Genomic DNA, 63718 nt, shown 5'->3' with positions numbered 1-63718 from the left:
TGAAATCATATGGGTCTTTACATCTATGTTCACCACATTTTTATGAATTATATATTTTTTTTTTTCAATTTTTCTCTCAATATGGTTTCATGTTGATAAAAGTTATTTATTCTAAAATATGGTAGGTGAGGTTTGCCTCTTGCCATTCAAAGTTTGGACAGTTTTGAGCAAATTTCTTTCACTGCAAAGAGCACTCACATTTCAAATTTGATGTTTAAATCAGCTAATTTGAATACATGGAGTTCTTCCAAGGAGGCTTGCAATTTATCATAGGCCATAGTCCACCATTTTCTAAGGTTAATCGTACCTTAGTCTCAGAAACATGAATTGCTCAGCTAAGCTAATCAGTTATAGTGTTCACAGGGTGCAATGTGGGAAATTTTGGCAGGACAGCGACATTAGCCTGCTCTTTTTCAATTTCCAACTGTCGAGGGATCTTTAACATGCACAGCCTGTAGCCTCGGTTTATTGAACCCATCCGTACGACTACATGCTTTTTCCAAGCCAGCCCCTCTTACCTGCATCACTGACTGGGGGAAACCGGGTTGAAAAATCAGAAGGTATTGTCTTAACCTATGCAGGGATTGAACCCTGGATCTTCAGTTTAGCAAGCAAACTATTCTTGGATACCTCAATTTTCAGTCAAAAATGAAAGAAAACAAAATAATAGGATGGCAGGCACAGATAATTAAGAATGTACTGTTTTCCCAATTAAGATTGGGCACCTACCATTTGATGACATCAGACATTTCTTCAGAGCCTGCATATTTTAAAGATTAAGGCAACCATTTTAACAAATGATATCACTGACACAAGCACTAAAAGACATGGACTGTGAATGAAGGTTAAAAGATAAGGTCTATATTGTAGATATACTGGTATCATTGAAGTATTTGTTATTTCAGTTATTATGTTCTTAGTAAAAATTGGCTTTTCATGTTTTTTCTTAATTTTTTATTGATTTTGTGATTATGAAATTGTCAGTAGGGGCTACAAGATGCATAGTGCTGTATTTTTACTGTGTGTCCCTTCTTGCTCTGATGGCTCAGTAAGTTAAACCCTTGCACGTTAACCTGAAGACCCAGGGTTCAATCCGGGCAAAGGTTGAGATACTACCTTTGCATTTTTCAACCAGGTTTCCCCTGTCAGTGATTTAGGTCTGAGGGGCTGACATGGAGATAGCGTTTCATCACTGGAATGGGAAAATTGAGGCCTTGTGTGCTACAGATCTGTCAACAGTTGAAAAATTGAAATCGAATTGAAAAGGATAAGGCTTATACCGCTTTACTGATTTCCCTTATTGCACACTGCATGGCCGATCTTTATGTAGGATGTAAAATTCATTTCATTTCCTAAAAAAAAATTGGTAACTAAGAGATTTTTGTTGTGAAATTTCCAGCTGTTGAAATTTTATTATTTTGCCAAAATTTGAGAGGGAAATAGGGCATTCCAATTCTCGCTTTAAAATTGAACATGTGTCAAGGTTATAGACCCAGTGTAAATATTCATTTTATTTATTTAGATTTTTATGTGTATCCTTCAACACTATCATAAATGTTGTGAGAAGAATTTAAAACACTCTCTAGGTTAAGAGAACAGAAAAGGTTTGACAAAAGGCGAAAGTTTAACAAATAGACCTAAGGTGATTCAACTTTGACTTTTGCACACTATTTAGAAATAAAAAAAAAGTAGGTAACAAATGTTTGAAAGAAAGAGAAATATTTTAATACCTAAAGTACTGAACAGACTAATAACATTTTCGTTAACAAGATACGCAACATGTTGTGAAGATGCCATGTTTGCAAAAAAGTTGTTATATGCAGTTCTAAATCATGTTGCTGAAATAAATGCAAGATTATTTCTGTTGCCGATATGTAAATTGTGTCACCAAGTTTAATCCAATCAGAAATGGACTATAAATCACAGGATCTAGGTGAATCCATGTGATGTAAACAAAATGGAATCTCTCAGGTTGGTGTATTGCCTTGCTAAGAGAGGCCCGACTTTCTAGGAGTTTCTCAAATGCTTATGTTTATCCATTCTGACAATAGTCTGGTATGAGGGGTTGTTCCCCAATCACAACTCCTTCAGTAGTAGACCTGGGTCTCTCAAGTACTATCCATCCTTGTCCACAATCTCTTCTCTGGTTTACGCATTCTTTGCTGTTTTTCAATCAAGATTCTTAAAATTCTCTTTGAATCTTGCATTACATAATGAATTTTCTTCCCAAATCCACAATTTCTCAGAAACTTGCAGCAACATGTTATCGAACTGTTGCTGTATATAAATATATTGCCCATGTGAGTTGCTGAGCAGTGGCAGCGCCAGTCTCCTGAAATTGGCGGTACAAATAGAGGGCAGACTGACTCAATAGGGGACAACTGTTGAGACTGAATTCAAATTACAGCAACTCTGAGGAAGTGTCTAATGGAGCGTCTGAAAGAGAAAAATTGGATAGAATTGGTGCATTCTGACACATATCTTATGGCAAAAACAAAAATCGTATTTTTTAATTTGTCGAAAATAAAGTGGGGGTGCAATTGAGAGTTTTTCAAATGCCCCCCCCCTGTGCGCCCCATTGGCGCAACCACTGTTACTGAGCACAAAATGTTACCAAAAATGTTGTGTGTGTATACGGGTCTTCAATACAAAAGATCTTTTATCGGTGCTTAGCAACAGATTGATAGATTATCTATTTTAGTAAAAGATGTAGGCTGCGAGACAGCTTTGGTAGGAGGATAAATGAATTTTTTTTTTTAATTTATTAAAACAAATTCAAACACAAAGGTCTTTAAACATTTTATTTTGCATTTTATCCTAAACATCAATTGAGCAGGACTATGTTTGTATTATCAAAGAACATTACATTTCTTTTATGATATCCATTGATTCTGTAAGTATAAAAAAGACAATTCTGTTAATCAAAATCTTGTCCAAAGTAAGGCAAAATCGAGAGCATAAGTACTGTAGTAGTGGACTCCTCCAAAGAGAAATACCATGAGGTGTTTCAAAAAGATAAAGCATGGCCTGCTTCGCGCGACACCACTATCACAATGGTAAAAATCATGAGATACAACCAATTGAACGATTCTACCTAGTGTGAATTCTACCTGGTTAGTGAATTTTATGAACCGGGTAATCGTCGGCAATAACCGTTTGTTGCCCGGTTAATCCCGGTCAATTACTAAAGATTTTAAAAGGAGTCAAAAACTGCATTTACGGGGGTAACTCATCGTTAACTAAACTAGAGTAAGTGTAAATGAGTACCCAGGAAGATTTTGGCTAGTTCCCTGCGAATTGTTGGTACAAAATTAATAACAAAACTTATTAAAACACTAGAACATGCTGAAAAAACACTGTGTTAAATTCCGCAATACAATAAAAATAATAACAAGATTCAACGAACCGTGGCGCGTGCCGAACGTCTGATAATGATTACAGTGCTTATTTGTTTAACTTAATAACATAACAGTGCACACAGCGACTAAGACCATCGTGAACCGATTATCCAGAACGAGTAATTAGTTGAACTTATATTAAAAAGAGGCTTGATAATCTTGACCACAATTCTTGCAACTCGTTAGTGTCTTGATTTATTGATCTCAATTATTCAATCAATAAAGATGTTTATTTACTAAAGAAAACAGCTTAAAGACTCATACAGTAACGAATTTTCTGTCAAAATTGCTCTCTTTTTACTTCTTATAAAATTAATGGTTAACCGATTATCTCAAATCAGCCGTGGTTACCCGTGAAATACTACCAGAAATAGGTTAACCGATTAACCGTTTCAACACTAATTCTACCTTTTATTTTTACTTAGCCACACCAGTTAGGGTCTAAAAATCTGCACTCTTGTTTCTTTGTATCACCTAACCTTGACCTAACCCAATGACATCTGCATTATCCAATCAAATTTTACTGGGCTAATTCAAAATAACCATTAAAAAAGCGTTTTTCAACAATGTTCAGTACCAGTGGACTTGATAAACTAGTCTAATAATCTGAGCACTGGAGAGAGAGAAATTTGATTGGCTGGAGGTATGCTACTAGGTGTGTTAAATCGGGGTGGTTCATTTCTAAAAATTGGCAAAACTGTAACCTTTGAAATACAAGAAATCAGTGAAAAACTTCATGGCGTCTGTTTCCAAAATTTGTAAAAGCTTGGCAGTGAAACATACAAAATACCTTAAAATTACAAAAATAATTGTAACAGCCGAGCATGATGTCTTTGGCTTTCATAGGCTTGGTTTTGGAAACATTTTAAATACTAGGGCTTTGTCTAATCCAAGTTGATATCTGCAGATCAATTTAAACCTATTCTTATGCGAGGATAATAATGTAACGCTTGTACTCTCTAAAAAAAGAAATCAGTAATGAAACATATTGTCTATTGATATTTTAGAATTCTAATGATTATTGGTACCATTGTGGCGCTAGTATTAATGTCTCTAGATATCTTTACTATGGTTATTTTAAGAAAGTAATTTGGCGGGCGTGTTTGTGTCTATTTAAGTTTTATGATCTCTTTTTAAGAAGATTTTAAAAACAGATGTCATGCATTAATGCATAATGTAAGTTTGTGCATGAATGAAATTATTTGAAATTTAGGTCAAATTGTGAATAAAAAGTTCACTGTGCAGCAGATGAAAAGTTATGAATAACTCAGTTGTGAAAGACGTATTATTATGAATATGTCGTCTGTCTTTGTTCTGTTTTTGACAACTCAAATTTTACCAATTATTTTAGAAAATAAACTTCAAAATATTGTCTTATTTCTGAGATTGATTTGCTTTGATAAATCTAAATTTTTAGGCACTTATCATCACTTTTAAATTTGTTATTACAGAATTTTCAGCCAAAATTTTAGGGTATTTGTAATTGAACTTTCTTGGAGTGAATGGTGTAACACTTAAATTTTTTTTGATGCATGGCGGCAACAGTGGGGGTAAAGGTATGGGAGTGGGGGCCTTGGTTTGTACCCCAATTGTACCCAAATTTTATATCTAACAAATTTGAAAATATCATCTTTAGTACAATTTTTGCCCCAAAAATGTGTCCAACATCAATTATATTTTTTAAAAAACATAGTTAGTATGTCTGCTATTTGTAATCCCAGTCTCAAGAGGCTGTCACTGATTTTGATCAAGGCAAAGTAATTCTAAGACTGTCAATATTGTTTTGAAATTGATATTCTATTTCACTCAAATATAATTGGTAAAATTTGATTATCGAGAGGAAAGACAGTAAGATGATGATTTAGATAAACATTCCACCTATCAGCCTAATTAAAATCAGACCAAACTTTCGTTCTGTAGCTGTAACTTTTATATAGCCACTCCAGTTAGAGTCTAAAGACACTGCTCTCGTTTCTTTGACCTAACCTAGTGACCTCTACTTTAACCAATCAAATTTAACTTGGTCAATTATGAACACTCAATAAAACGTAAATAGTGAACTTGATAAACTAGTGTAATGCTAATTGGAATTCACCTTTTGTGCACGTCACTTAATTCCAGCATTGGAGAGGGAAGAAATTTTATTGGCTGGCTGTGTCGTCAAACAGATGAATGTTGAGCGGTGTCTTTAGACCCTAACTAGAGTGGTAACATAGAAAAAGCTATGTAAAAAATGGAATGCTAGTTTGGTCTAATTTTAATCAGACTGTCTTCTTTTTCTTTTTACATACAAACTAAACTGCTTGAAAATAACTGTTCATATATTTTCTTTGGATCGTAACTGAATGTGCTCAAATCAAAGAGGCAGTATCAAAAAACGTCGTAAATAATATCAGAAAATATATTTAAAGTATGCTACTTATATCTATATATATCTTCTTGATCAAATTGAATTTGTATTTAAAGGGTTAGATAAAGTGTGTTAGGGAATGTATTAAATGTTAAACTAGTTTCGGTGTTAAGTAAAGAGACACATTTTTCTAGATTTGGGTGTAAATTTGAGCAAAAGAATTGTCAACCTACAAACAAATCATAATGCCCCTTTAAAGGGATACGTGTGCAATTTTGGGGTAAATAGTCTTCGGAAGTACTAGAAATGTATGAAAATCTCATAATCCCTTTAAAAATACTTCAAACTAGGAATTTTACTCTCTATTTCTATAATGTCTTTTCTTAATATCACACAGTATCTTAAGTCATCAATTTAACATTCAATCACGGATAATTTTCAACACACATGGATTTGAAGGCTCATATTTCCATGCTGATTTGTGCACACTATTACAGATTAGCTTAGCTATGAAATTCCGGTTTCTGAGACTAAAGTATGATTGGTAAAAATAACAGTGACTAAAAACTCAATATTTCATTCTTTTATGTAAACATTTCAAATCATAGGGGTTCTATATAATAGTATGCATAATAAGTTCAGTTCTTCACATTGAAATTAATACAAAATCTCCCTGCAGTGGCTCAGTGAGATAGACGCTTGCTCGATTACTAACCTGAAGGACCATGGTTCAATCTTGGCATAGGTAGAGATAATAACTCCAGATTTTTCAACTCGCTTTTCCCCAGAGCCTGAGAGTGATGTAGGTAAGCGGGGTTGACATGGAAAAAGAGTCTAGTCATTCAGATGGGACAATAAACCGAGGCTCTGTGTGCGACACGCTGTGCACATTAAAATAAAATGAGAACAACTGCGTGGTTGCAGATTTAACGGATCAAGATTCAATCTTTATTAGAATGGGGAAGTGACATCAAACAATAAGATCATACTAGTGTTTTATATTATATAGCATGGAATTAATAGCCATTTTGATTTTGTAATACTCAAAGTATAGATAGTTAAAGAACAGGTTGGCCATTTTTTTACCAATCACACTTTAGTCCTAGAAACAGGAATTTTTTAGCTAGGCTAATCAGTTCACCGTTAAAATTTGAGCCTTCAAATCCATGTGTGTCCAGAATTATCCGTGTTTGAATGTTTAAATGATGAATCAATTTAAGATACTCTGTGATATATCGATTTTCTTACATTTCTAGTACTTCTGAAGACTATTTACAATATATTCATGACTCAAATCAACCCCCAAAATGGCGCATCTGTCCCTTTAAGAACTTCAGTGAATTTAGATATTTTTTCTTTATATATTTCAGTGTTAAGTGTACCATCAAATCTACCTCAGTTAAATGATTTAGATCCAGGAATTATAGTGTGGGAAAACGAAGAAGACCCAATTATAGCAATTAAAAAATCTAGTGTTTTAGTGAACTGTTCAGTGACCTCAAATAAACAGCATGATCCAGTGTTGTATTATTGGAAAAAAGACGGAGTTCGTTTGACGAACAAAGAACATCGTTCGCGAGTGGAGATATTACGAAATGGATCATTACATATTAGACGGGTTATTCATCAAGAGAAAGGCAATTTCCGATCTGATGATGGATTCTATGAATGTTTCGCTAAAAATACAGTTGGTACTGTTTTGGGCAGAAGGGTTCATATAAAGGTAGCAAGTAAGTAAATTTTTGTTTCTTAAATTTACACTTCCGATTCTTAGAAAAAGTGGTATGGCTTCCACTGTCCTTGACATTACCGCAGGCACAATTATATTTCCTACTACAATGAAGGGATTTGGTCATCTAATTAAAGGGATTGTAGGTTTTCTAAATTTTTTATGTGTATCGGAGACACATATAGCATCAATTTGCACCATTCCAATTTTTAATCAGACATCTGTGGTTCCTGTAATTCCACTAAAACTAATTGTTTGGTGATCTCACTAAGCGCAAAGGATGTTTGGTGATAAAGCATAATATATTGCAATAAGTGATATAAGTGAGTTTTGGTTTTTTGTTTTTTTGGAAGCACATATCAAATATTGCCATCTCTACAGATGGTGGTTTGGAACTGGAGGTAACAAATTGATCCTGCTAACTGTTGGTTTCTGTTTAATTAATCAGGTTTTCAGGAATCTTTAATCAGCATAACCTGTTGCACACAAGGGCCTGGGTTTATTCAGAATATAAACTGAAAGTTGACAAGCATTTCTTGTCCTTTCTTTTGTCTTGATTTCCTGAGCATTCAATGGCGCTTTACAAACACAGATTTCAATATCTATAAACAGTAGATCTTACTAGCTAAAGAAGTGTTTTTAACTTTCTCTGAAAAGAGTCAACAGATTTACAGACTTTTAACTTGTTCCATAACCTTGGTCCTGCTACACTAAATGACCGCCAAGGATAGAACACACATATATACAAAATATGAAGCTCAGTAATTTTCCTCTTCTGCTTGCTAGTTAGATATGATAGTTTATAAACTTTAATATTTACTACGCCAAAGGCAAATTAAATTTTTAATTTTATCTGACATTTAAAAAACAGCAAATCTTGTCAGATCTGTTCTTTTTTGTATCAGATTTTGAATTAATTCTTACGTTTCTTTCTTTCAATCTGATCTTTATTGATTTTTCTTTACATACCACACATACTGCCACCACCCACGTTCATAAACATTCATAAATAACACTTTCAAACATTGCTAGTTCAGATACATGTATTATAATACAACACTATCTTGGTAAATACATTATCTGTTTAAAAACTAGCAGGCCCAAGTAATGCATAGAATTTGATTTTCTTCACTTAAAGGGACAAATGCACCATTTTAGGAGGTCGATTCGAATCTTGAATACATGTATATGTAAAAAGTCTTCAGAAGTACTAGAAATGTACAAAAATCACATAATTCCTTCAAAAATATACCATTCTAGAAATTTCTTTTCCTATTTCTATAATGTATTTTCTATATATCAAAGTTTATCTTAAAATTACAACTCGTCATTTGAACATTCAAACACGGATAATTCTGGACACACATGGATTTGAAGGCTCAGATTTTGACATTGAGCTGTGAAAACTATTAGTGATTGGCTTAGCTAAAATTTTTCTGTTTCTGAGACTAAAGAATAATAGGTAAAAAAAAAAATGGCGCAACTATCCCTTTAAATTAGGTTGCATTTTTTTTCTTACTCAAGACTCAGTTTCAAACCTCTTCTTCCTTTTTTGATGACCTGAACACATTAGTAAAAAGCTTTGATCTCTTGCAGTTATCAGGAGTGAAATGATATTAGTGAAAGATTGACTGATTACTAGCAGCTGCTCGTCTCCCAAAATATTTCAAATTTTTCCAGATCAAATTTTTGTAGCCTTTGATTCTACATGGCACACTAAACCAGGATGCTGTTTATCTGGTTCCAAAATTACATGCCCCAAAACTTTGCATATTTGCTCAGTTTTTCAACTGTAGGGAAACAACTTTGAATCAAATTTCCGATTTCCAAAGAAGGAAAGAAAAAAATTGCTGATTTTGACCATTTCTGCCTCAAACGGACACTAAACTGTTACTGTAGCCAAACTTGAAGTCAGAGAGAGTTGCTTACGTTAGCCAGCCTCCTGTTCTACTTGGTGCAACAAATCAGGATACTGTGTCTGATTTTGGCAGTGGAATTAATTTTTAATTTTTTTCTGTCCTGAGGCCCCAACCCAGTGACTCACTAGCCAGTGAATTCAGGTTGACTAAAGTCAACCATTGATCAGATTCTACCAGACACAGTCATTAGTTAGAAGTCATTGAAACTTGAAGATCTCTATCAACTTTGGTTCATATGTTTTCAGACAGTTCTATTTTAAGCAAACCACGAAACTCTTTAGGTTTTATTGGATATATCACTAATTTCTCCCAAAATGGCCATTAGGTGCTGTAGTGCCAGACTTTTATTTCAGTACTTGGTGTTGACTATCAACTTTGGTCAGAAAAAGCATTACTACATTATCAAATATTTTGATTAAATTTGGCTTTGATTGGATTCCTTTTTTTTTTATCAAAATCACAGTGTATCTTATCATTACAAATCGAAATCTGGGCCTGGGATATTGGCACATCTAGGGCCAGATACAAAAGGTCACAGAAAAATTTGACCAAACTTTTTGTACGTACAGAAAGGTGAACCACAATGAGTCCATCAAGACATTACTGGATATTTTGAAATGTCCCTCTGCCCGACACAGTACTACAATACAGTCAAGACACTCATGGAGATGTACAAAGAGAGACTACCCCTTGACTATTTTGTGGATATGCATTGAGCTCAGCGACATTACAGAAGATCCAAATATGCCAAAGTTTGCTATTGTTATGGAGAAACTTCTCAAAATGAGTTCCCATAAAATGTGACTTTTTGTGTCTGTCTTTAAATGTGCCTATATCCCATTTGTAAATCATGTCCGAGGAAGAAGTACACCAGGCGCCAGATTTGTCGGGCTATGAGCATCCATTTTCATATGTTTTCAGTTTTGACAGGAGTAATCATCACATGTCATACAAAATGAATTTTCTGTCCTTTGAGATTTTTGACCATAGTATGAGAATATTAAGGAACAATTATCTTTATAGCTGAGTTAAGAATATTAGGATAATTGCAGTCTCAGATACAGGAATTATTAGGTTAAGCTAATTAGTAATAGTGTTCACAGGCTACTGGCGAAATTTGAGCTTTCAAATCTATGTGTTCAAGATGATACTGCCTCATATAGAAGACATATAGAAATAGAAAGTGAAATTTCAAGAATGAGAATTCATTTTACATATTATGTACATATATGACCACTCTGTGCTCTGAGTAACTACATGTTTCAGGCTCTGTTTTAATATTTTTGAATGCAAAATTAGTTTAAGCTCACTCTGAAGAAAGGAAATTTTGTTTTGATGACTAAGAATATTTTGCTTTCGCAACAAAGGAGTGTAATTTGAATTTTATTTGTTTGGTTGTGGGTCGACAAATCTGTAATATGTTTGAAAATTCCATTAAATTAATTTTTTTTCTGTGAGGTTCTATAGCACAGCCAATTAAAGTGTTGATTAATTCTTAACATGACGTCATTTTCCTGGTTACATCGACCACATGGTGGCTGTGGGTTTGAAAGTCTGATGACCTTGAATAAATCATCTTCACTCATTATTTCTGTCGACCCAGCTGTACTTGATTGTGAATCTTGGTTGTTTTATTGCCTTCATTCATTCATTCTGTCTTTTTTCATTCATTCATTCATTCATTTGCTTATTCATCTATCTATTTCTCTTGTTCATTCATTCATTCATTCATTCATTCATTCATTCATTCATTCATTCATTCATTCATTCATTCATTCATTCATTCATTCAATCAATCTTGTTGAACAATAGAACACACCTAATAAACACCAAGCATCATTGTTTTTATGTAAACTCAAGTTCAATGATGTTAATTGATTAACTCTTAAATTACTCTGTTATTTTTATAACTGCGTCTGCATGGATTTCAGAAAGAAAAACATGGTGACAACTAAAATGCCAAGTAATTATCCATAATTTAGAGTTAAATACCATTCCAGTATAATAATGATTGAGTTAGAATCCTGCGGTGCCATTTTTCAATTTCCCATGATAGAATGATCTTGAGAAGATAGTTCCAAGACTTGATCATAATGTTTTTTTGGTTCATACATTTCTATAACAAAAAAAACAAGACGATATTATGGAATATAACACACTTCTTTAATAAGGTTAGGCACGTAATGTTAAATTACAATAATTTACATCTGATGACGACACATGTATATTGTGTTGAAACGTTATGTGCCCAACCTTATTAAAGAAGTGTGTTATATTCCATAACATCGTCTTGTGTTTTTGTTATATGTGCTCCTCGCTTCTATGTGTCGTTCAAATCTTACATACATTTCTAGTAATTCTGAAGACTATTTACATATATTCAAGACTCAAATCAACCATGAAAAATGGCCCACCTATTCCTTTGATGTAATGAAGTAACAAAATTAACACTAACACAATTTAAGGCAAAAGCTAATATGTGTTATCAGAAAGTGTTATCAATTTTTATGCAATATAATACATTGTCTAAGATATTATCATGAATCTGTATATTTATTTATTAAACACATATATAGTAGGTGTTCAGTGAATCAATAACACTATACAGTAGATTTTGTTATTATAATATGTTACATGTAAATACATGCAACTTTGAACATTGATTCCTTTTAAGACATTAACCTTCATATTCAGATATTAAATACAATAGTATAGTCAATAATAAAATATTTTCACTGTTAAAATAGTGCTCAATACATCAATTGTAGAGTGATATAGAAATACCATTGTTAAAATAGTGCTCAATATATCAGTTGTAGAGCTATATAGAAATACCATTGTTAAAATAATGCCAAATACATCAATTGTAGAGTGATATAGAAATATCATTGTTAAAATAGTGCTCAATACATCAATTGTAGAGTGATATAGAAATACCATTGTTAAAATAGTGCTCAATACATCAATTGTAGAGTGATATAGAAATACCATTGTTAAAATAGTGCTCAATACATCAATTGTAGAGTGATATAGAAATATCATTTTTAAAATAATGCCCAATACATCAATTGTAGAGTGATATAGAAATATCATTGTTAAAATAGTGCTCAATACATCAATTGTAGAGTGATATAGAAATATCATTGTTAAAATAATGCCCAATACATCAATTGTAGAGTGATATAGAAATATCATTGTTAAAATAGTGCTCAATACATCAATTGTAGAGTGATATAGAAATATCATTGTTAAAATAGTGCTCAATACATCAATTGTAGAGTGATATAGAAATATCATTGTTAAAATAATGCCCAATACATCAATTGTAGAGTGATATAGAAATATCATTGTTAAAATAGTGCCAATACATCAATTGTAGAGTGATATAGAAATATCATTGTTAAAATAGTGCTCAATACATCAATTGTAGAGTGATATAGAAATATCATTGTTAGAATAATGCCCAATACATCAATTGTAGAGTGATATAGAAATATCATTGTTAAAATAGTGCTCAATACATCAATTGTAGAGTGATATAGAAATACCATTGTTAAAATAATGTTCAATACATCAATAAAATTGTAGAGTGATATAGAAATATCATTGTTAAAATAGTGCTCAATATATCAGTTGTAGAGCTATATAGAAATACCATTGTTAAAATAATGCCCAATACATCAATTGTAGAGGGATATAGAAATACCATTGTTAAAATAGTACTCAATACATAAATTGTAGAGCGATATGGAAATACCATTGTTAAGAAAGTGCTCAATCCATCAATTATAGAGTGATATAGAAATACCATTGTAAAGATAGTGCTCAATACTTCAATTGTAGAGCGTTATCGAAATACCATTGTTAAAATAGTGCTCAATACATCAATTGTAGAGTGATATAGAAATACCATTGTTAAAATAGTGCTCAATACATCTATTGTAGAGCTACATAGAAATACCATTGTTAAAATAGTATTCAATACATCAATTGTAGAGCTATATAGAAATACCACTGTTAAAATAGTGCTCAATACATCAAATTGTAGAGTGATATAGAAATACCATTGTTAAAATAGTGCTCAATACATCAATTGAAGAGCTATATAAAAATACCATTGTTAAAATAGTGCTCAATACATCAATTGTAGAGCAATATAGAAATACCACTGTTAAAATAGTACTCAATACATCAATTATAGAGCTATATAGAAATACCATTGTTAACATAGTCCTCAATAAATCAATTTTTTAGCCTTAAAATCCATGTGTGTCCAGATGTTAAAAAGACTAGTCATCATTTTGAGATACTTTGTGATATATAGAAAAGATTTTTTAAAGGAATTATGTGATTTTCGTACATTTTTGGTACTTTTGAAGATTATTTACATATATTCAAGACTCAAATCAACCCCCCAAAAATTGCCCATCTGTCCCTTTAAGAAAATAATGTCAATGTTACGATCGATGTGAAATCTACAACTTGAACACTTTGAATTGCGTCTGAATTTTGAATTTGAACCCTACCCAGGTACCATAACATAAACACTGAAAGGTAATGGATTTATCTTGACTAATCACTCAGTTGAATATGAAATTGGACATATTACCATATGAATATTACTAATGAATAAATTGTCTCATTGTATCACGAATACGGGTTTTGACACGGTCTTATTAACTTGTATTAAACTAAGCCCACTACACTTCGTTTTGGGGCGTGGAAATGAGATTGGTGGCATCTGACCAATCATATCGGTTGAACAGAAATGAGGTCATGTAAACAAAACACAACACTGTTTTGCCGCCGCCCGTTTTAAAAGATAAGTAAGGTTTGATTTTCTCTCGGCTTCAATTCTTTAAGGAAAATCTTACTCAATTCTGTACCATACATAATTCATCAAAATATGTAATGGCACCCTGCTTTTGTTTTTGTCTATGTTTACGTATAACAAGTTATTTGTTTTGATTGGCTGAAATTTGCTACCAATACAGTAGGGCCACTTTGGACAATATTTAGCTATGAATACATAATTTATCTCAGTTGTGTTACCACGGTCTGGAGGAATAATCACGAATGGGGGTGTGGTTTAGACATAATGAAACTGTCTAACTTTCCACAACATTTTTCAATCGCAGGAAAACTAGACATATGATTTCGATTCTGAAAAGGGATACAGATAACAATAATTGTGCTCTTTCAGTTGGGAAAGATTTTGACAACTTTATATCTTGAAAATAACCCAATTATTCCAATTTTGTTTGTATTTTCAGAAATAGCAAAAGAATTTACAGAGCGTCCACAATCACAAACTGCCAGTGTAGGTGGGCTGGCATATTTAGCCTGTAAAATAGAAGCAGTGCCAGAAACACTGTATGTATGGCAGAAAAACAGTAAACCTCTAGACACCAATCATAAACGGTAAGTAAGGGGGAATTGGTTTACAAACACACAGACTGTTAAACATTACTGTCTGTGTTGTAGTGAGATAGATATAAGTGCTGGCACAATATATCGGTGAATCAATGTATCGCAATACAACATGCCAAGATACACGTATCGTATCACAAGGTCGATTACCGATACTTTAAGACACCTCTCATTCCTTAAAAAAGTGGTGATTTTTAAAAGTTGGTGAATAACAAATTGTTCTCACTGACTTGACTGAAATTGATAACATTAACCACTCAAATACATTACCAAATATCACTGTTAAAAAGTTATATATATATATATTGAAACTTTGAGGATAAAGTGTTAAATTTTGTCCTATATCCTTATATCGCAAATAGATTATATCATGACCCTTGTATCGCAATAGAGATTGTATCATGACCCTTGTATCGCAATAGAAATTGTATCATGACCCTTGTATCGCAAATAGATTGTATCATGACCCTTGTATCACAATAGCGATTGTATCATGACCCTTGTATCGCAATGAAATTGTATTATGACCCTTGTATCGCGATGGAGATTGTATCATGACCCGTGTATCGCAATAGAGATTGTATCATGACCCTTGTATCGCAATAGAGATTGTATCATGACCCTTGTATCGCAATAGAGATTGTATCATGACCCTTGTATCGCAATAGAGATTGTATCATGACCCTTGTATTGCAGTAGAGATTGTATCATGACCCTTGTTTCGCAATACAGATCGTATCATGACCATTGTATTGCAATACAGATTGTATCATGACCCTTGTGTCGCAATGCAGATCATATTGTGACCCTTGTATTGCAATACAGATTGTATCATTACCCTTTTATCGCAATACAGATTGTATCATTACCTTTGTATCACAATACAGATCATATTGTGACCCTTGTATCGCAATACAGATCGTATAATATTCCTTGTATTGCAATATAGATTGTATCATGACCCTTGTATCGCAATATAGATTGTATCATGACGCTTGTATCACAAATCAGATCGTATCATGACCCTTGTATCGCAATAGAGATTGTATCATGACCCTTGTATCGCAATATAGATTGTATCATGACGCTTGTATCACAATTCAGATCGTATCATGACCCTTGTATTGTGATACATATTGTATTGTGGTATGGTATGAGTGGCGATACTCAGCACTAATAGATATAGTATTCCGTGTGATCTTTTTATATTTTTTATATATTTTATTGATTGGCAACACAATTGTCTAAGTGTGACTAACAAGTATTGGTATTTTACTTGACTTCATAATATGTGTGTTGAATAAGACATGAGGAAAATTACATGAAAAGGTCATTCATGTTTAATCTCCAAAACCATATTTGAAAAAAAGGAAATATAACAGCATAACTAGAAACATATTCAAATTTAACTTTAATGATATAAATCTGGGCTTTGGTTGACTGTAGATTCAAAGCACTTCATCGAACAGGTCATAATAGGATCCAGTTTTGCAGAACATAAGTAGAAACATAAGTAGAACATAAGCAGCTGTTATTCACATCAGTTCACTTAGGTCTGATTCTCTCAGAAGCTGCCAGTTGCAAACAAATGATATGTGTCACTGTCAGAATGTACCAAATCAATTCAATTTTTTGTGGGAGAACCCTCTCAAACGCTCCTTGATTATATGACTCCACAGAGTTACTGCATTTTTAATTCAGCCTGGACAGTTGTCCCTCACCTCCATTAACTCAGTCTGCCCCCCTTATTTATACTCCCAGTCTCTGGAGGCTGATTGCAAGCTGTCATTGATAACACAGTTACTTGCCTATTTTCTTAAGGTCAACTATAGTATTCTAAATGGTTAAGAATTGAAAAATCCTTAAAGACTTCATATTCAGTCTAAAACCTTTTTTACATTACAAATTTATTTGTTCTCAGAATGAAACGGATGAATTATAATACGCCCACATGAAATGAGAGGAGTTTATTGTTGCTACCCATGTTGGTTCGTCTGTCTGTCAACAATGGCTCTCTAGAAGACACAATACTTGACTGATTTTGACGAAACTTGGTATGATTGTTTTTAATCACCCAAGGAAGAACCCTACTAAAAATCAGAAAAATCAAAAAATATTTAGTTCAAGTTTTAGCCTGTAAACACTCTAGAAGGTCAAATTTTTGACAGATTTTGATGAAACTTGGTAATGTTATTCAGTATCGCCTCAAAAAGTTCAAAAAAAGAGTAAGACTGAAGGTTGAATATTTCATACTAGTAATGGTTACTTTACTGCCAAGTATTTTTATTTAAAATCAAAGCTGCCAGTTGGCGTATATTACCTTGCCTGGCAAGCTATCTTGTGTAATGTAAACGGTTGAGTATTCTGAGAATCCTTCCAATTCTTTCAATCACTTGACTGTATGTAAATAGGCACATTTTATATCGCGGCCTGGTCCAGACTGAGAACAGTGGAAAAGGGAGTAAAAGTCACATATCCTATTTGTGAGACACAATCAAATGTAATGTTACAAAAATGCAATTTACAATAAAGTTGATTGGTAGATGTATATATGTTATTTGGAGTTTTGTAAACGGTAACCATTCGTGAAATAAATATATATATATATATATTGATTTTGTCTATCTTGCCATGTTTAACCATATCTCTTAAATCATTATGTTGGCTCTATTTCTTCATTTCTTTCATGAATAATATTAAATGTTTCAATCTTTACAAAACTCAATTATGGATTTATTTACTTTAAAGGGGCAGTTTGCAAAATTTTCCTTTTTCGTCGTAAATTATTCCCTATAACTAGATTTTACAAGGATAACAACTCAGGTTCACAGTTAAATATCCTTTCTACCAGCTAGTACTTGACCAAACATATTTGCATCGATCTCACCCGGATTATCCGTACCCATTTACAGCTGGGTCAACTGGAATTATGAGTGAAGATGGCTAGGGCTGCAACGATTCACCGTTGAATCGATGAACCGCGATTCGTTCCTTCTTATCGATGCATTGCAGAAGAAAAAAATAATCGCGATACATCTCATAAATATAATTTACTCCCTTTAATGACTAATAGCACGGAATCCTCACGTAATTTAGAAATTGTGTCATGTTCAAATGTTAAGAATTTCTTTTCACGTATTAATTTGTCTTCAGCATTTGTAATTTTTGTTATAAACGATGAAAAGAGAACATATTAATATGCCAAGTGAAAGATAAACGCATGGGATCTGATATAAACTTTTTCTTTTTCCAACGTAATATGTGTTTGCATAGTCATAAAATAATTCCACGAAGTTGTATTCGATGGTTTGGTATTTTATTTATTTTTTTGAAGAAATTTGTTAGTCCTTGTGTGTAACAAATGATGAAAAGTGAATTTTGTACTTCTAAGCGTGCCGAAATAATTTAAACGGTGTTAAAATATTATCAGTTTTCTTTTCCTTTCCCTTTTAATCAAAGAATAGCGCTTCATTATCGCAATAAATCGTATCGTTGAACGAGTATCGTTCAGTGTATCGGATCGCCACTTTAGGAATCGTTGCAGCCCTACTAAAGTCAGAACTCATAGCCATCATTTGTTCTAACCTACTGTGCTATAGCAAAAGTAATCAAAAGTGTAACCTTAAATTGTCAGGAAATGGGGATTCAAAAATTTATTGTAAATTTATGGTGAAATATAAATACTGTAAAAGCATGGCTTTAGAGGGAATTTGTTTAAAAAAAATTATTTTACTTCCATGGCACGTGTTTTCGATTTAGACGAGTGAATCTCAACCTCTTTTTCTTTATGCCAAAGTGGTGATAATCACATCATTTCAGAAGTGACTTGAACATTAGGTTAATGATTATGAGTAATCTATTTGTAATTAACATGAAGGACATGTCTTGTCATTATTTTGAAATATAAAGCATCAGGGACTATAATTACTTTAAAATAAGCTTTTGACATTCACTCTAAATCAATAATGTTAACCACCTCATCTCAAATTTTCAAACATTAAAGGGGCATTCTGCTTTTTTTGTAGCTGAAAAAAATTTTGCAAAAATTTGTGAAAATTCTACACCAAAATCTAGAGAAATGTGCCCTTTAACGTATCTGAAAGTTTTAACTGAAAAGATCCAGCTGTTAATTTTTAAACGCCAAAAATATTTAAAAACTTTACGTAAGGTTTTAAAGTTTGTTATGCTTTTTGGAAATGTAGAAAACTAATGTAGGGATTTAAGTACAATAAATGCCTAATTGTAGAGAAATATGTCTTTTAAATATTCTAAAGGTATCAACTAATAATATCACGCCTTTATAAAAACAAGCACCAAAACGTAATTATCAGTTAGTACTCTCTTTATGTTAGTACTCTCTTTATTTAACCCTTTTAAAACAAATTCAGTTTGATCAAGTAGATACATAGATAAAAATAACATACTTTAGAAATATTTTCAGGTATAATTTATGATGTTTTTGATTATGAAAATTTTGCATACTGCCTCTTTAATAGGATTTGAAGTTTTTTTAAAGTCATTTATGGAGACACTTGCACATTATATTGCCCCATGCCTATTTAAAGGTGAGTTCCCTTATTTTCAATTATGAAAATGAAAATGCTAATATTTATATGAATATAAAGTAGAGGTGTTGTAATGACTTGGAAAAATACCAGTTTGTCTCACATGTCCATAATTTATTCATAATTAGCTAAATTAGAAGAGAATTACCAGCAGAATTCCAATGAGTGACCGATTAAGGAAGGCCAAAAAGTATTTTTTTTTTATCCAGACTATACATACATGGACATTTATGATTGGTTAAAACTCTTAATTATATGCAATAAGGACATAATGATATAAATAAGAATACATGATAATTCATTAGAGTAGTTTGCTTAATTTGACACTTAAAATTAAGGAAACCCATCTTTAACTGTTGAAAAAAAAGGCTATAACTAATGTGAAAGAACATTCCATTTTCAGCATTTTTTTTATCTAAATGTCCATCAGGATAAACTTCCTCTTCATGAAACTTGGCTTAGGTCGGCTTTACTTTGTTTTTGTGAAAAATAATTTTCTTGGCATTGGTATTCAACTGTCTGACTTCAATACTAGCTAAATGTGATTCAGGGCTGGTGATTTGACTCTATTTGCCAATCATGACCGATGGACCAGCTCAAATGACTGACAGTCAATATCCTCTACCAGTCATCAAGTATAGATTCAATGTCTGTCAAAAGCAAATTTAATTACAACTCTCACACTGTGAATGAAGATTCAAAAATGGAAGTCATATTTTGAAATATCTTGAATAATTTAAAAGAACAGTTAAAATTGAACGTTTTAAGGAAATTCACAAAATTTTATGGATTTATCATATTACACTAAAGGCTGTGCATCATCGAAACACTTAGTTTTAGTGGAAATGCGGAATCCACAGACTTCTGATTGAAAATTACAATGGTGCAAATTGATGCTATCATTGTCCATACACATAATTGTATTTTTAGAAAACCCTGTACCCTGTGGGCTAATGAAGATGGGCAACACCATGCATGGTGCAATGAGGGAAATTTTGTCAGGACAACAGCATTAGTTTATTAGCCCCTGTTACCTGCATCACTGACGGGGGAACTGGGTTGAAAAATCTGAAGGTATCTTCTCGACCTATGCCAGGATTGAACCGCTCCCAGTGATTAAGAGCTCATATCTTATAAAATAGGTTAAAAATAAAATGACAGCTTTGGTACAGTGCACATTAAATACAGATGTAGCCACATTTAAAATAAGAAAAAATTGTCACTGTTAAAATAGTGCTCAATACATCAATGAATTGAAGATACTCTAGTATCTAGTTTTTGTATGCAATTGTATGTCAACGGCTTAACTCTTGTAAAATCTTATTGAAGGTCATTCAAGAGTAATATAGAAATATTACAACAGAACCTGAAACTTGTTGAAAATAGATATTATTTATAATAATTGATTCTAATAAGATAAGTTTTTAGTAGAAGGCGATATAGAGTTGACATTTTAGAAACAGTTGGTGTTCATGACTGCAATTTGGGTGTATCTGTTGACTGATATTAAAAGTAAATGTTAATTGATTATAGGAGACAATATGGCTCTAGTCCTATCTTAGTCAACATACTTATAACTGTAAATCAAATTTTAAGGTTCCTTACACCATAGTGATTACTAGTTGTATGAAATGGGTAATGAATGTTGCATATGAGTTGTGTTTGAAACTTGAGACGCCTATTCTTATTCGCAGCCATACACAACTGGTGTTTGCTATGGTGTTAGGCCACTTTACTGATTTTTTTTTTTTGGTAAATGATTTGTGAAAAGACATAACTTTGCATAAGAGTTCAAGATATTAAGTTTTGAAGGTTAGATTTAATAAGAAATTTCTACCAGAAATGTCTCAAATTTTGACTGAAATTTGTCGCCATTAAAAAGATAGGCCTGAACTATTTGCTAATATTTTATTTTCAAACGCGAAGTCATCCTACGACTATCAGTATACTATTTCATGCTGATTTTTTCAATTTACGTTCAAACAATTAGTAAAATTGGATTTACCAATGAATATACTAAAGTGCTAGTCTAGATCAATATTGTTTGTGAAATATATTTAGCCAGACGGCCTGATTCTATATAAGATATCCTATATACACAATGAACTCAAATTGGACATTGGGGGCGCTAGCGTTCTTAGACTGGGGGTACAAGTAAGGGGTAGACTGACTCGATGGGGGAACAACTGTCAAGGCTGAATTCAAAATGTGAAAACCAAATTTATTTTTTGGTTGATCTATGGTTAATTTTAAATTATTACTATTCACTGGCAGCTGAAATGATAATTATTAGACCCAAAGGCATCAATATAATATCAACAGTGCATAGTCACCAGTTCTAGATTTATCAGAATAAAGTAATATTCTCACCTTGATTTCACAGAATATTGGGATTTTTTTATGTTGACTTTTTACAGAAAGAGAATGGATCTCAGCAGTGGTATACAGTTGCGTTTGTATGGGGGGTGGGGAGTTCAAGTGGGGTCATGGAAAATTTTGTGGCCCCGGCAGTATCGCAAGGATTTCATTGACGTGGAGGCATCTTGAAATCCCTTTGCGGATTTTAGATGTCACTAGTCATGGTCAAGGAAGGGTAATGGGTGGCCTCCCCTGAAAATTTTCTGATGTGTGAAGCTGGAGAATTTATCTGACATGATTTTGGAAGTGAAAAAAGAATACATTTTTCATTTTTTATGGCCCAGAGATCTCAGTAGGGACCATTTTGACTTTTAAATGATCCTGTGATATCGATATAATCGAACTCTGATATGGTAAAAATATGTTAATTACTAGAAAATTAGTTCTGATGCACCTATTTAAATAAAATAAAAATATTAAGACCCCATCCCTACAAGACACCATCAACTTATATTCTGTGTGCTGCCAAAAAAAAAACATAGTTCATCTTTAAAAGTTTAATTAACTAGTAAGGCAAAGGCTGTAGAGAGACACAAGATTTTATTTGAATTTTATTTGATGTACTTGTTAAGAACAAATATCTATTACGATGATATAATATAAAAAGGCTTCAAATTACAGTAGCTTTAATACAAGTCTTATGTCAATATTTAATCTTAAATACAATATACTCAAGGTTGTGCACTGTTATCAAGTTCTGATGTACTGAGAAGTATTCAATATCGCGGATTAATAAATATAGTAACAGTAATAGTAGTAGTAAATCTAAAATACTTTTGTAGTTCTTAAAGGGAAAGGTGCGCCTTTTTTTTTTCACTAATCGTACCTTAGCCTTAGAAACTGGAATTTTTTTTTAGCTATTACTCAAAGTAATTATCACTGTTGAAATTTGAGCCTTCAAATCCATGTGTACCGAATTATCCACGTTTGAAAGTCAAGTCGTCTTTTCTTAGACTCTACCATATATAGAAAAGACATCTATAGAAATACTGAGTAAAATTCCTAGATTGAGATATTTTTGAAGGAATTATGCAGTTCGTACTGTACTTTTGGAGACTATTTACATTTATTGAAGACTAAAATCAACCCCCCAAAATGGCGCACCTCTCCCTTTAACATAATGCAAACCATTTTAATTAAATTTCGAATTTTGTTAAATACAGTTTTATTTTTGTTAATATATAGAATTATTTGTCAAACAATTAGCTTTTTGACTTCATAGATCTTACACATTGATAATCAAGTATTCTTACAAAATCATTATAGAAGTACAAAAATTCAGCATTAATAATTCATCTAGTTTGATACCTTGCTAATACAAGTTGTTTTTTAAGAAGTTTAATTTCAATGTAATTAGTTGACAGAAGGGAGTGTAAACAGATTTGTAAATTCTGTTCAAAGGAAATTTTGTTTGGAAAACAGAAATACAAAAAAAATTTAAAGATGGGTTCCCTTATTTTCCTTTATGAAAATGAAAATGCTAATTCTTATATGAATAGAAAGTAGGGGCGTTCTAATGACTTGGAAAAAAACCAGTTTGTCTCACATGTCCATAATTAATTCATAATTAGCTAAATTAGTAGAGAATTACCAGCAGAATTCTAATCAGTGACCTATCAAGAAAGGTCAAAAAGTCTTTATTTGTTTATCCAGACTATACATACAAGGACATTTATGATTGTTTAAAACTCTTAATTATATGCAATAAGAACATAATGATATAAATAAAAATACATGATATTTCATTAGAAAACACCAATTAATCATATAGTTTGCTTAATTTGACACTAAAAAATAAGGAAACCCATCTTTAATGTTAATTGTTTGTTAGGAGGAGCTTCATCTTTGATAATTTATTTTTTGCATGCATTACATCTATTCAGCCCATATGATAGGAAAAGCTTCTGACTGACAGAATTCGACAGCAGTTGCAAGCAGTCATTTCTGAACATGTGTGCCTTGTTGGTGCTGCCTGCAACAGACTCATACTGTGGTGCTTTGAATCATTATCGATCTTAATGAACCTTGATGAAAATATTTGTTGAAGATGACATCCTAGATGAATGTGTCACTCTGTGAAATTATTCGTCTGAGACTGTCAATCTGTTTGAAATGCATATCTTGGATGTTTCGTTTCATAATTTTCTGCAGGTCACTTCATTTGCCAGTCATGATCTACTGATATTCTCCTTCAAATTGTGTTCTGCAGATGTTAAGATTGGTAACATCAAAAGTTATCATAACAATCAAAACACTGTTAAAAGTTGGTAGGGTGCTCACAGGCAGTTGTTCACCAGACAGTTGATCACCAGACAAATGATCACTGGACAATAGCATCGGACAACTTATCACCAGACAAATGATCACCAGACATATGGTTACCAGACAAATGATCACCAGACAAATGATCATCGGACAATTGCATCGGACAACTGATCACCAGACAAATGGTTACCAGACAAATGGTTACCAGACAAATGATCACCAAACAATTGCATCGAACAACTGATCACCAGACAAATGATCACCAGACAAACTATCCCCAGACAAATGATCGCCAGACAAATGGTTCCCAGACGAATGATCACCAGACAAATGGTTCCAAGACAACTGATCACCAGACAGTTGATCACCAGACAAATGATCACCAGACAAATGGTTACCAGACAAATAATCACCAGACAACTGATTACCAGACAAATGATCACCATGATCACAAGACAATTGATCACCAGACAAATGATCACCAGACAAATGATCACCAGACAAATGGTTACCAGACAAATGATTACCAGACAACTGATTACCAAACAAATGATCACCAGACAAATGATCACCAGACAACTGATCAGCAAACAAATGGTCACCAAACAAATGATCACCATGATCACCAGACAACAGATCACCAGACAACAGACCATTGCTTACCACAATTTGATAACATACAGATTGCGAGACTATAGGTCAAATTAAGATGGTTTTGATGCTTTATCAGAACAGTTCTTATGGTACTAAAGCTTGGGTTTAGTGGTAGCACTCTTCTGTCAGAGAGGCTGAAATGGAAATGACTCAGTTGTGCTGCAAGCTATTTATAATCCATTTGTCAACACAATTTTCTCTTATTGACGTTTAATGATGTTTCCTGGTTTTATTTTGTCCATTAAAGTATAGAAAAGTAGATTATAAAAATCAAATTCATTCATTTATGTGAAACATAGAATAAGGCTTGGCATTTCCTTTATCATTTTTTTGGTAAAAAATTCAAATAATGACACTTTCGTGCCAAACTTGATTCACATGCCAACACTCAGTCTAAATGTGAAAAAAGGGGAAATATTTGAAAGTTAAATAGCAAATGTCAGAAATTCTTGGCAGTGAAATTTGGTAATGAATTCTATATAATGAATAATTAAGACAATGTTTTAGATGGTGAATGATATGAAAATGATGATGGCTTAAAGAGTTGTGGCATTCTTTACATCAGTTTATTATTATTGTTTAATTTACAAATACCTGCATATTTCAATAACAGACGGCAGTCCATGCCATATCTCCCTTTTTATATATCTGTTCCCAAAAAGGAATTGGTGAATTATATACACAGGCATGCATTCATAGTACCATTCAAATTCTGCCCCACCATTATGAGGTGGTCTTGGAACAGCTCTCAGATTAATGCTATGTAAATGACAATTATAATCAACCTACATCTTTTCCACTGTCATAGACCTTATTCACGCCTTGTTTTTGAGACACTGAAAGCGATGTTCACTGGCAAGACTTGTGCATCATTGGAATGGATTTTGCCCAATCTATGCCAAAGTGGTAATAGCTCCAACCTGTGACTTCTTGACGAAGCTCAAGATGGTATGGTGAACCAGTTTCCAGCAAATTGTTCTTGCCTGGATTGTTGTTTTCTATGGTGAGAATGTGATATGTAATCGTTATTGTTATTTGTAGTCAAGGTAATCTGCTTTGTGTCTTTTCAGTTTTCGCACATTAAAAGATTCAAAATCATTGATCATCACAAACCTGGAAGCAGCTGATAGCGGTAGCTATAAATGTTTTGCAGTCATTAAAGCCTTAATACTAAGAATGGATGGCAGTTCTGATGTAAGCTCCTCACAGCTAAAATGGAGGGTTACAGGTGTGGCCAATTTAAATGTCACCCAAGGTATGTTTCATGTCTCTCAACTTTTACCTACAGAATTAGTTTTAAGGTTTTTTTCAGCTGAGCACAGTTCTTGTGGAAGCATGATGGGAAATTGGGAAATAATTTTGAACATGTCAAAGGCTGCTTGGGTATATATCTCGATTGGATGATGTCATGTGATGTGATGTCACTAATAAAATTTCATCTGAAGGTATCATTAATAGCTAAATCAATTTCGCTCTTAATAATGTAAAATATGATTAGTTTTGAGTTAGTGGGATTGGAGAAGGAAGCTTTCAAGATGTCAAAGTGGTGATTTTACTGCAGTGACACGTTACATTTGTTTGCATTCGTTCTGGCTTCAATATGGCCTATGTGTGAATATGGTCTATAGTAGAACAACTGCTAGATTTGACAATGTCAAAGTTAGGTAAAACTGTAATAAGAATTCTATTTTGTGTAGCCTTGTCCTTGGCCATGTTAGGTATAGTGTAATGATATCAATGGAAACTAGAGAGAGTTAAATGGACATTTACAAAAGAAAATATAAGGGTAAAATTTGAAATTTCAAACATGAATAAATTTAACAGATTCATATCACTATCTTAATCCTTAGTAACAAAGAAAAAAAGCACCTGGCTTGTATTAGAAAGGAGGAAAAAGAAGGTCAAAATAATGATAATAAAATGTTGAACTTGAAACATATGTTATATCAAAAACTAGGTCTGTAGGTATACTACCTCTTAGGTTGAAATTTTCAATTTGGCCAAAATGAATCTTTGTTCATCAGTGGACTTACCTAGTGTCATAATTATACAACAGAATCTCTCTATAATCTAATAAATCCATAACACTAAGTAATAATTCGCTAAACTTAGTAATTTTGAAACATGCTTAGAATTAAATTATTTAGTTTAATGGATATATTGTCTTATATAGAGATTCTATTCTTTAGTCATGGTACCTGGTAAGTTCAACTGATGATTAATATATTCACTTGTTGACCAAGTTTGAGACTTTAAACTTTATGTCCATTCTAAGAGGTAGTATACCTTTAAAGATATAGCATGTGATCAATGGTATACAAATTTATACTTCTTCTGAAATTAGGCTGTTAACCAATAAGATTCACTGAATCAAAATAATGTGCCAAAATGTTTAGGTAGAAAATTAACTTTTTAATTGTTTGCTGACAACAGAATCGCTAATGGAACATTGCCTTTTGCCTGTTGCTATTATAGTAGCTAATTATGCCTGCATAATTTTCCATGTAGTTCAAATGAAATTAAATAGAACAGGCAAGAAATTTATTGTCAAAAAAAAAGGAAGTACATTTTATTTGGTTGAAAAAGCCACCTGAAACACTAATTAATGAAAATAACAAAAAGAATTATTGAAAATATGTAACGTTTGTTTTTTTTTCAGTAAAACCATTATTTTGCTTGCGTTATCAGTCATTTCTCAATCTGAGACCAGATCAATTTATTTTCTTGTTTAATGGATCCTCCTACCTCAATTTTTCAGAAATCAGAAGGAACAAAAACCCCAAATTCAGGTCTGCTGGAAAATCAATGTTATCAATCAATGTTAGATGATAAGAACCTAGGACATCCTAGCGCTAAGAAGGTTTCGAGAATACGTGACCAAGGCTTTAACAGATTTATCATGAAAATCTGGAAAACAAGAAAATAAATTGATCTGGCCTCATCAGTAAATAATTTTCTATTTTCAGACACAACCTATTTACCTCTTAGAATATGGAGAAAACCACAAAAGAACGTAACTGTACTATCTCATGAATCAGTTATATTAAACTGTATTGTGACCAGTAGACCCAGTCCTCAAATAACATGGACATTGAACGGTAGGTATCATGGTAACCAAATAGCTTGTCTACCAGCTGCTACTTAATGAAAACTTCTTAAGAGTTTGGAAGAGAGAGTATGAGTTTATGTTGGGTTCTGCAATACATTGTAGTCTATCTCCTGTCTACCAGTTGCTTCTTGACCAAACTTCTTTAGAGTTGGGAAGAGAGAGTATGAGTTAATGTTGGGTTCTGCAATGCATTGTAGTCTATCTCCTGCCTACCAGCTGCTACTTGACCAAACTTCTTTAGAGTTGTAAAGGCTGATGGATTTCTGCATTTGAATCAAAATTGTACGCTGCATGTCAAAGGCTATCAGCTACAGAAAAGCATGATGTACAAATCCATTTCATTTCATTCCCCATATTATTTATAAAATTTGGACAATTTGGACTTCAGGTAAAGATCTACCAAGTAAGGCTGATATATTAGAAGATGGAAGTTTGTCATTATCTAAAGTCAGTAAAACAATGGCTGGTATATATAAATGTATGGTCAAAGTACCTGGTCATCAAACAGAATTTACCTCAGTTGGAGAAACAAATCTCAATGTTGAAACCACAGGTTAGTGAAAAATTCTATTCCTACCTACTCGAGTTCAATATGAGCCATCTGTATCACTTGTTGAAATGAAAACATGTGCACTGCATTGCTATTTTTTTTTTTTCGAGATTTGAAGAGTGAAATATTTTAAACTGTAACCAATATGTTGAGGAATATTTTTGAAAGATTCAACTTAAAATATTCATGTGAATGCTGTAAATCGTGCAGGCATGATTTGATACATCTTTATATTTGTTGTTATTTACAATTTACAAATTTACAGGTTTGCATGGTATTTTAATTTGGAGATTTTTAAAGGAGAACTTTTGCAAATGTATGACCCAGTTGATTTTTCTTTGAACTAAAAAACAACAACTGTTAATTATTAAACGCTGGTAAACTTTTTAAGTTTGTTATGCTGTTTGGTAGGTGTAAGTAAACTCCTGTACGGATTGTACAATAATAATATCAAGCCTTATAAAGACAAACACCAAAACCAGGTCAAACTGCTTAATTAACTATTTGTACACTCCGTTTTTAATTAACCCTTTTAAAACAAATTCAGTTTGATCAAGTAGATACATAGATGTAAATAGGATACTTTAGAAATATTTTCAGGTATAATTTACGACTTTTTCAATAATGAAAATTGAAAATTATTATTCATCTGTTCTCTATAAATACTTCATGTTTGAACTCTGTGAAGAAAATTAATAAAAACAATGAGATAATATTTATGTCATAGCTGAGTGAAAAGCGTCCTTTTTGTGAAAATTTAAAAAAAAAAATCAATTGTTTTTTTTTTGTTTTTTTTTTTAATTTTAGAAAACTGACATGAAAATACATAATCATCATATATGATTTATTTGCAATCATTATTTCCTTGTCGTTATTTTTGAAAATACAGTGTTTTTCAAGATATTATGAAATACAGCTGTTGAAAAGAGACAGAATGATTTACTACAAACAACTTTTTATGATTTTAATATTTGATTTATATATATAAAGGGATAATGTAATTATGACAAAATGGTAAAAATGGCATCTGTTGAAATCGATTAATATTTTGTTGTTGTATATTGTTATTTTTGTTGTCACAGATGTCCTTTGGCCTTCTACAGTAACTTCTAAGCTTGTTATCACTCCAGCCGGCACCATTCTAGACAGATTAAACTTACAGTGAAATTGTTTATTATCACCCCAGGCCAAACCTTATCAAAAAATCAAAATAATATCATCAATTTTCTTCAAAAAAGGGTTTAAGTTTTAGGTCAACACCATAGAAGGCACAATTCTGGATAGTTTTTGACAAAATTTGGTAAAATTGCTTTAATCACACAAGGATGAATCCTACTGAAATTAGAAAATTTAATTTGAGTTTGAGCCCTTGTTCTTCTAAACACATTCAGTATAAGCTTTAAACACTGCAGAAGCCATAATTATTGACAGAAAATTTGGTAGAAGGTTTTCAGATTTGATCAAGTTGGAACAATTGAATTTATTTATCATATTTTAAGAAAGAATGGCTAAAGGTTTAATATTTCATACACATGATGGTTTAAATTCTGCCAAATGTTCATTATTTAAAGGGACAGAGGCACTTTTTTTTTTTACCAATCATACCTTAGTCTCAGAAGCAAGACATTTTTAGCTTAGCCAATCAGTAAAAGTGTTCACAGTTCACCATTGCAATTTAAGGCTTCAAATCCATGTGTGTCTAGAATTATCCAGGTTTGAAAGTTAAAAAATGGTCTTATTCGGAGACACTGCCATATATAGAAAGACATAGGAAAAGAAATTCCTAGTTTGAGATATTTTTGAAGGAACTTCTATGATCTAGACTATTTACATATACAATATACTTAAATCAACCCCCAAAATGGCATACCTATCCCTTTAAACAAAGCTACCAGTAGACGTATTTTATTTTGCCAGACTCGCCTTTTCCAATATTTTATATAATTTTATTAAATTCGCACTAGGGACATTTCTTGAGTGATAAATATGAAGTTTTGGATCTTCTCTATCTGGGAAAACTCCTTTAAAACTTATTAATAATAAACACTTTGAGAATATCAATCTACATATTATATAATGATTGAACTAAATGAGGAAATGCTGTGTTCTAAACAGCTGTTTTCATCTGGCATATTATTGCCTCACAGATCAAATGATTCATTGTTATTGTAAAAAACATTAAACATATGTTGTTCAAATCCCAACCATAGTTTACTAGTTCTGTAGTAAACTCTCCTCTAATTATGTTTTATTTTCATGACTTAATCAGGTTTAATGGCATGATTTGTAGGACGAAAATATCAAAAAATCAGGTATATCTTCTCGCATCTTCACAATGTCTAGCTATTAGGAACTTCTTCTTATATCTTGACTAAAACAGCCAATTTACCTGATCACAAAATTTTGTAAATGCGGCAATTTGATTGGATTGTACATAAGAGAATACAGCCAATCAGAGTCCTGACAGAAAATTTGTAAACAATAAGCCAAAATTTGTTTTTTCTCTGTTTTGGTTGCGTGACAATCTTGACTCATACTTATACCACTGAGCTAGTTTTTACTGCCTACATAGGCCTACATATTACATGGACTCCAAATATTTAGGCTAACATATGTGGAAAAAAAACACATTTTTCATCAGCAATTTTTCCGTTAGAATTACTTCTTGTATCAGAAATGTAAAGAAGACATGTTGAAAAATGACACTTATTACAAAATATCATTCCAATTATCATAACTTATTGTCAGCAAAACCGTTTTTGTTTTTTTTTTATCAACTGTCATATATTTATGACCTTTTTGGAATTTCAGATATTTTACTAGCATCAAGACTATTTAGGATTTCTTCTTTCATTTTGTTTTTTCAGCTCCGAAATCTCCCCTTATAACTGAAGGCCCAACGAGTTTAGCACATAAAATAGCTCGACATTCAGTTTTAAAATGTGAAGCAAATGGATATCCAAAACCACAAATTACATGGTTGAAAAATGGAGAAAAAATAGAATTTGATAGCAGACACGAAGTGAGTTTCAGATAATTTGATTTTAATGGGTGTCTTTTCATTTAAAACATGGCCAGATAATCAAATTGATTCTGCATAATTTATCATTTGCTGTTTTCTTTAACACTGCCTGAGAGAATATTGAATAAAGGACAAATGGTTTAGATATTGACTAAACTATGTTAAAGATCTTGCGACATTAGTTGTTAAAGTAAGCTGTTTAAGCCATCATGTTTGTCAAATGGTGTTCACATCAAATCTTGTAGCTATAGAAATCTGTCCTAATATTTTATTACAAGAGAAAGATTTCGGACACATTTGTACAGAGGTGACATCACTAAATCAAGAATAAAGAAGAAGTATCATTTGTGTTTTTTTTTGTAAATGAAATGAAATGAATGAAGTTTTACGTCTTTCCTTTCTACACCATGTGGGCTAATGAAGACGGGCAACGACATGCAGGGTGCAATGAGGGAAATTTTGCCAGGACAGTGGCATTAGCCTGCTCTTTTTCGATTTCCAACTGTCGAGGGATGTTTAATGTGTACAGCCTGTAGCTGTGCACAGGGCCTGGGTTAATTGTTCCATTGGAACGACAAGACGCTTTTTCCATGTCAGCCCCTCTTACCTGCATCACTGACAGGGGAAAACCGGGTTGAAAAATCCACAGGTATTATCTCGAGCTATGGTTTTTTGTAGGCCTACTGTTATTAGTTAAGTACAGAAAAGTGAAACAATTTGAACATATGAATTAAAAACTCTTGCATCCTTGGCAGGAGAATCCAGAGGGGAAAATCCAAAATTATTAACTTGACCTTTGCTGAACCCTGGACCTCTTCTAGGTTAGAAAACTTGCATCAAAAATCACTGAGCCCTCGCGCTCTGTTCGGAATTAACTAATCTGTATTGTGTTACAGGTTATTGAAAAGAAGAACTCCTTACGTATCTTCAACAGTAGAGAGGATGATTCTGGATATTATCAGTGTATAGCTGAAAACAAACATGGTTGGACATCTGCTCTGGCACGACTTCAAATTAGTAAAAACAGTAAGTTTAACTGTTGTCTGATATTCAATTTAAATCAACACAATGCCTCTATCTGTTACATTATGAGTCAATTTTATAGCTGTTCATAGAACTTTAATTCAGAATCATACATTTATGCAGAAATGATGGCAAATTCTTCTATGCTCTCCTATTTTGAAACTGACTTCAGTATTTCATCAAATTTCATTTGATCTGATGCAGCTGGATGTGTTTGATTTTCAGTACATGCTCCAAATCCTCCAAAGACAGTACATGGTAAAGGGGTGTCCAGTACAGAAATTGTAGTTAGCTGGACTTTGGAAGACGACAAAGATGACATTCTTTGTTTTACTGTCAATTATAAAGAAATCACTGACAAAGGTACAAAAGTTTTATTATACACAATGATTACATGCAACAAACATTCACACAATTTCACAGCACATTTTGGTGGTTGGAGCAGCAGATATTGGAAGGTTACATTGTAATTTTGTGGTTCAGGCACACCGGAGTGATCCTGAGTATCAAAATGCTTCTTTCAATATAAACATTATAAGGCAGATGTCACTAGCAAAAGTTACATGCAACAGACATTCATGCAATTTCCCTGGCAGCAAATTTTAGTGGTAGGAGCAGCAGATATTGGAAGGATACATAGTCAGAAGTTCATTTGGTTTAAGGACATGAAACCAGAAGCCATCTTGATTTTCAAAATGCACCTTTCAATTTGAAAATATTTAGAAACACATATATTTTGTTGATTTGACCAAGACAGTCAGGGACATTGTCTTCCTTTATGGATCCAATTTCTTTGAGCTGACACTGTTTACATCCATGTCAAAATTTGACAGTCAAATGTCAACAGATATATTTACCTGTTTGACTAAATGATCAGCAGCAAAAACCTTTTTCTTTAGATTCCAGTGGTGATCGTCCAATACGTGAAGTGAATAAAGTAGAGCTATATCCCAGCCTATCTACCAGTTTAACAAGACTAAAACCTAATACTAATTATTCTATCTATGTTAAAACTTACACCACTACCAGCGCTAGCATTGACTCTACACCAATTATAGCAACTACACTAGAATCTGGTAAGTTATGACTAAGAGAAAACTTGCCAATAAAAAAACCATCAGTGATCCAAATTCAAAATCCAAAATAACAGTTTGGTAATAATTTTGTTGAAACAAAAGAACTGTTCATATGAAGAATTATATCAATTGTAAATGAGGAAATATTTCATATTGAAAAGGTGTCTAGAAGAGTAAGCATACCCTGCCTGGCACTAGTTCCCTTTTCATTTTGAGCTCTCTATGATGATTTATGACAGTAATTTGCCCAACATTCAATTAAAAGATGCTAGCAATCAATGCTCTTTTTTAATAGCCAAATAGTATTTGGTTCACCAAAGCTCAATTTCAGCTACCCCTAACACTTAGCACAAATGAGTTTCAACTTCTGGTTCTACTACAATTCGACAAATATGTTCAAATATGTTCAGATGTTGGCACTATTGTGACTTTTATGGTGTTTTTAAAACCTTGCAGTTAGATGTATTTTTTATAGTAATTAATACTCCATTGTAGTGGAACAGAGTGTTGATTTTTTTCTAAAAAGCGTATTTGAAAAATAACACTTTTGACGTTTAAAGGGGCAGTATGCAAAATTTTCATATCATTAGTTGAAACCTTTAGAATAAATAGGAGACATATTTCTCTACAATTAGGCATTTATTTTACTTAAATCCCTACAGTAGTTTTATAACAGCTGAACAAGCTTTAAATGTTTATGTAAACTTTTTAAATAATTTCGGTGTTAAAAAAAATTAATAGCTGGATTTTTAAGTTAAAACTTTCAGACAGGAGAAGGGATATATTTCTCTAGATTTTGGTGTAAAGTTTTCACAAAATTCTGAACAAAATTTTGTTCAACCTACAAAATACCCCTTTAAGTATGTTTTATATTGCAGTGCCTTCAAGTTTCCCATCACCCACATTAACTAGTCAAGGGTATGGTGAGGTATTGTTAGAATGGGAAGAGTTAACAGGTGATGAGAGTCATGGGAAAGTGACCGACTACCAGATTTATTATGGTCTAGGTAAAAATGAACAGATCCATGTTATTAACATTACAGCACAACTTAATAACTACCTCATAAAAGGTACATTTACAGAGTATTTTTACTACTGGGAGGTCCTGTATTTAATAAGAAATTAACGTTTTATTCTAGTCTACATAACACCTGGGACCACAGAACACATGGGACTCCAGAACACATTGGGCAACAGAACACAATGGGCAACAGAACACATGGGACTACAAAACGCATGGGACAACAGAACATATGGGACTCTAGAATACATTGACTACAGAACACATGGATTTATAGAACACATTGGTCTACAAAACACATTGGTCTACAAAACACATTGGGCAACAGAACACATTGGGCAACAGAACACATGGGACTACAAAACACATGGGACAACAGAACATATGGGACTCTAGAATACATTGACTACAGAACACATGGGACCACAGAACACAAGGGACTCCAGAACACATGGGACTCCAGAACACATGGATCTATAGAACACGTTGGTCTACAGAACACATGGGGCAACAGAACACATGGGACTACAGAACACATGAGACTCTAGAATACATTGACTGCGGGACACATTGGACCACAGAACACATGGGACAACAGAACACATGGGACTCTAGAATATTGACTACAGAACACATTGACTACAAAACACATCGATCTACAGAACACATTGGGCAACAGAACACATGGGACTACAGAACACATGGGATAACAGAACACATGAGGAAACAGAACACATGAGACTCCAGAACACATTGGTTTACAGAACACATGGATTCCAGAACACATGGGTTTACAGAACACATGGGTTTACAGAACACATGGGACTACAGAACACATGAGTTTACAGAACACATGAACTACAGAACACATGGACTACAGAACACATGGGTTTACAGAACACATGGGGTAAAAGAACACATGGGGTAACAGAACACAAAAATACCAAACCAAGTTCTTTTGTCTGTCAATCACTTTTTTCATACAATTTACATGAATCTGGAATTTGTGTAGGCAGACTGAATACTTTCAAGTGAAATAGACAATCTTCGTTGCAGACGTCAAGTTCACATGTATGTTCAAGATCAATTGGAATTTTTACCCCATTATTCAGCCAGCTGTCCTGAGTGAAGATTGTGTATCTGAAACACATGTCATTGTCAGCAGCAAGAGATGAGCTCTAGTTGATTTGATTTTGTTTGTGTCATTCTAGACTTAGATACAAATGGCAACTACAGATTTAGAATGTTAGCAGGGACTAAGAAAGGTTTTCCAAAGTTTACAGATGAAGAATGGCCATGGATATACCATAAATTTCCTGCTAAATCTCTGTCTCACAGTAAGTGTACCGATGTCTTGATGTCAAGAAAAGTTACAAAAATAGTTTCATTTATTCTTTCTTGTTCTGTCCCAGAGACTGTCTCGAAGGTCTTCTACTTCCAGACTGGCTGACCAGATAGCTTACGCTCCTGTTTGAAAATTGAAAACAATAATCTTGATAAATATGATGGTCTTCTTTGAATTTTCTTGTTGTTTACTCTGGAAATAAGTCTCAGCTAATCAAGACTACTGGGTAGACTTCTTTCCCAATTGCACTCAAACTATAGATCTAGGATTTGATTAGAACAAAGCTTTTATTTATTATTAATTGTGCCTGAACACCACAATTGAATAGTATACCAAATATTAATATGAATCTTAAATTATCCTTTTCAGATTCTATACTACCAAGTGTGAACATTACAGTTTTAAATACCACAACCGTTCACATAACTTGGTTCTATCCTAAACCAGTTGATATTCTTGAACAAATTCTATTCTTACGAAATTTACAACAATTGTCCTCAGCTAAGGTGATCAACTATGAGCCTACCTCACGACAAATTACATTAACTCATCTAGGTAAGTTTAATGATATCTTTATATTTAGCGTATATTATACAAGGATAACTATTTAGGTTCTAGACTCAAAGGCCTCCTTAATGCCGCTGCTCTGGCAAAATTTCTCGCAATGCCGCCTGCATGGCGTTGCCTGTCTTCACTTGCACAAGCCCACATGGTGCAGAAAAGTAGGACATAAAACTCCATTCTGTCATTTCTAAGGCCTCCAGTCTTGCTGAAAAACGGTAGTAACTATTTGTACTCTTCAAAAAGATAACGAGTTGACAAGGTCAGTCAAAGATTGGCAGCATGTGTTCAAGAAGAGTAAGCAAGTTTCTGTTTCTGAGATTAGGGTACGATTGGTCAAAGGAATGGCGGATCTGTCCCTTTTAGAAATATATCTGTTTCATTGAAGTGAAGGGAATATTGCATACAAACGTGTTAAATGACTAATTTAAGTATTTTAAAAAAAAATGACACCATGTTTGTTGAACTTTTGAACCATTCAGAGTTATTTCCCTTGTAAGTTTTTGATTTTTTTTTTTTAATTTCAGCTCAAAACAGCTTCCATGAGTTTTTTCTGGTGGTTAAATCAAAAAGTTTTGCTACGGGTAGCGTGTCAAAGTTATTTCATACCTCTGTCTCTGATGCGCAGCATACACAGCCGTGGCTTCGTCCCAATATTAATATTATTGCCTCACTGATGGATCCAGACCAGATCACAATCACCTGGGAATTTCCGTCAAATGATGATATACTCTTCTATAAAGTGAGGTGTGAAACAGTGTTTGGTTTGAACCAGTGCGAACAAAGTCGTAAAGTCCGGATTATTGATACGTAAGTATTCTTTGTTTTTTTAACCACCTTGCAACCACGTAATGTTTTGGCGCCATTGTATTTCAAAGTGTGTAAATGCAATTTAAATTCTATTAGAAAAGTTTTAATCTAATCTTTAATTGTTGTGTGTTGGTTAAAACCTTGCATTGTATGTGGTTGATAAGGACTACATTGTGGTCATATGTTCAAGTCTATTTAATATTCTAAATACTGATTGTCGACAGTGAAACAGCATGACTGGATTAGAACGGTTTGGTTCGTATTTGTGTCTGTGATCTGCAACAGCATGTCACCCTCTCACCATTGTCCAGTATATTCTTCCTTTAACCCTTCCAACCCTATATACCTGCTAAGTGACGTTATACAACGTTAACGTCATACGCTGTTACTTTTATTATTTGGAGATCAGGGTATATGATGTTATATTTCATTTAAACTCAGGGTTCAAAGGATTAAATACATAATTGGTGTTAATGTTAATGATGATGTTATAGGCTTGAAGTTGTAAAATTCGGAACTCAGGGTATATGACATTTTGTTATTTACACTGTCCTACACACAAACAGACAGAGTAGAGTTTTGTCTGTCAGTCAGTTTGATAGTTGTATAATAACATTCAATTCAATTCAATTTAACATTCTATACTGAGAGGAAATGGAGTTTCAAATGGAGAGCAGCTGCTCCATAACTCGATTCTGAAATCAATCAGAAATTTTTGTAGGATTTGTCGGTTACTTTGAATGTGTGATTGAAGATGTTGGTTTCAGTGAACCAATAGTAAAACATGAAATTAGCAAAGCTCCAAGAGCTCAACGTTATATTTTTCAGTCATTCTAACAGTGCAGTATTAACTGATCTTGATGCTTATACATGGTATAATATATCAGTTAAACCTGAGTTAAGAAATGGACAAGGTGTTTACAGTACTCCAACCTTGGTTCTTACTAGAGAGGACAGTAAGTATATTTATCATATCTAATGACGTCTGCTCTTATCATAAGAATCAGATCATGCAACATCTAAACACCATCTCATAATTTATATTAAATGGACAACTAGATGTAATGTTTGGAGCGCAATCAGTGATTGCGTCAGTACGGGTACAGATGGAACAGGAAAGTAGTTTCCTCCTCAACCAATTATACCCCACACTTTATGTCATTTTCATGCATTTTATCCCAAAAATATGTACCACAATGCACCAAATCATTTCTATTTTTCGAAGAAAAAATTTGGGGGGAACCTTCTCCGACGCTCCAAGAAAGGATAGCAACTATGCCTTTCACAGAGATGCAATCTTTTAAATCTCAACCTTGATTGTGTCCCCCACTAAGTCAGTCTGCCCCCCCTATTTGTACCTCAGGTCTCGAGAGGCTATCACCACTGCATGGTCACAATGACTATATAGATAGAACAGAATGATGTAAATAAAGATTACCAACAACTTCACCTTTCTCTTAAGATGCAGATGTAAACCTGAATTCTTTTTTCTCTCACCTCAATTGTGTTCTGTTGTTTAATGTGATCTTCATCCCTAAATGTTGCTTAAGGATGACAATGTACCACTTCTTCACAAAAACTCAGACCACCAGCAAGTTCTGGTTGTAAATTATCAGGACTCTTTAGACTGGTACCAATGAATAAAATGGCAATTTTTTCACATGGTTGTTATTCCCACAGATAAAACAGTAAAATCTTATACCAATACCTCAAAATGAGAAGTTCCCAGTTTTGGAAGATCAATTTTCTTTTTCTTGTGTTTCTGGAATTATTTCCCTTGAATCAGTTGTTTGCCTCATTCTTCAACTAAAACATCATGCTCTGAACATAGGTCTTGGATGTAAAAACCTCATCAGGATGGATTGAGTCTTTGGAGAATGATTTTTAGAATGGTTCAGAATAGGTCAAAATCTACAATATTGAATATCAAATAATTTCTAGAAACCTTTTCATCTTAATTGATAAGTTAAGTTTGGTGCAGAGATTTCTGTTCGAAATGACCTCACTCTGAAACTTTTATCAGAATATTTTCATTATAAATTTGGTTTGTTCTATAGCAAGAATGATTCCAATTGATTTCCCTGTACAGGATATGACCTAATAGGACTGTGTGTGTTTTAAGTATCTACAATGAAGGCGTATTTCTCCGTTTGTCTGTAGGTGTACAAACGTTCTATGTATTCATAAGCGTGGAAAAAATCACTCATTTTTTTTTTTGAACAACTCCATTTATAAGCAATCAGTATTGCATATATGCAAAAGTCTTCACTTACCACAGACTGAGGGAAAATTTAGCAATGTTTAGATCTATGCTGTATGGATCTGAAAATAGCAAGAATGATGTGAGAAAAGTATTTTCCGACAGGTCATTGGCCGGCATGTTGTGTACTATGCATCTAACACGCACATATGATTGCATAAAACACCTGCTCATAAAGGACAAACTGAGTGTGAGCCTTATTTTTTTTCAATGTTTAACTTTGTAAATTGGAAACAAACAAGAATGTACATAATTTGTGTTTCCAGTAATAGAAGTAGTAGGAGGAGGTATCTACTTTAGTCAAGAAGTCTGGTCGTCAAGGGAGTTCGAACTATAATAATGATCAAAAATTACAAACTATAAAGTGATTAGGGTCAATTAACAAAAATTCACCAAAATGGCTATGTTTTCCCTGGAGTAGAAAATAGCAGAAGTTAGATTTATACCCAATCCAGTGCTATCTTTATCAACCAATACTATCTGCTTGGTTATGTCAAACAAATGGTTATCATGAGTTCTTATCTTGGTTGGTGTGGGAAAGTGTAGTCTTATTAGTCCAGTTGACCCAGCTGTAAATGGGAACAGATAATCCAACAAAGATCATGCCAAGAGACGAGCTGGTAGACAGCATTCCTTGTTGTTATTTTTGTAAAAATATGGTTGTTTCTATATTTTTCTTTGGAAATGGTGATAAAGATTAACAAAATTCTCAGAACTCATTGTTCACCCAATACCATCATCAATATAATATCCACTGATCAGAGCTTATTCTGCTAATGATTACTTTAATAAGGGTACTCTTGTTACTGACTACATTCTGGTTGTTGACACAATTCTCTATAATTATTTGTGGTGACCTTGAATAGGTCATCTGTCCTCATTGTTCCCTAGTTGACCAAGCTTTAATCCAGGAGAGATCATCAGTGGCAGAGCCAGGTTTACGTCCTAGGAGGGGGGGGGGGGGGGCAAAATATGTGAGGTTGCCCGGATTTCTAATCTATTTATGAGATTTTGGCCGAAAAACATGTCTTCGGTGATACATTGGGTGTGCGGATGACCCCACTGCCCCCCCTCCCCCTGGCTCCGCCACTGAAGATAATGCCGAGAGGGGTAGGCAAGGACCTATTTGTAGGAAGGATCCTTGTGAACCTAGTTTGTGATACTTATAAAAAATAACTCTATGAGTGAGATGAAGTTATTGAACTCCAGTTGAATTAATTATAGAACAGTTCACTATCAATATAGGTCAGGTCTATTAAGATTCATACATCATTTTTAAACAATAATCAGAAATCTCATACATTAACAGATTTGACATAATTTAACTTTAAGATAAGTTACCTTTTCACATGATGACAGAAAAGACAACTCAGCTTTTTCTACCATTATTGAGAACCATAGTCAGTCTAAAACATGATTTACTAGCAAATAAATTTTCAAGGACATAGAAATTTCCATACAAATGTAAGCTATAGTCATAATAGAAACACAATTTCCATACACATGTTAACTATAGTCAAAATAGAAACAAAATTTCCATACACTTGTTAACTATAGTCAAAATAGAAACAAAATTTCCATACACATGTAAGCTTGAAACATACATGAAACAAAATTTCCAAAAAGTAGAATCCTCTGATTTCAGGCGAAAAAAAATAGATTTTTGCAGCCATTTAAAAAATTGCAGGTGTCAACCCAGGGCAACTTTCCATTTTGTTCAAAATCCATATTATGAACTTCACACATGAAGTCTTCTAGAATAGCAAATCTATCTGCAGATCCTCCAAATAAAGTGTTTTCTGTAGCACCCTATAGCTCATGTTGTGCTGGGACAAATGCCATGAAATATTTTGAATGAATATTCAATCTGATCCCATATTTACTATATATTTTTTGGAAACGTATATTAATATGAAATTATTAATGCTTCCAAATTCATTTTTAATTAAAATAGTAAAAGCTTGGCAGTGCACAATGGAACACATTTGACATATATGTGTAGCATCCAATATGACCTTTTCTCAATCTTATTTTATTTTTAGAGCCATCACGTCCAGAACATGTAACAGCTAGAGTGGTGTCCCCTGACGAGGTCATGCTGGAATGGAGTCGACCTGCTTATCCTAATGGGGTCATCCAAGGTCATTATATATCGTATAGTAACCAGGAGCAAAAACCTGATCAATGGCCACAAGTCTATCAAGAGGGTAAGTATTGTTATTATTAATTCACTGTCCAAAAGACAGATGATTGGATGGCAGGTTTTCAAAATGGATGCCATTATAAAATATGTAGTGAAATTACAGTTGAAATAATGGAATTTTCATGATGGAGTATGTTGTTTGTAAATTGTCTAATTAGATTAAGACATTTAATTATTTGAATATCCAATTTGCAAGAGATTTTTCTAATCATTAATCATTTAAGAATGTTTCTTTGCCCACATAAAAGTCCATTTTCAATTCTAATATTGCAATTTTAAAAGAATTCAGCCTTTTTTTTAATGTCATTCTATTTGGAAATAAATTGTCAGAAAAACATTTTACATTTCTTCTACAAAACAATATTCTATGTTATATTCTAATGAAATATTTTTCTTTTTCTCCTTGTTGTTGAAATCCAATAGAGATAAAATTGTTGTTTCTATCATTACTTTGTGATTTTATAAACTTATTTAGAAAGCCTATTATATTTCATCAAAATTCTTCAATTTTAATGTAAAATTTCTTACTTTGTTTATCTGTCCTTATATTGTAGGGTTATATTGTAGGGTTATGTTGTAGGGTTAGAGGTAGATGATGTAATAGGCTACGCTGGGTTCGATTTTTATAAACTTTATTAAACATCGAAATATAACAAAACCCCTGAAAGTACAATAAATATAATTACATACAACTATCAGAATAATTAAAATAACATTACAACTATGCTAATACTTAAAAATACAAATTATCTACTTAATACCACTTTAATCGTACTTGCTTAATATAAATAATGAAATGTTAAATATGCAGTAACAATATACAAAATACATACCCAGAAGTTGGGGGTTTGAAGTAACTACACGACTGGCAGGTAAGACGAAATATCTTAAACCTAAAAGAACCAATAACCTTATTAAAAACTATATTTATACTCTATTTGTGAATTAATTAAAATACTTCTATTATAATAACAATTACCACGACTGAACTACAATACATGTATACTGGAACTATATATATGCAATAACTTTAAGAATTAAAAATGGCTGCCATACACTTTGCTTACATAAACCTTACAGACCCTTACAAAAGCAGTAGACTATTCAGAATATATAAAATAAAACATACCGTTAATAAAGACTGATCTAATTCCTAATTATATCCATAATCAATAAGCAATCCATGAAATACAAATGGCAAAACTGAATCTTTGAAATAGAAATTCCCTCCAAAACCATATGAAATCTAGAAGCACTGAAACAGTCCTTTCACTTTGAAAACTTAAGGCCTAATGAATAACATGATAGGAAGAGTAAGAATGCTCAGGGTGTTGAGATCACATTTGTGAGTAGAGCAAAAGCTCACCAATGGATAAGGTATAGAAGAAAAATAGTATAGGGTGAACAGATTTGAGTTGATTGTTAGTATTTGTGACTATGTGTTCAATGTGTACTTTTGTTAAACATTAAAGCTGTGCTGAAACAAAACTTATAAACAAATATACATTTTAAATGTTACCCCTTTGTTACATTAAAATTTACTATTATTATTGAAACTAATAGCAATTTTGAAAGTTTTTGGCTGGGTTAGAGAAGGAAAATCTAGGCCCTGTTTTGTGGGGATTTTTCTCCCATGGTGCAGGGGTTTTAAACATATATGAATTAGATCTGCCGAACCCAGATATAAAGGTGGACAAAAGGTATATTCGGAGAAGCATTAGAAACTTAATTTACCTTTTGTTTGTCTCACAAAATGCCAGCGGTGGAGAGGACAGGAATTTGATTGGCTGGCAATAGCCTCAAACAGACGAATGTTCAAGAAGGCTATCTTTAGACCCTAACTGAAGTGACTAGATTAAAAATAAAAGCTTATATTCTTATAAACAAAAGGAAATTAAAATAAGACTGAGGTGTACACATTGAATATCTGTAGAATAAGTACATGTTTGTCTGAAGAATTTTATAATTGTGATATATGAGGCTCCAAACCTAGCCAGACTCTCGATACTTATTGAGTTAGTGATATCTCTGGCTTTCTGGTAGTTTTCTGTTATTAAAGGAGATTTCATCATAAAGAGTAAGGTTCAGACTCAATCAACATGAGCAATATGAACCATGCTATACTATGATGTGTTTTTATTACAAGTACAGATGTATGTATGATTTAGTTGGAAACTTTCTGATCATATTGATCTGTTGATGGTTAGCTATGTTTTGTTATTTAGAAAATTATTTGACTGATTTGCTATTACACATTGAACATCAATGATTCTGCTATCCATGGTGAACAGTTGAAGGTTTCAATAAGGAAATAATTTTTTTCTCAATATGATGAATGTTCTGTTTACAATAGTTGAATATTCTTTAGAACAGTTAAATTTTTTGTCTACAAGAGTTGAATATTTAGTCGACAAGACATGAGTGTTCTCTCTACAAAAATTTATTGGTCTGAATGTTACATCTACAAGAGTAGAATGTTCTGTCTACATTGTGTTGAATGTTCTGTTAATAAGGGTTTAATGTTCTGCACGATCTTTCCACAAGAGTTGAATGTTCTATCCACAGTAGTTTAATGTTTTGTATATAAGGAGTATTCTGTCTACATTGCGTTGATTGTTCTGTCAATTAGAGTTGAATGTTCTGCCTAATGAGTTGCATGTTCTGAATGTTCTGTCTACAAGAGCTGAATGTTCTGTCTACAAGAGCTGAATGTTCTGTCTACAAAAGTTGAATGTTCTATCTACATGAGCTGAATGTTCTGTCTTTAAGAGTTGAATTTTTTGTCTACAGGAGTTGAATGTTCGATCCCCAAGAACTGGATGTTCTGTCTACAAGAGTTGAATGTTCTGTCTACAAGAGTTAATTATTCTGTCTACAAGAGTTAAATATTCTGTCTAAAATGATCAGATACATGATTTGAATGTTTTTGTTATTGTAGGTATGATGAACACAGCTAACATATCCAACCTGACCAAACCCTTATATTTTTTCCTTATAAGGGCATGTACTCAGGCCGGTCAAGGCCAACCATCCCCAATAATAAAAGTTTTCATGAAGGTAGAAGGTAAGATTTTTTGTTTATGATAGTGTGATAATAAAAGAGGTTTGTCCTCATAACTGGACACAAATATTTGGAAACCAATTACTGAAGAAAATAATTTTTACAATGGTACTCTTGTCTTTTTATGGCAATTACCAAATGACACTCAAAAAAGTCAGGTTTACCAACCTTTTTATGTTTATGTGGTACACTTATTGCATCTAATTGGTTCCGGTAATTCCCCATTATCACTCAAAAAATTATGGTGATAATTAGGCTACCATTTTAGTCATCAATCAGTAGAATGGTTTTGCAATGTCATATGAGTTGATAAACTTAACAAGACAGGTTCGCCATTTTCAGGGGTAGAGTTAGGTCTTGACTATAGTCATCAGAAGTACTAGAAATGTATGAATATTGCATAATTCCTGCAAATATACTTTAACTAGGAATTTCACTTTATTATCTATGGCATTTGTATATATAACAAAGTATGAAGAAATGACGAGTCATCTTTTTAACTATAAAATGTGGATAATTCTGGACACATATGGTTTTGAAAGCTCAAATTTCGACTGTGAGCTGTGATCACTATTACTGATTCCACTATCTGAGACTAACTTAAGATTAGTTAAAAAAAAATGGCGGATCAGTCCCTTTAAAACAAGACCATACTTGTTTCAAAATCTGTTTTAAAACCCAGATATCAGAATTGAATTTGCTATTTCAATATTATAGTATTTTACTTTATTTAATTGAAAAGATATTACTATTGGTATGAATGTGACTTACTGTGATGGATTTAACGCCCAACACTTTCCCAAGGTCTTCATACATCTTGGAATTGTTTTTCATTGATTCTAGCTAGGTCTTGGCAATTTCTTCTATAGTATATACAACAACTTTCAAGGATGACATACTTTCAAGAATGATATACTTTCAAGAATGACATATTTTCAAGGATGACATACTTTCAAGGATGATATACTTTCAAGGATGACATACTTTCAAGGATGATATACTTTTAAGGATGATATACTTTCAAGGATGACATACTTACAAGGATGACATACTTTCAAGAATGACATACTTTCAAGGATGACATACTTTCAAGGATGACATACTTTCAAGGATGACACACTAGCAACTAGTATTAAATTTCAATGTGATTAGAAAAAGATTTGTTCTCATGACAGGTTAACCACTTGATTCAAATAAAAGTACATATACGTAATAAACCAGAAAATTTATTTCATGATAAATGTTAAATAAGCCAGTGACAAATTTTTATATGCCCACATTTTGACAGATTTATTGAAAAGAATGGGTTTCATTATTGCCCAAGGTTGAACCCTATCAAAATAACAAAAATTGAACTCTTAGACAAGTTCTAATTGCACTATTTTTTAATTAAAGTTTTTTGAGTTATTGTACTTGATTTACTTGGTGGGCCATTTTGAGGGGTTGATTTGAGTCTTGAAAACATGTAAATAGTCTTCAGAAGTACCAGAAATATAAGAAAATCGCATATTCCTTCAAAAATATCTCAAACTAGGAAATTTACTCACTATATAAATCACAGAGTATCTTAAAATGACGAGTCATCATATTAAGATTCAAACACGGATAATTCTAGACACACATGGATTTGAAGGCTTAAATTTCGATGGTGAGTTGTGAACACTATTACTGATAGGATTAGCTAAAAGAAATTCCCTTTCCGAGACTAAAGTATGATTTATCAAAAAGAATGGCATACAGATGTCCCTTTAAAAAACCAAGTAATAAGCAATAAGAATGAGAGAAACAATAAATGTCATCTTGATTGGAATGAAACTTGATATCTTGGGATACTCTGCTGTGGAGGAAAATTCCCCTTCTGTTCTTTTGATTTAAGTATGTTGCAGAGAAGTACATTTTGTTTTTTGTTGCAGATCCAGGTTTTTTGTCTGATCAACATTTGGGTATCATTGGTGGAGCAGCTATTGGTATTACATGTATTATCATAACAGTTTGTGTTATTTTCTTAAGACAAAGGTAATGATAGTTAAAGGGAAAGACACATCATTTTGGGGTGTTGAATTTAATCTTGAATCTATGTAAATAGGTTTCAGAAATAGTACTAGAAATGTATGAAACTTGCATAATTCTTTCAAAAATATCTCAAACTAGAAATTTCTTTTCCTGTTTCTATAGATGTCTTTTCTTTATATCAGTTGGAAAAAATCATTGAAACACATATTACAATATGTATTGTATTGTATCTCTTGTAGTATAATACATGTTTTGTATTAGATCTGTTGTATTATGTACTGTATTGTATCTCTTGTATCATGATACATTTACATCCTATTGTTTCTCTTGTATGATGAAACATATGTATTCTATTGTATCTCTTGTATCATGATACATTTGTATCTTATTGTATCTCTTGTATCATGATAGATATGCATCTTATTGTATCTCTTGTATCTTGATACATGTATCTTACTGTATCTTTTGTATCATTATACATATGTATCTTATTGTATCTCTTTTATCATAATACACATACATTGCATTGTATCTCTTGTATCATGATACATATTGTATTGCATGATTGACAAAAACCAGCAATAGTGTTAAAAATGTAAGAGTTTGTTTGAACTTAACTGCGTTACAAAGTTATTCGGATTAGACAGTTATCAAATAAAAAGAAAAAAATAGTATTACTTGTTAAGTATTGTGAAATATGCTCTAGGAAGAGAAATTGTCTTTTGTGTCATTAAAAAAATATGAGTCATAAACCTTATTCAAATTCCAAAATATTAATTAATCATTTGATTGAAAATTGTGTAGTTTTACTTACAACATGCAGAAAATGAAGGTTTTTAGAAATCAATAGTTTTTTATGTGTAGGTGATTGTGTGACAATTGCAGATGGAGTTTTGTATTTGGAGGAAGTCAATTATATCTTAAAAGATAAAGTTAGATAGACTTGAGTTAAAACATGCAATAAAGCAATGGTTCTCTGAAAAATAGTGAAAAATTTGTAAAAAAAATCTTTAAATCTCATCAAAGAAGCCTTCAATTTCAAAAAGAGCAATCAATCAAATCTGACTGCTCCTCCCACTTTTCTTTTTAATCTACCAAAACTTTTTCTTACATTTTCAATCTTTTTCTGACGTCTTATTTAGTATCAAATAACAATAGACAATGTTTGCTGTTTTCTTAATACTTTTTGTTTTGAATTTCACTAAAATCTTCCATCATGTATTGGTTCCTAGCCAACTGTTTCTACATCTCAAAACGTCTTGTTTTCCTCACAATAGATCTTAATATTAGCCAACCGTAGCATTTTTCATAATGAAATGAAAATCTAATACAAATGTGCCTATGTGTATTGAAGTTGCAAGTTTTTGTTAACTTCATCTGAATTTCCAAGCTTATTTGATGTAAATTTTCTAAACAGATACATTCATCTAGATTATCATTAGAGCTTAATTTCAGCTATACATGTCACCTTTTAAAAATCAAAATCCAACCTATGGTTCTCTTACAATTCCTCAAACATGTACAGCACCAATTAAAATTGTCTACAAGTAATAATATATAAATCTAACAACAATTATTTTTATTCTGATAATTTTAAAATTTAATTATATCAGCTGCTAAAGCATTAAAGGGACAGCTGCGCCATTTTGGGGGGTTGTGAATATATGTAAATAGTCTTCAGAAGTACTAGAAATGTACGAAAAACGCATAATTCCTTTAAAAATATCTCATACTAGGAATTTTACTCGCTATTTCTATATATGTCTTGGCCATATATCACAGATTATCTTAAGTTGATGAGTAGTTATTTTAACATTCAAATTTGAAGGCTCAAATTTCTATGGTAAGCTGTGAACACTATTACTGATTGGCTTAGCTTAATTCTGTTTCTGAGACTAAAGTATGATTGTTAAAAAAAATGGTGCTCCTGTGCTATAGACCCATAATGAATAAGTTTTATGCATGGAGGTCTCCTACATATTCTAAATACCGAAATACAGCACACTGTTTAATTAACAATTAGTAAACAAATTCAGTTTGATCAAGTGTATACTTGAAAGTTAATAGTATATATGTTATAAGCAAACTATTTGATTAATTGGTGTTTCTAATGAATTATTACGTATTCTTATTCATATCATTATATTCTTATTGTATATAATTAAGAGTTTTCACCAATCATAAATGTCCTTGTATGTAGTCTGGATAAACTAAAAAGGACTTTTTGAACTTTCTTGATCATTGGAATTCAGTTGGTAATTCTCTTCTAATATAGCTTATAATGAATTAATTACGGACTTGTGAGATAAACTGATATTTAAGAAGTGTTGAAATTTTCATTTTCATAAATGAAAATAAGGGAACCCATCTTTAAGAAATGTTTTTAAAATTAAAAAACTGCCCCGTTTAAACCTTAATCATCCACTCTACAAGTATCTAATTTAAACATAGACAATAATACTTGAAAACATAAGGACAAAAAACAGATGTTATTTATTATTTTGTCGATAGGAAAGAGTAGGAGAGCTGCCTAGAGCACTGTTTAGATTATCCAGACATGATATTGAATTTCATATAAAGAATGGTACAAATCTCATCTATTATAGCATTTATTATAGACTCTTGTTTTTTTTCTTTATTTTGCAATAAAATAGGATCGTAAAGAGAATCATTGATACTGACACTGATAGTATAAATTTGCACCATTCCCATTTTCAATCAGACGTCTGTGGTTCCTGCAATTCCACTAAAAATAAGTCTTTTATGACATCACTTTTATGTGAATATTAGCGCTTAAAATGAATTACCAATGTATTCTGAATCAAAATTAACTAATTAATATTAATTAGGGTCTCATAAGACAAACTGGTATTTTTCCCAATCATAAAAGCACCTATTCTTTCAATATGAATTTCAGCTGAAATCATCTTTAAATGGATATATGTGAAAGAATGAAACATAAAATCTTGGGCGTAGTCTTTCTTCCGGAGCTGTGACTATGGCCTTGTGATAATTAAAAATCTCATTATATTTATCACACTCTGTCATAAATTGAACCTTCTAGGGTGTTTATGAGTGAGAACAATGGTAATTATTCACATGACATATATATTGATAATTTATTTTTGATGGTGTTTGTTGTACAATTGTAAAGTGTAGGGTGTAATGGAGTGATTGTGAATGAATCAATAGACATTAGGTGACAAGAAATTTGTTTTTATCTTTAATAGATTGGTTGTTTTGACTTTTCAGGCAGTTACAAAAACGTTACATAGCAGCAGAAAAGGCAAATTGTGCACCATGTCCCCACGGATGTGTAGCTGGTAGCACTGCAACCAAACCTCTGGAAAATGGTCATATATCTCCCAAATCTCCACCAAATCATACTTGTAGAGTAAGTACAAGATCTATATCTCTACCAAATTATACTTGTAGAGTAAGTACAAGATCTATATCTCTATCAAATCATTCTTGTAGAGTAAGTACATGTCCAAATCTCTATCAAATTATACTTGTAGAGTAAGTACAAGATCTATATCTCTATCAAATCATTCTTGTAGAGTAAGTACATGTCCAAATCTCTATCAAATTATACTTGTAGAGTAAGTACAGTATCAATATCTCTATCAAATCATACTTGTAGAGTTAGTAAAGTATCAATATCTCTATCAAATCATTCTTGTAGAGTAAGTACATTATCAATATCTCTACCGAATCATACTTGTAGAGTAAGTACATGTCCATTATCTCTATCAAATTATACTTGTAGAGTAAGTACATGTCCATTATCTCTATCAAATTATACTTGTAGAGTAAGTACATGTCCATTATCTCTATCAAATTATACTTGTAGGGTAAGTATGGGGTCTATATCTTTATGAAATCATACTTGTAGAGTAAGTAAAAGATCTATATCTCTATCAAATCAGACTTGTAGAGTAAGTACAGTATCTATATATCTATTAAATCATACTTGTAGAGTAAGTACAGTATCTATATATCTATTAAATCGTACTTGTAGAGTAAATACAGGATCCCCATTTCTATCAAATCATACTTGTGAGTAAGTACAGGATCTATATATTGTGAGTAAGTTCAGGATCTATATCTCTATTAAATCATACTTGTGGAGTAAGTACAGCATCTATATATCTATTAAATCGTACTTGTAGAGTAAATACAGGATCCCCATTTCTATCAAATCATACTTATGAGTAAGTACAGGATCTATATTTATTTCAAATCATACTTGTAGAGTAAGTACAGGATCTATATATTGTGAGTAAGTTCAGGATCTATATCTCTATCAAATCATACTTGTGAGTAAGGACAGGGTCTATATTTATATCATATCATACTTGTAGAGTAAGTACAGGATCTATATATTGTGAGTAATTACAGGATCTATATATTGTGACTATGTTCAGGATCTATATCTCTATCAAATCATACTTGTGAGTAAATACAGGATGTATATATTGTGAGTAAGTTCAGGATCTATATCTCTATCAAATCTTATTTGTAGTCATCAAATTTTTGATTGATATATCTATCAAGTACCTAGTTATTATCTTTTCCAAATCATACATTTTAAACAATATTAACACTAAATAGAACTAGAGCCACACGAGGCACAGAGTGGGACTTTGCAAATGTAGCAAATTGCAAAAGACCCTGAAAAAATCAACCTTCCACGATAATTAGATCATGTGCAAGAACAGTCTAAAGTTGAGAAATTTTTCTAATACCGGAAGTAGACGTCAGACCTCACAAGTGAAAGTATCAGCAGATAGCCAAGGTCAATGACTTTGATCTTGTAAAGGAGAAGGTCTAAAAAGGTCAAGATCAAGAGATATACGTCATCAAAATTTCTAATTGCACACGACTATAAAACTGGAAGTTGACATAGGACAGCAAATATAAAAGTATAAATAGATAGCCAATGCCAATAACGTTTGATCCTACAAAGGTCAAGGTCAAAAATTGAAAATTTTGGATTTCCAAAACCTGTTCCTTTTTTGAACTATGAAGCGGAAACAACCGAACTTCTAAGACAAAGTGGCTCAAAACATGAGATAATTGTATGCAAAGTTCCATTTAGAACAAATGTATACTTTGCGAGTTATGCCCTTGGCCAAAAATGTCAATAATGAGTAATTTAACCCGGATGTGCCATGCCCACCTCAAATTTTTTTGCATAGGTTAATTGATATTCAAAATGTTATGTCGTGTTCCAAATTTCAAGCTTCTACATTATACAGGTCAAAAGATATAGGTCAACAAAAGTCAACAAAGGTCAAAATCGAAAAATAAAAATATCCAAATGTAAAAAACCCGTTCCTTTTTTGGAACTATAAAGCTGAAACAACTGAGCTGTTAACACAAACTGGCCAAAAGGATGAGGTAATTGAGTGCAAAGGCCCTTTTTGAACAAAAGCATCCTATGCGAGTTATGCCCCTGCCTCTAAATGTAAACAATTAGTAATTCAACCCAGATGTGCCACGCCCACATAAGTTTTTTTGTCATAGGTGAATTCATATTCAAAGTGTCTAGTTATATTCCAAATATCAAGGTTCTACATCAAATAAATCATAAGATATACATACACCAAGATCAAAAAGTCGCAAATATTGTAAAAAAAAAACTCAAATTTGAAAAAATCATGAATTCCAATTTTGCTTTATAAAAACGATTGTTCTATATCTATGTAAAGTGCACGAGAAGCACATTAGGAAACCGAAAAAATGTACACTCTAGGTTAATTAGGTCACGTGCTAGAGCAGTCCAAAGTTGCGAATTTGGCTTTTTACGGATAGCTATAAAACAGGAAGTACATGTCAGAGGTCAAAGGTCAAAGTATCAAATGATAGCCAAGGTCAATGACCTTTGACCCTATGAAGGTCAGGGTCATCAAAGGTCAAGGTCACAAGAAATAAGCTTTCAAACTTTTAAAAAATTCGACCGGAAGTTGCGAAAATGCAAAAGCAAAATTCAAAAATCGGCTTGCAACGTTTTGGGAACATTAGACAGCAGATTACATCGACACCAAATTTATGCAGATTTAGTTTATCCCTAAGGACTTATTTCGATTTTAAGAAAATTAGATAATCAAGATGGCGGCCAAAGTATCACTTCCGGTCTGGATTTTATATTCTTCGTTTTTTTGTATTAGCTTTTACTTGCGACCTGCATAAATTCCGATGACCTATTTCATTTACACCGGTAGTTATTCGACCGGAAGTAGATTGTACTTTCAATTGATTCCACCTTCAAAACCGGAAGTGACGTCAAAACTCTGACTGTATCATATCATTGACTTTATTGATGTCTCTTTGTATTTTAAATTTCAGATCAATCGATGCAAAAACAAAAAAGTTGCAAAAAAATTGCAAAATTCAATCGAAAAAAGTTTGCAACAAATTTTCGAATTTCGTAATTTTTCAAGTGCTATCTGATCAGAAATTACAGCCAGATTTTAAAAATGAAAACCCGAAGAAAATCGATGCAAAAATGCCTTCAAGAGCCAATTTACGAGTTTTTGCATATGTTGCACTGTGACACTTACGGTTTTGCAAAAATGTTCCAATTCATATTCATTAACAACGTTGCCACTGCAGAAGGTTTACACATGTAGAAATGTTGATGTAGCTATTGAAGCCTAGGCTGTGTGCCCTGTGGAAATTTCGAAAAAAAAAAAAAAAAAAAAAAAAAAAAAACAGAATTGACAATATGATAACAAACTGGGACTTTGTGAGTCCTACAATAATTGATATAAATAATGCTGAGCACCAAGACTTAGATGCTTAAAAGATAATTTTTAAATTATCAATCTATATCTAACAGTTCTATTTCAATTTTCAGTCTGAAGAGCTTTGGTCATTATTAACACCATCTGACAAGAGTACGGTAGACAGCGTAGGTTCCAGTAGTGAAACACAGGGAACAACATCAACCACCTCTGGCACAGATTTATACTGTCACGTTACCAGTTGTTAACATATTATACCTCATATTATAACTGAAGATAACCTCAACATACACTTAGACATTTTAACAAAACAACATACACAATCATTAGGAGGTATGGAACTGGGCAATTGTGTGAAGACTTTATAAAGCACCTGGGAGGACTTATATATACCTGACAGTTGGAAAGTGAGATCTGAAAGAACAGCAACTTGAAAGGGAAGAAGCATTCATTCTTTTATTTTGAGGATCTTTGTCACAGAAATATGTTGGACTCACTCAACCCTTTAAACACTGAGTGTAAATAAAATAAAATATCATATACCCTGAACTCCAAGTAATATGACTTGGAATAACACTTGGTAACTACTATCTCATCTGCTTGAGTATATATCTCATGATGATTTGCCTGCTAGAAAAGTCGCTAGTATTTAAAGGCTTAAGGAAAAGAATTAAAAAAGCTATCTTTCCTTTGTTTTTGAACTGTAACTTGTACATACAAAAAGGACAAGACAACAATTTGAGAAAAAAATAATCCAATCTTCAACTGATTTTCACCATCTGAAACTTCTTAAATGTGCTGAGCCTTTCTCATTTACTAACAGAATGGAGGATATAATCAAAGTTTGATAACTGATATCCAACTGATTTGATCTAAAAAAGGGCACATTTATTGTCTGTAAGGAAATGTTTCTTGTGATGATCTTTTAAGAAAAATTTCTTTCAAATAGGATTTTTAAGATGATTTCTTATAGTTTGTTCTTAAGACATTAACTGATAGAAAAAGGCAGGAATGGGTGGAAAGCTTTGTTGACTGGGAACAATGTAAGTAAAAGTTATGACTGGTGTATAGGGAATCTTGTTGATGCTCCTGTGTCTTCTGTGAGCTGAAGATTGTGATGCAGCTACTGCTGCTAATGTGTCAAACAGTACCAGGACAGGAAAATTCACTAGGATGTGTAGGGCTGGGTAAAATAATTGAAATAATCGATTATTATGGTAATTTATAATTTTGATTATCGCTTATAGAATTTTATCATCGAATAAATGTTGAAGTTACATTTTCTCCACTGTACCCGTAATCTCTTCCACATAGGGTACTTCCTGACTTACTATACCCACAATAAAATATACCAACTTATCAAAGCAGTAATATACTGCTATGACACAAAAATATCCCATGAAATTATGAATTTTGGCATGCATTTTATTTCATAATTACCAGGTTTCTCAAGGAAATTATTTTGATTATTAATCAATCATTGATCGGTAGTCTGCCATCGATAAGCGATCTCAATTTGGTTATCGATACCCAGCCCTAAGAATGAGAACGTGTATATTGGAAAGAAATGGAATGATACAAGAAGTGCAAATTCAGAAAGCGTTTTACTGCGCTGAAGCTACAGATGTATTGGACGATGATGAAGTGGTCAGTGGAAAGGTAATGAAGAGGAAGAACACATGGACAGGAGCTTTCAATGGTTTCATGGAAGCCTGTAGCTTGAACCCGGACATTTAGAGCATATAATCCTCTCATTCCTTTAAATTTTGTAAAATATGTGTACATAGCTACCTAGATTCAGAAAATCTCAAAATGGCTGCTATTTAAATAAAATTGGTATGTGAAGAACTAGTTATATTGTGTTGTTGGTTTTGTTTACATTTATTCAGGACCTTATCTTTATTACATTTTTGCCTTTCAACATTTGTCGCTGATTTTTTATATTAGATATATTTTATTTGTTGGAATTGTTGTGCTCGACGTGTCACATGACTTATTACAGGACTTCAAGGAGCATGCCCCATCATAATCCAAAAGGATTTATATAGTCCATTGGTTTCAAGCAAAAGCTTATAAAACATAGGTGAATTATAAATTTATGTAGTGTTTAAAAAGGTACAGTCAGGTCTATTTCCATATTTTACTAAAGATGGGCATTATTTAAGATTTCTATAACCTATTTTGTTCTAAAGAGTTCTCATATTTGACAATCTGGTTGAAATTCAGATCTTGTTTTTTTTGTGTGTATTTTCTGTTGATTGACTCTACATGCCATCCATAATCCAACAACAGTTTTTCTCGGTCCCTAAATATAAATATCTGGTAGGGAATTCTAAAATTATATTTTTATCCCAATTTTGGATTGGTCAAAAATCTTTTGATGAAAATGAAATGTGTGCAATGAGGGAAATTTTGCCAGGACAATGGCAATAGCATACTGTTTTTGATTCTCATCTTTTGGTGCACAGACTGTATTATCCCGAAAACTTTGAGAGAAGGTGTTCATTATTCAATTGAACATGATTTAAAGAAGAATTTCATCAGATTGTGATAGCAACTGAAGTAGCCCACAGAAAAACACAAAACTTCACATCTAGATTTGCATTTTAATCAGATTATTGAGATCTGAAATTACAGAGCATTATGGGTTGGTTTATATCAAGCAGAATTTTGGGATTGATAAAGACCATGTTGTTAGAAATATGGAATTATTCTTGGCTGTACCTGTCTTATAGATAATTGAATGTTTGTGTAACACATATCAATAGTTATGTTATCTGCTCCTATTAGGGTTTTAAACATGAAATGGTATTTTAGGAGGTAATATTATACTATACACTGTGCCAATTAAGGTTTAGTGGTGTGCTCTAAGCATAAACACATTAGTGAGATGTGTTTTTGTCATCTATGGTGGCTGGTTTAGGACTCATTCTTAAAGGGATTGTAAAGAGGTTTACAAAGCTTTTTATGTGTGTCAGGGAAACTGATAGCAACAATATGTACCATTCTGTCTAGTTCCTGCAACTCCACTATAACTGAGTGTTTGATGACGTTACTATTATGCACATAAGGTGCGATTAGTGATGTCATCAACTACATGATTGTCTTTAGTGGAATTGCAGGAACCATAGATGTCTGATCTATTGATTTGAATGGTGAAAATTGATGCTATCATTTGACTTTGACATATGATCTGAAGAATTTGACATATGATCTGAAGAAGAATTTGACTTGATCTGAAGAATTTGACTTAATATTTAGAGTTTGATTTATTATCTGAAGAATTTGACTTATCAGGAGAATTTGATTTATTATCTGAAGAATTTGACTTAATATATAGAGTTTGATTTATTATCTGAAGAGTTTGACTAATTATCTGAAGAATTAGCCATTATCTCAAATGTTTGGCTTGTTATCTCAAATGTTTGGCTTGTTATCTCAAATGTTTGACTTGTTATCTCAAGAGTTAGACTTGTTATCTCAAAAATTTGGCACATTATCTTGTTATTTGATAATTCAACTTATTATTTCAAGAGCTGACATTATCTTAAGATCTGACTTAATCAATTCACACCATGTTGAATATTTTACCATTTGTCCTAAATCAACCACCATGGTGAATTTTATTTTTAACAAATTTGTAAGTCAGGATGAAAATCAAATAGTTATTTTTACGGGTTGTGTAACATGGTCAGAACAAATATTTTGGGTCTATTATTTCTACCTTTTTTTCTTTATTTTTATTCTTTTATACTGTCAGATCTGAAACCATGTTTATGTTATTATGGCATGTGTTTTTCACAACTGAATATTTGCTGTACTAGCTGATGAAGTTGCATTTCAGCCTTCTGTATCACTTTGCAAAATTAACTTCCAACTTGTGGTTCTCCTGCATATCAAGGATAACAAAATGTGGAAGTTGATACTGCCACTTATTTCAGTTCAGATGACATTAAGATATCAGTAATATTTGAATATGAGAATGCTACTAATGCCTCTGAAGTGATGTCAATTTCTTCAATTTTAAAAAGACTTTGACAACATTTTTATTTTGAAAAGTGACATGGATAACAAAATTTTAGCTCTCTATCACCTAGTGAAGCAAATATTAAGATGACTTTAATTGTTGCAGATCTTTTTTAGAAATATTTTGATTACAAATAAGATAATTTAGAAAAAAAAGTGTACTGTCCTATTTGAATTCTTCATGAATATGAATTGAAATATGAACAAAATAATATTAAAAATATTAGATTATTTTAAGATTGATTTAAATATTCGAAATCATGACTGTACATTCTGATCTGAAATTCAGATATACCCATTATACTCCAATACATATGTTGGCATTTTGGTATTGAAACTGCCAGTTTCTCTTTGGTATGTAACTATGCATTTGAAGGTTCAGCTAAAACGAAATTGAATTGAATATCTGGCAATGATTTGAGTAAGCTTTTAAGAGGATACTAATTACATTTTTTAAGTGGATCACAGCTTGGTAGCTTTAGTTCTTTTATCTCTTGAGCTTTAGACTTTTTAAGTTTTTCAGCTTTTGTTGTGTGTGCTTCAGCTCTTCAACTCTTTTGACTTTTGATATCTTATACTTTGGAATTTTTAGCACTTGATATTATTCACTCAGGCATTCTAAAGCCATTGAGATCCTTATATCTTGGTTTTTTAAACTCTTTGAGCTCTAGCCCTTTTTAGCTCAGGCCTGCAAGAGTGATATTTGCCGCTTCTAGCTTTTATAACTTCTAGATATTAACACTATATTGTCTTTAGTCATATGATGATAATTGTAATAATTGATGCATAGCAGTTCTGATTTGTCTTACAGTTAAAACTAAACGGACATAGCCCTTTATCTTGGTTTTGCAGATTGGCAAAACTTGACTTGCTGTGTCTGTGGCAGATTAGAAGCCTACACCCATACCAGCGCTTTGTTAAAGAGGGTGTTTCCATTTTAACTCAAAAAACAGTTAAAGGGATTGTAAAGAGGTTTTCTAATTTTTTTTTATTTGCATTGAGGAAACTGATAGCATCAATTTGCACCATTCCAATTTTCAATGAGACGTCTGTGATTCCTGCAATTCCACTAAAACTATGCGTTTTATGACATCGCTATTGCAAACGTCCTTATATATCAATTGCAGCTTTGGCGATAGTGACGTCATTAGCTTACTTTAAGGGGAATTGCAAGAGCAAGTCTGATTGAAAATTGGAATGGTACAAATTGATGATATCAGTGTCCCTGATACACATAACAATTTAGAAAACTTCTTTAAAATCCTTTTAAACTGTAATAAGATTAAAAGGTAAAAACAAATTTATACTTACGTTGTCATTTTGTAACTTCAATAGTGTTCTTTGGAGATGTCCTAACATTAAATTCTATCAAAGTATTTCTTACAATGCCCAATACAAAGACATTGGACAAGACAGTAGGTCAAGTACTAAAACAGTAATTCACTTTTAACTGTAGAACAACTCAGAACTACTTTTTTGCCTTTGAATATGGTGTATTTGTTAATTGTATATAGCTTAGCAAAGCTAGGTTGAAGCATCCCGGTGAAATTGTTAATAGAATTTTTTTAAAAATATATTGTCTATTTCATTAATTGTTATTTTATGTCATATAGTGCTTGTACTAATATTGCCATTTTTTTCTCCAAACTTTCCTGTTTAATGTCTGTTTGTCTCTTTGGAATTTAATTACCTGCTTTATGCCATTGCTTTGGTCTAGCTTTTATATGTTTTACTTATCTCACATTACTCCAGTAAACCAAACATGGACTGAAAGCTGTAAAAATATAGATTTCAGGGAAAGACCATATTCACAATATCAAGATAATATTAACTTCTTCTTATACCTTGACTGCCAAAGCCACTATTTTTGTATCATGTAATGCAGTGATTTGATTGGACGCTATCGAATACAGACAATCAGAGCCCTTGACATAAAACTATACACATTTTTTGCTTATTGTTTACATCCATTCTGTGATTGGCTGATTTCCTTTGCGTACAATCCAATGAAATTGCATTTTCAAACTTCCCTGATGCAAGTGGCTATTGCAGTCAAGGTATAAGAAGAAGTCCGAAATAGCTTGACATTGTGAAGACGGGAAAAGATGTTAAACTCCATTTTCATTTCATTTCCTAAGATATTATTAATTATTATTGACTTATATTTCATTGTAATAATAACTCTTTATATTTATAATATGATATGTCTCATTATTACTTTTCATATAATTTATATTATTCATAAGAATTGTTCATAACATATAAGTTAGAAACCTATCATAGCAAAATCTCAATATAACTGTATGTATCTATTATTAATATAAGAATTTAGAATTGCTGACGATCTAATAAGAACAATGCGCGGCTCTAGCCTCCCGAGACTCGGGGTACAAATAGGGGTAGACTGACTTAATGAGGGGGGAGAGGGGTGGTGGGGACGTAGAACAACTGTTGAGGTTGAGATTCAATATTCGGAAACTTTGAGGAAGTGCATCTGTTCACTCTTTTTCGAGAAAATTTTTGAAAATTTGATGAATTCTGACTCATATTTTAGAATTATTAAGATATGAAGTAGGGGTGCAAACCATATTTTTAGGGGAGCATCCCTTGTACCCCACTGGCGCCGCCATTGAACATAAGCCATGCGAATTCAGTATCTGTATTCAAGGCAATACTGATTGTTATTTGATACGAAGGCCTTCAAATATATTTTACATAAAAATAGGTATGAGAAAATGAAATTGCTATGTTACTACAAAAAATTCCGAAAAATAGAAAGCAGTTAGGTAAAGTGACTAGGAATTGTCTTGCCTTTTAAGCCATAGGCCTACTGTTATTAAAAACAAGACTGAAACAGATGGCTTTTTTCATGAAAAATTTCACTACAAATTTTCTTATTTAGCCTTTACGGGTAATATTGTAGGTCTAAAATTTGTTGATTTCAAAACATGCTATTGGTGGAACTTTAGGTGACCCTAAAAAAAAATATAAGGTTCTTGACAACCGATTCTTCGAGTCTTTTCATCACTCAAATTTTCTATTAGATGATGGACATTTTAAAAGCCAGATATTTTCATCCACTTTTTTTACCCACCCATCATCTAAAAAGCTGAAAACAAAAGTATACCTCAAAGTAAAAAAACGTGTCTACTTCATATTATTATTATTATTATTATAAATATTATTGTTTAGTTTGTTTCTTTTTGCTGTGAATATATTTGAGGCTTTTTCCAAGGTACATGTATTTCTATATTATGGCTATATTATAAAGTGTAAGGCAGCCATATTTGTTATCATCAACTTTTGTACAATTTCAATCGACTCTTTTTAAAGGGACAGGTTGGCCATTTTTGATCAATAATACTTTAGTCTCGGAAACGAGAATTTTGTAACTGAGCTAATCAATGATAGTGTTTACCAATCACCGTTGAAAATTCAGCCTTCAAATCCATTTAGTTCTAGAATTATCTTCGTTTGAACGTTAAAATGAAGACTCGTCAATTAAAGATATTCTGTGATATATAGAACAGACATATGGAAATAGTGTGTAAAATTCCTAGTTTTGATGATGAAGTATTTTTAAGGAATTATGTGATTTTCGTACATTTCAAGTACTCCTGAAGACTATAATTTACATAATTCACACCTAAAATCCACCCCCCCAAATGGCACATCTGTCCCTTTAAATGATTGTACACAGGGAATTGGTAGCCTACTCAAACTGTGTTTATGTAATATATTGTAAAAGATAAAAAATTTCGAAATTTTTTTAAATGAATTTTCAAAAACTGTTCAGATACGACTAATGTTATATTTATTTTACCAATATTTGGTTAAAACACGGTAAAAAATGATATGATGTTACCCTTATAAATTGTACCCTTATTGTGAATTTCATCTGAATCATAATAACTTTTTTGGATTTCATGACAGCTTTAATGATTATAATTATGATTACATTTTTGTAATGAGACAATCTACAGGTTCCAAACTATGTTAGGTTAAGAATTATTTATTTTCTATCGAAAACTATTAGGTTATTCAAGCATTGGTAATAAATTTCAACTTAAAGGGACAGATGCGCCATTTTTTTTACGAATGATACTTTTGTCTCAAAACGGGATTTTTTTTTAGATAAGCCGATCAGTAATAGTGTTCACAGCTCACCATCGAAATTTGAGCAACCATTTCAATGTGTGTCCAGAATTATGAAGTTAAGAAGACGAGTCGTCTTTTTATGAGACATTGTCATATATGGTAAAAAAAACGTGTATTGAAATAGGAAAAGATATTCCTAGTTTGAGGTATTGAGGAATCGTGCGGTTTTCGTACATTTCTAGTACTTCTGAAGACTATTTACATATATTCAAGACTCAAATCAACACCAAAAAATGGCGCACCCGCCCCTTTAAGCCAATTGACACGAAAGTCGCAAATTGTACGGTAATAGTACTAAAATTATTGAATTTAATAAAATGACCTCACTATTAGCACAATTTGTACTTGGGCGGTTTGTGTAGTTTGGAATAAATACCAACCTGTTATTCAATTTGTGTCAAACACAAGAACTAAAATATTTTAATTGTATTGTTTTTGTACTGTTTATATATTCTATTTGTGTGTGTGTTTGTACATATATTACTATAATCTACACAATATTGGGGTAGGTCCTAGGATTCTTAATAAATTTTGAATCGATTCTTTGATGTTTTTTGTTTTCCTTGTCCCTGTTACAACTATGTTCAGTGAAACATCAGGTGCGGGGGTCTAGCAGCGACCAAAAAAATTTTCATTCTTTCACTATGTAAAATGTTAAAAGATTTGAAAGTGGAGGGGCCAAAAGCGGGCTAGCATCTACCCACCCCCAGGCCCTCCCATAGAAACGCAACTGGCTATGTTAGTTACCCCACTATACAGAGTTAATCAAGTTAATACTAGTATTTGTGGGGCAATAGACTGTCTTTCTTAACAAATCAAGTGCTGGTCTTAAAACAATGGTTGAAAGCATTTCTTGATCGAGTCAGTTTCACATCTTCACAATATCAAACTATAACGCACTTCATCTTATGCCTTGACCGGTAATGGCCACCTTTCTTGTATCATAGAAGTTTGCAAATTCAGCGATTTGATTGGATTGTGTGCTAGCTAATACAGCCAATCAGAGCTCTCGACAGTCCTAATGTTTACAGTCTGTCTAAAGAGGGCTCAGATTGGCTGTATTCGCTGGGGTACAATCCAATTAAATCGCTTCATTCCATGACGCATAAATATTGGCTATTGCATTCCCTTGTGAATATAAAACACTAACTTACACAACAGATCTTTGTTCAAAAACCATACAATCAGTGTCAAATTACAACACATGAGATTAACGGTGGTTCACTGCTATCGTGTTATTTGCTTGCAATTTAAAGATCATGGCATTGCGACCAGATTTGAAAAAAAATAACAACAATATATAATATATAACAAATATATAATATTATAAAAGGGTAAAAACTAGGCCATGCCATATCGATGAGCATCAAGATCAGATCCTGACCCACCGAGAGGTCTTCCATTCTGTCCTGTATATACAATACACCCAAAACATGCAATAAACAATTACATGGATAAATGGACATAAATGCACTTCTTGAGACAATGTAAAAAATTAACTGCGCCAAAGGGAAACAGACTGGTAGCCTACCCTTGTCTTGTAATTTTAAATAAAGAGACAAAAGTTTTATTCTGTCTTAGCGAAAGCAAGGTAAAACAGCAATCAATAAAACACCTTGTTTTTTCATGTTTTTTTTGCACCGAATAGTCGCTATAAAATATCCAGTTAAATTATTTCGGACAGCGATAGCCTCACGGAACCAGGGGTACAAATGGGGGCCAGACTGACTCAAGGGAGGGCATTGTCGGGATAGAGATTCAAAATGTGGAAGTGCTGTGGAAGCCCCATAAGTTTAAACTTCCATATAGGGTCTGATGGGTCTCACTCTGAAAAAATAAAATAGAATTGGTCCATTCTGATACATAGACTATTTTTTCTAAAGGAGGAGTGAGAGGAGGTATTTGTTTGTTGGTTATGTTACATTGTTACCATGATTATGGCGAAACAACAACACCCTTTAATCATTGGCACATTGGTAAAGGTTGAATAGTCTAATTCTCAC

At 32.6% G+C, this 63718-nt stretch overlaps 1 protein-coding gene across 1 annotated transcript; it reads left to right on the top strand.

The window, feature by feature from the left end:
* Positions 1 to 3022: 3022 nt before the first annotated feature.
* LOTGIDRAFT_172309 (hypothetical protein) lies at positions 3023 to 55268 on the top strand (the record flags this gene model as incomplete). Its single annotated transcript, XM_009049183.1, has 22 exons — positions 3023 to 3056; positions 7119 to 7478; positions 14670 to 14817; positions 25799 to 25983; positions 27695 to 27826; positions 28226 to 28390; positions 31255 to 31409; positions 32306 to 32435; positions 32658 to 32795; positions 33332 to 33508; positions 34387 to 34578; positions 35741 to 35866; positions 36244 to 36429; positions 36963 to 37245; positions 38074 to 38201; positions 41548 to 41712; positions 44647 to 44772; positions 46683 to 46785; positions 50035 to 50176; positions 50260 to 50384; positions 50552 to 50636; positions 55023 to 55268. 22 exons carry the CDS (start codon positions 3023 to 3025, stop codon positions 55266 to 55268), a joined length of 3531 nt encoding a protein of 1176 aa, XP_009047431.1.
* Between the last annotated feature and the right edge of the window lie 8450 nt (positions 55269 to 63718).

Source organism: Lottia gigantea (genome assembly GCF_000327385.1).
Source record: "Lottia gigantea unplaced genomic scaffold LOTGIsca_131, whole genome shotgun sequence".
NCBI lineage: Eukaryota > Metazoa > Mollusca > Gastropoda > Lottiidae > Lottia > Lottia gigantea.
The sequence above is the reverse complement of the archived record's forward strand: the minus strand, read 5'-3'. Positions and strand labels throughout refer to the sequence as shown.